Source organism: Eucalyptus grandis, chromosome 8 (assembly GCF_016545825.1).
Source record: "Eucalyptus grandis isolate ANBG69807.140 chromosome 8, ASM1654582v1, whole genome shotgun sequence".
Lineage (NCBI taxonomy): Eukaryota > Viridiplantae > Streptophyta > Magnoliopsida > Myrtales > Myrtaceae > Eucalyptus > Eucalyptus grandis.
In genome coordinates this window covers 48,676,845-48,748,933 of record NC_052619.1, presented here as the reverse complement: position 1 = coordinate 48,748,933, position 72,089 = coordinate 48,676,845, and the positions used below count along the sequence as shown (strand labels likewise).

The window sequence follows — 72,089 nt, the reverse complement described above, 5'->3', positions numbered from 1 at the left end:
CGTCCTCCTCCGTCGCGCAAGAATCCCACTCCTTCTCAATCCACTCCGCCCACTCGGCCAAACCCATCGGCGGCACCGCGTCAACGTGGTCGGCAATTACGTCATCTTCCACGGAGGGGTCGCTGAAGAAAGAACAGGGCTTGGCGGCGGGGGAGAAGACGATTACGGCGGCGCGAGCGCCGCAGAGGCGGCAGAGCTCGGAGGCCTTCTTGAAGAGGCCCTTGCGCCTCTTCGAGTAAGTCACGAGCCGCGCGGCCGGGTCGGCGATCTTGGCGATCTCCGTTCGCCGGCGCTTACCCATTACCGATGGATTTCGCGAAAATTCTTCGACGACTTGCAGGATTCTTGGGTTTCCGAGAGAGAGCTTTCGTGGGTTTTTCTGGGTTTCTTGTATAGAGAGAGAGAGAGAGAGAGAGAGAGAGAGAGAGAGATGAAGTTTGAAGTTGCAGAGGAGGCGGGCGGGGGAAAGGAGCCGAACGGGAAGATCTACTTATATAGCCATCGTGGGGCCCTCTTGAGAACTTTCTGAATTATGATTTTCGGTAGATTTTCAAATTGGCCCCGTGAACAGTTTATTTGGGTCGATTAAGCACTCTTAAACTTTCATAATTTGCGTAATTGGTGATTTGTCCAGTGGATTGCTTTTGCCATTAACACGGTGTGATAATTAATTGAATTAAATAAGGGAAGACGTCGCTTTTAGATTATAAAATTTAATTTTTAAATTAGATAAGTAAAGGCATCACATTAAATTATGAAAATTAAAAACATGAGATAAGGAAAAAAAAGGAAAAGAAAATACATGAGAGGTTAAAGGAGAGAAGCTCGTTGCCAGAGTTTTCATTGAAGGTTTTTAAAAACATTTTTGTCCGTTTGATAACATTTAATTCTATGATTTTTTTTTTTTTTCGTTTTACTCTCTTCAAATACTTGTAAACAGAAAAAACTTTGGATGAAATATACGAAGAAGCTATATTGTAAGTAATTTCTTAATTTGCAACATTTGATTAAAGGAATAATTTTTTTTTTTGAAGATAAATGACACCTTAATTGAAAATATAATACCTGATTAGAATATTTGTTGAAATGTAGAGACTATAACAAATGCGTAATAATATATTTTTCCTCCTCCCATGGATCAATAGGCTATGTTAGGCATCATCATGCAGTAAACAAAGTAGATAAAAGTAAAACCACTTAAATCTCTAAATATTAGGTAATAACGGCATCATCTGACTGGAATAAAAAAGAATTACATTATACACTTACATTACAATCCAACAAAAATAATTGACACCGAATAGTTATGTGTATAGTTTAAGTGCTACATTTTCCTCTAACTATATTTAGTTATAAATTGTGGACATGCGGAATAAATAAAATATAAATATAAGTGATGTCTATTATCGCAACCCATCAATCAGAAGGGTGATAGAGAAAACTTGGAAACTATGGTCTAATAATAATTCCTTTTTAGCAAAACATTGTCAAAGATTATTGCGCATACATAATTCACTAGCATTTAACTTTTTCTACATAATACAAAAGCAGGAGGATAGTTGTAAGACCAATTATAAAATCCAAATTCTATGTTTTAAACCTATTAGGATTTTGGCACAAACATGAATATTTTAGATTTAAGATTTATCCATGAACTTGACAAATCTCAGCCGGTGGATTTTGGAACCTCACATGGCATCCATGCGATCGAGGCGACCGCAAACTCCACCCGACACTCTCTCCTGCGATCAAGCTCTTGCTTTTCACGAAGAAGGGCAACAAACATTTACATACGTGTGTTTTGTGCGCTAAAATTCTAAGATATATGTTTTTTTTTTTTTTATAAATCATACTCTACTTTAATTTTAGTACTTAGTCTCAAATTTTTGCAATGTTTTTTTATAAGGTGTGAGAATCAAAATTCACATTTGAAGCTAAATTATCCCCACTTCAACATTTTTTAAGAAAGTGAGGATTTGAGCCCCACCTTTCCCTAGTAGTTCTAAGATAGACGTTTGACCGGGCGAGTTTTCGGCAAAATTTAGGTCCATCAATGAAGACGATGGACTCGTAGGAGAAAAACAGAAGCAAATGCCGTATGGGTTCAATCCGCGGGGAGTACAATAAACTTTACAAATCACGGTGTAAAAAACTTCACAGGATTCGCAGCACGACCCAATATAAAAATCTCATAAATTTTCGGAATGCGACGGACTTTCCAACCCGAACCGACGTCCACGTCAGGTCACCGGGAGTCCGAGAGACGCGTGCACGTGGCGCGTTTGGCAAAGGGTTAGCTTCGTTGCAGGCAGAGGGAGGTAAAACACCATTTATTTTTTTCTCCATGGTGCTGATGCGACAAGATGAGATGAGATGAGAATGAGGGGGTAGGGTAGGGCGCTTTTATCATACGCGACGACCAAGACCTTTGACCCCCTCGCGGCCCATTGCGCACTCCTTAGTCCTTCCTGGCAATTACGACTAAGACCAGCATCGTCGCCGTTTCAACGGGTGCTGGAGAAAAAAAAAACAATCCGCCGGCGGCCCGCGCGTGTCCTTTTCGCGATGACGATCGTCAGTCAGGTGGTCTTTTGCCGGCCGACCTCGCCATCGACCGTGCCCGGTATGGGGCTGCGCGGCCTCTCAGTAACGACCTTTTTTTTTTTTTTTGGGAAAACCGGCCTGTCGAGCATGGCCGGAGGACGGCTACCCGACCGGAGGAAAAAAAAGGGGAAGACGCGATTGCGGCATGGGGACGAAACGTGACAGGGACCCTCGGACAAACTTCTCTCTTACTGTCTTGGTCTTCTCTCGTATTCTCAACCACTTCGCGGGACGAGATATAGAAATTGTAGGGGAAATGAAATAAATAAAGGAAAATCGGACGAGATGGCGTTGGAATAAAAACTGGGTTCCATCCGAAAATCCAGCAACTGGTTTCCACACTCTCTCTCTCTCTCTCTCTCTCTCTCTCTCTCTCTCTCTTTCTGCTGCTGCTGTATTCGTTGGATTGATCATGCAAACGGCTCAGGCTCATCCTCCGCCTTCTACAACGTCTGCCGAGATTCCGTCTCAGGTCCTCTCTCTCTCTCTCTCTCTCTCTCTTTCGGTGGGCGTTGCGAGTTCTTGCTTTGTGTGTACGGGAGTCTCGCTGTTTGTGGGCTCGCGGGTGAGATCGAGTTTCGCGCTTGAGATGGGTCGTCGGCGTTTAAGCGTTTGGTTTCCGTTTTCTGGTTGCTGCTCTGATTTCAGCTGGTTCCGTGCAATCTGAGCTCTCTTGGCTCGAGAGGTTGTGCCCCCTCCTCCGTCTTCCGCTTCCGGTGCTCTCGGCCCCCGCGAGAATTTTGCTTGAGCTGTGGTTTGAGATCTTGGTTAGGCTTGAGTGCGAAAAGTAGGGAGAGCTGTCGAAACAGAAAGAAAAAGAAAATAGAGGAACCCCGATGCGGGATGACACGAGTGCGATTAAATTTGAGTCGAACGCGACTTAGTGCATTGCGACGTGTTTTCTGGAATTCGAGTTACTTTAGTTTGGAACTGATGATTGACGCGGCGACGGTGACAGGATATGACTTGCGGCCCATTCGGAGGCTTTGAGAAGTTTGCAGATTGTGGGGAGATTAGCAGGAACTATGATTATTTTAGAAATTATACAATCGCCTCCAAAAGATGAGAGCTTTACCTAGTGCATTGTCAACTTTGACAAGCTGGAGTGATGCTGCAATGAATCATTCTTATTAAATAATTGTAGCACACTAGCCCATGACTCTATGCATATTTAGCTAGTTCAGGCTACCAAGTTTAATGACCTATAGAGATTTCCATCTGTGAGTCAAGCTTCTAAACATTTTCCATTTGTGGCTGCCATTGCTTTTGCTGATATGCTGTTTGGTATTTCTTGAAGATCATGTCGAGGGAAATCGTGCAGAAAAACATTGTACCGGTAAAAATTGATGGAATAGCAGGGTGCGTTTCTTTTACTCACGCTGCGACAGAAGGTCAAGGAATGGCTATTTCATCAGGATATGAATATGAAGTATTCTTGAGCTTCAGAGGAGAAGATACTCGAACAAGTTTTACTGACTTCCTTTATACTAGTATGATAGATGTGGGAATCCGTGTCTATAAGGATGACGAAGAGCTCTGCAAGGGGGAAAATTTTGGCCCGGAACTTCTCCGAGCAATTAATCAATCAAAGATCTCAATACCTATATTTTCGAAAGGTTATGCCTCTAGTGTATGGTGTCTCAAGGAGCTAATCCAGATGGCCGAGTGCCAAAAAACTAGGGGACAAAAGATTATGCCCATTTTTTATGATGTAGCACCTTCAGAGGTTCGACACCAAATTAGAGGTTATGGAGAGGCCTTTCTTACACATGAAAACAAGAAGCGATATGATGAAGAGACTATGCGTAAGTGGAAGGCTACTCTCAACATGGTTGGAGAACTAGATGGATGGGACTTGCAAAAAATGGCCAACAGGTAATTGCCTCTATCATTCCATTTGATGTGCCTTGTCCCATTAAAACTTGATGTGTTTCATTGTTGAAATTGAATTTTATGCTATTGAAACTTTACCGTAGAAATCACTTGAAACAATGAGACAATCCCCATTTTGTACTTTTTTCATTCCAAACAACTTTCTTTTTCTTAGTTAAGGTCATTCATTAATCATATGTGCCAATGCTAATTCATTTACAATTAAGTAAATCCTTGCAAAAAGCATTTCGAATAGGTCTCTAGTTTTCACTTTGGTCTTGTTAGAACATAGCTTGGTTCAACACAGTTTTCTAACTCATTGCCATTTGACCTCCAACAAACACTAGGAAAGAAGGTGAGATGGCAAAAATAGTTACCCAGAAGGTTTTCAATGAATTGAAAAAGGCTTATCTGGTGGTATCAAACAACTTGGTCGGTGTGGACAGTCATGTGGATAAAATCATGGAAGAGATAGATGCTCATATAAATGAAACACAGATTGTAGGAATTCATGGGATGGGTGGCATTGGAAAGACAACAATTGCCAAAATCATATACAATGAGCTTTCCAACAAGTACGACAATTGTTGCTTCCTTTCCAACATCCGTGAAACGTCAAAGCTCAAGGGCATTGAGTACTTGCAGCAGCAGCTCATCCATGACATTCTTAAGACGAAATGGGTGAAAATAACAAACATTGATGAAGGGATTAAGACCATTAAAGAAAGGTTGCCTAATAAAAAAGTCCTCATTCTTCTTGATGATGTGGAAGAAAAGGATCATATGGATGCACTTGTCGGTAAGCGTGATTGGTTTGGCGAAGGGAGCAAACTTATTGTTACTACAAGAAGGAAAGATGTTCTCTATGTTCCGGAAGTGGATTGGAGGTATGAGCTTACGTGCTTGGATCCAAATCTATCTCTTCAACTTTTTAGCAAACATGCTTTTAGAAGAGAGTCTCCTGTAGACGACTATATCAGCCAATCCGAGAGGGCGATACGCATTGCCGGAGGTCTTCCATTAGCCATTGAGGTCATAGGTTCACTTTTATCCGACAAAAATAAGGAAAAGTGGGATGACACATTGAAGATGCTAGAAAGTGTTCCTCATGATAAAGTTCAAAATAAGTTGAAAATAAGTTATGATGCATTAGATAATCGGCAGCAGCGTATATTCCTTGATATAGCTTGTCATTTCATTGGATGTTGCAAAGACATTGTGGTTTATTTTTGGGATGCATCTAAACTTTTTCCGGAAGCAGCCATGGAAGTTTTGCGGAACATGTCTTTAATAAAGATTGGAGAAAATAATATATTGTGGATGCATGATCAACTTAGAGACCTTGGAAGAGAAATAGTTCGTCAAGAAAGTGAGATGAATATAGAGAAGCAACGTTGGGTGTGGAATCCCGAGGATGGATTAAATCTGCTAAGGATACATGAGGTAAAATGCTTTGTGCAATACATCTCCAAATTACTTATAGACATTTTCTTTTCCAAAAAAAGTAGTTACTTTTTGTGTTCTCTAGCATCATCACAACATACTCAATCGATATTTTTGGTCTTTTAAGATTTTAAAGGAATGATAGTAGTCAACTCCACCCCTTAAAATAGAGAACTTGAAGAAATATGTTTCCTTTCAACTTTTTTGTTTTAAAATTTTTCCTTTGGGCAGGAAAAGAAAGAAGTTCAAGCTCTTCATCTCAGGTTTGATGATCAATGCCCTTTTACCTATAAGGAATTTAAGAGCCTGCCAAATTTAATGTTCCTTGAAGTAGACGACTTAAAGGAAAATTTTCATGCAAAAAAGATGTTTCTTTGGCTCAAATGGCCATCATATGCTCTTCCAACTAATTTTTTCCAGAGGAATTCAGATCTCCTTCCACGATTACGATGGCTTTCTTGGCATAATATTTGCCCAACATTTAAGATTGCAAATTTCTTCGTAGAGAATTTGATTATCCTTGATCTATCTTGGAGTGAAATTACTCATGATTGGAAGGGGTGGAGCCACATGAAGGTATGTTATATGCTAGACAACACTTATTCTTCTGTCTTATTAGATTCAAAAGTAAACTTTGCATGATTTTTCTTTCACAGGCGACTAAGAATTTGAAAGTTCTGAATCTGGCCCATTGCCGACGCTTGAAGAGAACCCCCAACTTCTCAACTCATTCAAATTTAGAACGTTTGATCTTATTAGGCTGTATATCATTAATCAAAATTGATAGATCAATTTGTCAGTTGAAACGCTTGGTTTTCTTAGATGTAACCGATTGTTGGAGTCTTCAGAGGCTGCCGAATGAGCTAGGTAGAGATCTTGCAAGCCTTGAATACCTATCTCTAAGAGGATGCTTGAGTTTGGAGAGGCTTCCGGAGACAATCGGGAATTTGGAATCGCTGATTGAGTTGAACATAAGTTACATGACCATCAAAGAACTACCCAATTCCATCGAAAAGTTGAAGAATTTGAAAGTAGTGAATATGGAGTATAATGACGTAAGCAAAATACTCGATGCCTTTTGGACGATGGAGAAGCTTGAAATAATAAAACTCATCGGCAGGAACCACAGGGATCATTACGGGCACGTGGAATTTGGTGATTGCATCTATGAGAATAAATCCTTGAGGATCTTGAGATTGAGAGGGGTGAGAATACACGCCCTACCAAGGCTTCCTAAAAGTCTCATCGAATTAGAACTGGAGGAGTTGAGGGTGGACACGTTTCCGGATCTCTCAAATCTCGCTAACTTAAAGGTATTGCATCTGGGCTTTTGCCCACATAATTGTGATGGGAAATTTGATGGGCTTCTGGAAGAACCGATACCACAGTGGATTGAGAACTTAAGCAAATTGGAATCTCTGGAACTACTCTTTTATAAGGAGATTGCCTCATGGACAGACCTCAACCTCTCTCCTCATCTGCGTCGCCTCCCGAGGCTTCCCTCAAATTTATCCTCCTTATGTCTCTCTGGTTGCGACTCACTTTGCTCGATGGATCTATCGAATCTGAGGAAACTATCGTCTCTCTCGATTGTTTACTCTGCAGTTGCAGAGATTGAAGGCCTTGGTTGTTTGGAGAACCTACGAGATTTGGACCTTCACTGCGTCGGACAGCTAGCGAAGCTACCTGATCTAAGCAAGTTAAACAAGCTAAGGCATATTGAAGTATGGGGGTGTGGTAATTTGGTTGAGATTCAAGGCGAACTACCATGGTTTATGGATGAACTTAGAATTTATTCCTGCGATTCATTTCAGGAGTTCCCTAATCTGTTCAGCTTAATGGGTAAGACAGATGTTTATATTTGTATTCGCAATCAGATGTTTGGATATACAGGTGGACATCGGTTGCTACTTCGTGGCTTTAAACAGATGCAGATCCCCGATCTAAGCAATTGGAATAGACTAACAATTCTTACACTAGAATCTTGTCATAATCTGGTTGAGATTCAAGGCGAACTACCCCAATCTTTGGAAAAATTGCGGATTCAATGCTGTGAATCTTTACAGAAGTTGCCTGATCTATCAAGCTTGAAGGGATTGAGAAAGGTTACAATAAGACATTGTGGGAAATTAGCGGTGGAGGAAATTTCTCGGCTTTGCTTGGAGAAGTCAATCAAATTTGTGGGAGGAGACGATGAAGATGAAGAAGACAAATTACCGGTTTGGCCAACAATACTAAGATATGAAAGAGGACGATGGGCAAGACGATGAATAAGTGCACGTTGCACTTGGAAGCTTTTTGATGCACGACCACAAATTGTTCCCTCATGTTCAAACCTTAAACGAATCGAGGTAAGTACCAATGTTTTCTTTTTTTTGGCAATCAAATTCTTTCATAGATATGAACATAGAAGTTTTGCATGCACTTTTTAATGACCTTTTAGCGGATTCTTGTCTGAAAATCTGATGAAGGTATTTAAATTATGATGCCTCCGAACAGCTAGAGGGCTCTTAATTATGTACAAGTATTTGTGTTCTTTTCCTAGTTTGGTTTGGCTTTTTTAGCTACATTTTCTTAGGATGGTTTCTCCTAGAGGTATGCATGTTGATTGCATCATTTTTATTTGACATGTAACAAATTATTATAGATCGTTGTTGATTTGCTGCTTCACACATATTTTGAAATTGATAACCTCACTTCGCTTGGGAGATAAATTCACTATGCTGTAAACAAATAGATGGAATGTTTGTTGGAAGGTCATACAACTATGGTTCTCATCCTGGGACTTTACAGCACAATCAACTCATTGTTGCGACTTTGAAATAGACAGACACTTTGTATTACCATGCTTAAGTTCAGTTTATTTTTCAGGAAAGGTGTGCTTCTTAGTGGGATTTGCAAATGTTATGGAGAAGTCATAAATGAGAGAGCCACCGCAATTCCGAGATTATCAGTGTGGCAGCACTGGCTAAAGCAGCAGTACCAGAATATTTTATCTCAGCAATGATGCCTTCAATCATAGCAATCTTTGATGGGCACACTGACAAAAATCATTCTGTGCAGCAAACATCGCCTACAAGAGTAACTAAGAGAATGCAGCATTTGCTATACCAGTAGAGAAGGAGCGCCGTTTTGCTGAGACTTGAGAATTGCACTCACTTACAAAAGATTGGTAAGAAAAAGAGAGCACATTCCCTTGGGGCTGCCTTCAGTAATAGAACTGTGCATTCTAAAGCAATATTGGCATTGTTTCTGTCATGAGATCCACTCAATTCCAAGAAAACACTGGCACTGCCACCAAAGTTGGTTATGTGTCATATGTTACTCGCCACCTTAGAAGAACTTTCATCAAGTAGTGGTGGCTCTTCCATGCACGCAGAACCTTTCATAGAACCTAGTGATCGTAAAAGAAGAGCTTTACACAAGCCAAGCGTCAATTTGAGAAATTCTTCCATATTCTTCACATGTACAAACTCCAAAAGGATTCCAATCCGCCATACTACTTTCAGTTGAGAAAGCAACTTGGGATCCATTTCTGGAATCGATACCTAAGCCACGCACAGCTCAACATCATTCATTTTGCAAGCTCAACATCATTCACATTTGCATAGGACAAATCAAGAAGTGAAAATCTGAAGCGGTGGTTGACTGTCTTTGGTTGTAGAATCTCAGAAATTTTAGTCAAGTTGAACTCTATGAGCATCGGGAGAAGGTGCCGGCTTTGAGGAGCTTCTGTGCACACATTGGTTTTGATTTACAATTTTTTAACTTTGTTAGTTCTTTGTGGGTAATTAGGCGTAGGTAGTTTAGAAGTTTTTGTAGGCTTCATAGAATTGATTTGCATATGACAATCATATTAATGATAGTTTTAAGTTAAGATTTTTTGGAGGATGATTGGAAACGTAGTGACCTTTTGATTCTAAAACCTTACTTGAAATTGTTCATTAATATGATGGAGTTCTAAAGGGATGCATAAATGATAGGCATTAATTATTCGTGCATATAAGTCGATGTGTTGGATCGATGGTTTTCGGCTAAGAAACGTAATTGTTGATATGAGCGGCAACGATTGTGGAATATTGAATATGAAGATTCATATGTCTTTGGAAAAATTTAGAAACCTGAAGAAAACTCTTGACCATATTATGGAAGAGATCTAGAGGATCTTTGTGCGCCACCTTGAGCTAGTAGAGGAATTTGCTTTATCGGCATTTAGTCGAAAATAGACATTATTGGCTATCTTTGGTCCTGCTTCCGAAGGGCCTTGAGCTCTAGCGCAAAAGCGTATTGATTCGTTGATATGTGGAAATGCAAGGGATCAAGTCCTTATTGCAGAGATCAAAGTTAACCAACACAAGAGGAAAACGTCCTCAAGTGAAGAAAATGTCAAGGTGAAATGTTACGGAATTTGTGACAAGAAGGGTCCTTATGTTCATGAGCTTTTGTGAGCCAAAAAAGTAAACACCCTCTTGTACATTTTGAGAACTTTGATTATGTGTCAAGTCCCGAATTATTTGAATCAATCCTTTGTGGGTTGTAGATTCAAGAAAAGGCGGACCATGTGGCGTAGGATAGAAAATCCTTCCGTGGAATTAAACAATACGTGAACTAAGTGGATCTATGTGGATATAACTCGAAATGAAGTTAAAGTTGCTTTTCGCGAATTGAACATGCGTGATGTAGACGCATCTTGTTCCTACATGGCGTTCCATATGCTCTAGAGATTCGTGAAATTTAGTCTGTTTTGGTGTTAGGTTAAACTTGTTTTTATATGAACTTCCATAATAGAGGTGTAGATTTGTGTTTAGATACAAACTACTATGGTTATGAAATCACTAGATGGTTTTATTGTCTTGAATGTTGGTGTGGTGATGTCAATATGTTGTTCCCTCGTTTCATGTCTTTTACTTCATGTGATGATGATGTGAATATGTGGCATACTGACTTGGTCATATTGGCCAACAACATATGAATAGACTAAAGAGAACGTTAGGCAATATTGAAAAAGTCGATTTGTCCATATGTGAGCATTGCCTAGTAGGAAAACGACAAGAAAACCATTTGGAAAGATAAAAGAGCTGAATTTCTTCTACATTTAATTCATTACACGACGTACGTAGTTGATGAATGTAAGAGGAAGGCATGGAACATTTTATTTCATCACTTTTATAGATGATTATACTCGATTGGATATACATTTGATTTCTCATAAATTTGAAGCATTGATTGTTTCAAAAGGTTTATGAACTTGGAAGAAAATCAATTAGACAAGAAAATAAAAGTATTGAGATCCGATCGAAGTCGAGAATATTTATTTGATGAGTTGAGAAAATAATATGATGAAAAGGAATAGAAATACGGTTGTCTATTCCATATACTCCTCGACAAAATGGTGTTGCGAGAGAGAAAAAGCGAGAACCCTACTTGAAATGGTTAGGTCGTGATGGCGTATGTAACTTACATATCACTTTTATGGAGTGATGCGTTGTTGCTATTTGCTAAATATAGCAGTGCGCCTTTCAAATCGATTAGTTTTCACTCAATGAGTTATGGATAGGTAGAAGCGGACTTGGTTTACTTAAGCCATGGGGTTATCTTTGCCTATGCTCATCATATGTCTCTCACAAGTTTGGGAAATTGAGTCTAGATAAAAGTAGAGTATTTTAATGAGATACTCCGAGACACTCGGAAGGAGTATGTGTTCGTAGGTGAGCAAGAAAGTGGGAGAATAGCGGAATTTTGAATCACGGGATGTCACATTCTTAGTGGATGAATTTTCTTAGAGGGCGAAATAGGGAATATTACTTCTATTTGAAACCTTGGATCAAGATAATGATATTAATGGAGTTCATCCAAGTGGGAGTAATATGAGATGTGATGAATTGAATTCAACTCATTCTTAATTGCAACCACCTGATGTGTCACGCCCCGATCCTCGGGCACGCACACATCCTTCTCATTTGGTCGATTTTATAATGCGATATCAGGAACATTGGTATCCGACCCTTTCTCATTTATTAAGCACATGCGGAAGCGTTATAAATCCCCAGAGACAATAAAAACAATGGGATAGAAAAGCGAGGGCCATATTTTCATTATGAAAATTATAAGCAAACTTTTATACAAAATACCCAAATCATAATTGATCACTTCAAAGGAATTCTCGAAGATGGACTCTCGGCCCATCCGGGCCATACCAAAAGGCCCCTCTGGGATTATCTTCTTCTTCCAAAAAATCCTTCTCCTCACATCTCACTTAGAGTTCTCCTTCATAGACTTCTCCTCCTCGAAGCTTCTCATCGGGGGTCTGAAATGTTTTCCCCCTGGCCCCAGGATGAGACTACGTCTCGGCGAGTTCTACCCCACTAAGCCCAATTAGTAAACCATTATACTATGTTGCCTAAACACGCACGGGCGGAGGGCGTACCTTAGCATCGAGATCCCACCAACGGGAAGTCGGTACAATTCATAATAGACACTCAAACAATCATATCACCGTCGAAGCATCGATGTCTCGGCCCCGATCGATTACAAGCCCAACAAAAAGACGCTCATGGTCATTTTTATCAGTCAATCAATGTCCAACGACATCAAATCAAAGCAATGATCAATCGACCTGCGTTACATTGGTATCGAGGACCATTCTAGAGTAAATTCGATTATTCCATCTCAATCATCAATTACGAACTACGGTCCTCAGATCACATCTTAAAAAGAGTAGAAGGCAGTCCCATGGCTCAACAACATTCAATATTTAATGGGCTTTCTGGTCCCGCTCGACCACTTTCAGAAATTCATTGGTATCGAGGTCCCACTCGACCACTTGCAAGATTCAATGGCTTTTCTGGTCATTCTAGCTTCGAGATTAGTGTTTCTGGTCCCGATGAACTGACCAGCTTGCAGATTGATGAAACTTTCTGGTCATTTCGACGTACTTCAATCAATGGGCTGCTGGTCGCATTTCGTAAAAGCTTCGAGATTGACCGAACTCGTTGCATTTCGATACAAGCTGCGAGATTGATGAGCACTGCGGTCACATTTCGTAGCTTTCACTGTAGCGATTTTTCGACCAAGATTCAATGGCTTTCTGGTCCCACTCTCGACCACTTGCAAAGATTGATGGTTTCTCAATGAAATAATTAACCACAACCATTTAGGAATATATCACTAAATTCCACATTCATTTAATTTGGCACAATTCAAAGCTCAAATAAATAAGCAGAGACTGCACCACTACAATCAGCCTGAGATTTCGGTCGTCGGCCATCAATCTTAATTTCCGAAAAATAATTAATTATTAATTAATTTCGAAAATTAATTATTAAACATTAAAAAATTGGTCCTCATCCTCATTCAAGGTTGGTCAAAGAGGGAGAAATTGCATCTAGGATATGGATTTCAAGCCTGGCAATTTATGCTCTAACTCTGGAGTTTTGATTAGGAAAACGAACATCGTATCAAATGGAATCTTGAGGGACAAAAATCTGGCATCACCATCGTTGTAGCCCTTATACAGAACATCCAAACTCAGCAGAATCCCATAGATGAATACGTCAGAGCTTTCAGGAATCCAGTACGACTCCTCTACGATGGACTCAACGCTTGCATTTTGAGCTGGCAATGCAGAATCTAGGAATGGATTGACGTTGTGCTTTGGTTTCCTTGTTCAATCTTGAACTTCTCTTGGATTGTGTTTGTAATTAGTGTGCTGAATTATGCTTCGTGTGAGTGTGAACCATCTAACTTTTGCCTATCCAGTGTTTGGTGATCATGTGCAATTTGGTGTTTGATGAAATGAGCTATGTGCTTGAGATTGCGTGTGCTAGATTGTCACCTTTGAAGCACTTGAAGCAGAAGCTAAAGCTGAAGTGCAAGGTCTATTGCAATGGCTTCCTCTCTCTCCGCACCTCCACCGACAAGGTACCTTCGCTTTCACTACTAATCTCCACCACTGATGTCCAGCTCAACCTGATCAGCAATTTAGTTGCCATTGATTGGGCTAGGACATGATTCAGTTTGATTGGCTAATCTATGTCAAAATAGCAGTGGCTATTGAATTACTACCATTTTCTCCCAAATTTAGCTTGCTCGATCGAACTAAACAGCAGCAGCTTGATGCTACTTAGGATTTCATTTTTTCTATCATCACGGATTGTTTTGTTTTGTGCTTCTGGTTGTAATACTCGCTGTGATTGAGCTTGTTTTGAGTAGATTAGTCCATGCTGTGATTGATGGTCGGATAATGCTGTATCATGGCAGCGAGCAGCTGTTGGAATGCAGGATTTTGAAGAATGATGAAGTTATTTGCTTTGGTGAGTCAATGATTTCAATGCTTATTTGGTTGATGTTGGAGAGGCTGAAGGAGGACAAAAGCCTCTAGATGATACTTATATTCACAGCCTAATTATTGTTGGGCAATTGGATTTATAAGTTCCCCCTGCCGAGGGTATTCCTTGCTTGTCTTCTTCATAGTTGTTTTGTTGGTTCAAATCATCTGTAGGTGCAATGTGATGAATGTGACGTTCTTGGGTTTGGTTTGTTAAAAGTCCAAATGAGTATATTTTACTTATTGTTTGTCTTGGAAAAAAGAGCGTTGCTTGCATACAAATACGCATAGACCCTCCTTTGTGATGCTTTGCTTGTTGTTCGTCTGGGAAATTAAATATTTTGTTCTTTTGCTTGCTTCAAATTGCTACCTGGGTACGGTTCATGTATTGATTGATTTAGAATCTAGATGTAAACATTTGCAATTGATCTACTGTTGCTTTTGTTCAATGAGCAACTGATCTTTTGAAACTCCATTTTTTTTGTTAAAGTTTTTCCTTTTGTTAACCTTACTTTCAATTGATGCAGAGCTTTGGTTGAGTTTCTGGATATGAGGTTCACTATAATCCCCTCTATGAATTACGAGGTGTGTTTTCCTTTTAGCTACTTAAATCCTTTTGCATGGAATCTACATATTGCCTACATAACTTTTCATTTTCTGCAGATGCTCCTAATTCCTCAAAAACCGAAAAAGAAACATTGGTTATTTTAGAAGAAACTGGTCGCTTATGATGTTGCAACCTTCCAGAAATGGGAACCAAATTGATACCATCTCTATACCCTACATATATAGATTCTACATCCCAAATAGCACAGCTTGCTTTACAATGCTTCCAAATGACTCCTAATGAGCAGCCTTTGAGGACTAAGGTCGTGGAAGAACTGGAATCTGTAGACATTGGCATCGCTAATAGAATATAATGGGATAGTTAAATTCACTTATTATGTCATTCTTACTTCATGTGATGTAAGTCAAAGTTTGTTGTTCCATACTTTTCCATTTTTCCGAGGAATAATCCTGGGCTTTGAATGTTCATTTCTATTGTACCCAGCAGTTACTAGGAGTTGTCTTCTCTTGTAAGTTCTTTGGAATATCCATGACATGTATATTAATACATGCACTGCTTTGTGAATTAAGATGTGATTGTACTTATTTTTATGAGAGGAACAGTTTTTTAAGGCTAATCCTCGATCTTGTTGGCAATCTGAGGTCCACAGAAGAAGTCCATTGCTCTTCAAGAGTCCGAGCTCTTTAATTTTCTTGCATGCTTAGGCTTTGAACATGAGCAAAATGTCATTTTGGTTGCCATCACGAATGTGTTTATGTGGTGCTTGCTCTGCAATCAATCTCCAGGAAGTGCTAGGCGGTTCAGTCCACTTATAATATTTTTGAGCTATGAAACATGGTTGGGAAAATTGATGGAGTCATTTAAGGCAAAGTGCTGCTCAGTTGTCCATTCGAAAAGAGCAAGATATGACTTTTGGTGCTATCATGTCACAGCTAAGACATGTCTGATTGTTTTGTGCTGATAAGAGACATTTCTTATCATATGCCAGTTTTAGATAAGGCTTTTCATTTGACATCATAAATGACTAAATTTTATTTTTATATTCTCAGTAACTTGGCCCATTGGTTATTGTACTTTCTTCACTGTTTGTAAATCTGAGGGCCCTATTATTTTCGACACTTCTCATGTAATTTTTTTTTTTTTGAACTTGTTAATATGTCTATTTTACATCACTCTCAACTCGAAAATATAAAAGTTTTCATCATTTTGTTTATTTTTTTTTAAATTTTGAACAAATTAAAAAAACTAAATTAATTGCATCAACAAACTTTCCAAATATATGTTTATCAAATAGTATTTTCCCAATGTTACTTCTCAAGTCATTTTAGATTGCAAATTTCCAAACAATCTTTGCATTTCACAGAACTCCTTTAGGCTAAGGGCCTTTACATTAGCCAAAGGCTTTCCCCAAAAGCCAAAGCAAACGCACCCATAAATGGGTACTTGAAATTGAGCTTTATGCAGACCTTTTTGCTTGATTGTTGTTGCCCTGCTATGTGACCCGTTGTTTCGTGTAAATCAGCGATATAGTCGTCATCATGGCTGAAGCGCTCTTGGAGATCTGGCCTCATGAAGTCAAGTTTATCCGCGGGTGTATATAGTGCTGCGTGTTTGGTTCATTTTTATTTTGGAGCTACATTCAATTTGCGTTTCTTGCCTCCTGTTTTACTAGGCAATAACTGAAGGGGATGATATTTCTTTGTTCTACAATAATTTGCTTGAGAATTTGTGGTTCAACATCGTAAATAATGGTAAAAGAAATATGTTAAATAAGAGCTTCAATGGCAAGTATGAATCGGTTATTGATCGCCCTATTTTTCAAATTCTTTTCCTTGTGTTGTTTTCGAATATTTGGTCAGGTTCTTTCTTTTTGCATAGTTTCTATCCTCGCACCACAAACTCTTAGAATGCTTTGTGAGGTGAATTTCTTTCTGGAGATAAAGTAAGTAAGTGAGTGTTGTAACCAAATGACTAATAATGATCGGTAGAGAAAACCAACACGCAAAATGAGATTTCGTTGCTGCATTATGTCTTCAAAGAAAATGTATGATGGTCCATTTCATCACATCCGACTCTCATGTCGTGCCCCGTTAAGTTCTTTTATCTAAGCCTCTTCTCCATGTTTATGCAGTTGAGTTGAGTAAACAAAGCTCATGCTTGATTCCGCTACGCAACAAGACTGATCGGTATGTTGCTTTCAAGGTGAGGATTTTTTGGACCTTTTCATTCACCATGATCGTGCTTTACTTTTTTTTAGGTATGGTGGGCGAACAAATTTCTTTCAATCCTGTATTCTCGTGATGTAAATTAAATTTCAGAGTAGGACATCAATGCATTAAAAGCTCTCTACTATGGAGAAACATTATGAGCTTTATACTGGATATCAAAAACATTCCAGGTTAAGTCTACATCTTTGAAGAAATACTGTGTGCGGCCAAATGTAGGCATCATCAAGCCAAATGGAGCATCTGATTCAAAATTGTGCTGCTCGAGTCTGAGGAGCATCATGTTCACATACTTATTAAAGCCACTAACATACTTGTGAGGAGGGACACGCCTACAGTACCTAAATCAACTAAATAATTCTTCTGCAATTTCTTGGTCATGACATGTCAGTTGGACTGTATTACTGTTGGGTTACGAACTGCTTAAGGTAGAGTCAGTCTAATTGCAGCAAGGATCATCTTTGAATAAGATTTTGAATGCCTACCATAGTAGCCTAACATACATTGAGATAAAGGAAAACCACGACAGGCCTCAGAAGCTATGTCTTGATACTTCAAAAGAATTGGAGTAGGCCTTTCATCCTATCTTCCATTTGATGTAGTTACCATGTAAGCACGGCAGGTAGCTCCAACTGTCCTGTAGTGCAAAGACAAGTTTTTGATACAGGTGAACAGGACTGCTGACATGGTAGGTTTTGCTACTATATGTTCCATAATCTTTCAGGTCAAGTAACTCGAGAAATTTTCTTTTAAATTTTCAGATAGATAAAGAAAGTGGTAAATACATTGATGAGAGGAAGATAAAGGCAGTTCTAACCAGTCCAATGGAATCACCATCAGTCCAATGGAATCATTCATCTTCTGAGACTACCATCCCAAAGGATATCTCACCTGTTGGAGTTGAAAATGCGTCACCTTTTCTCATGTCAGAAAACATCAATATGTCACTTTATTGTCTTTCTGGATTGAGATGGCATTGTATCTAATACATGTATTGGGGCTTTGCCACAGCCTTGACTAGGCCGTATGTTATTTATTGTGAATGGAAATCAAGTTGCTGCACATCATCTATAAATCGATCTACCTTTTTAGCAACTAAATGTGAGTGTATGGGATATCTTTTTTCTCGTATTAACTCTACGTGAATCCATTTCTTTGTCTCAGGAAAGATTGGAAATCATAGAATATGACTTTGTTCTTACTCTTATATTCCAGAAGGATTGTCTTTTGATGCCAGGATCCTGAAGGGTTGGAGAGGCCCTTCGTGCCTCTTCCTCCTCCTCCTCTCTCTATTCCCCCACAGAATATGCTATCTTCTTGGTGGCTTGCTATTTGACTACCCTCTCTGTTTTATAGTACATTCTCAACCTAAATGCAGAAGGGTGTGTTCCCAATATCCACTTTGGAAAAGATCAAAGAATTCCACTTATGTACTTGTTGCTCTTTGATTGAAAAAATTCTACTTCATTATGCAGTATGGTTCTGGTACTAAGACATCAGGCCGAAGATGTGCACTGTACTGCATACAGCTAGATGAATAATGGACGTATGTTGCTCCAAGAGATTTCAATTTTCCACCCAAGTAGCTGTAGTTGCTGCACGTTGCGAAAAGATCCATGCCCAAAGCGAACTCACTTGTTTTGACCATGACTGGTTTTTTGCTGTTCATGTTTTCAAAGTGGTTGGCTATTTGGGTGGAGTGCTGTTTCTTGTTTTTGCGGTAGTGACATTCATCGGAGTTTTCTAGAGGTTTTCAGACTGCTGAAAGAGTGAGCTCAGAGCCCGTGAGGTGTGATATTGCTTGCGGACTTTGGTTAGAGCAACATGATCTATATAGGCTGGAAATAAAGGTGCTGAAGATTCACCATAGGCCTCTTCTTTATCGCTTGTTTTCATGTATATTCACTACTGCAAACGAGCTTGACTTGAGGCATGTAAAATGAAGGGTATATGCTGAGAACTTTTACTCCCTCAGATCTTGAACTCGCATGCTCCATCAACGCCGATTCAGTCCTCCCGACAACGAACCGCACCAACTATCCTTCCAATACGTGGGCCTCCACGAGCCGGACAAGTCCATCGTCTACTCATGGCTCTCCAACCGAACCGCTGTCGCCCCGCCTCGGCCTCCGTTGTGGCCTTCATTGATTGTCAAATCCACTAAATCGTTGTCGATGTGTCTTCTAACTCGATCGGAGACGATCAAGTATTCACCGGCCACGGCCTCCTCATGGAAAGCAAGGACGATATTTCAGCTGCCGAGGAGTTGCCACTCGGGTAGGCCCCCTTCGAGGAGTCGGCAAACAAGAGGGGTTGAACTTAAGTGACATTGTGTGCCGAGCCTTTTCGGTGGGGTGGTTCGGGAAACCGGAAACGGTGGGGAGGACGACGAAGCTCGTGTGCAACAATGCCGAGGGCACTCCTAATTTTTTATATGAGGCCGGTGGAGGGCATAACAATAGTTGCCGATTTCGACGAGATGAGAATGGTTCAATATAAGGATAGGTCGGTTTCCCAAAAGCCAAGGGGACGGATTACCGATCAGGGAATTGGCGGAAGCCGAACAGGGTGTGGTGGTCGGGCAGCCGGTGATGGCCCGTTAATTCGAGATCAACGGCAATACGGTCAGATTAGTGATTCATTGCACATTGTGGACTACGAACATGCTAATCTGCGTGCTACGTTTACATTGCTTGTTTTCCGCTAATTTGAAATAAGGAAAGATGTTAGCAAAGGACACTAGGACAAAAATCAAATTTGATTTTCCAAGTGATGTAACACGTTAGATGGGTTGCTATACGACATTGGCTTAAACGCGTTTAGCGTTGTGAATCACCATCAGATTTTGTCTTTGATTTTGGTTTGCATTTACGATTAGTTGGAAAAACTGGATCTTTCATGTTGGGTTCGATGTCTGAGGGGGACCGGTATTCTCTCTAGCATCGCGGAGTATTGTACAGAGGATTCATTGCCGAGGTATTCGTACCGTACATGAACCTAAATGAGGACTGCGACACCTTCAGTGCCGGTGGATATGGCATAGGCCAACAGGCGGTGTCACTGGAGCCGCTCGCCGATTGCCCGGCCAGTGTGGCCTTTTTGATGGTTACTACGCGAGTTCCGGTGGCGTGCCGGTGAAAGTTCCCAATCTCTCCTGCATTTTTTAAGGGCGTTCGGGGGATCTGATGTCGCGCCATGGCGAAGGGGCAATTCCGGACGTAACCGTAAGTACTTATAGCAGCACTTTTACGTACTTGCGGGGCTTATAGAAATTGAATAGAAGTAGTCCCCATTTGATCAAGAGGGGCGTCCAATCGTATTCTTTTGAATAACGTGACATGTAATTATAAGTAAATTAAATGAGATAGACCGGTTTATCTTGGACTGACATTTGCAGATTATTTAACAATGAAATCCAGCTTTTGGTAAAATATTTTTGTCCTTAGCAATTATATTATGATAGTGATGATTGATATGTGCGGTTCAACCTTGCAGGTGAGAGCAGTGATGCTAGAAGTGAGCTTTGTGGTGAGGATGCTAGCGAGCCCACCGGATCCATCAATTTCAAGGTAAATTTTCTCATGATAAATGTATATGGTAAAAAGTACTTAGATTTTTTTGGCGAGATACCTATTGTTTGCGTATTACACGTGAATAATAATATATAGGCATTTTTCGTTAGGTGAATTTCATTTGGAGCGAGCGCATTTTAGCTAGTAGAGTTTGCAATTTGATAACTAAGTTTTGAGCTAAATAAAAAAATATCCCAAGCTTCTTTTGCAATTAATGCACTTTGACTGGAATCCAATTAATTTTTTAGCAAGCTGCTACTGGGTCGGACGCATGACAGATTTTCCATATGCCACCTCATTGCCACATGGATGCCATGATAGAAATTTTTTGACCCAACTGATTGAAAGCGAAAAAAATTAAAAAGTTCATGGTGCCGGACGATTGAAATCAAAGTTCCGTGACCTGATTGTAAATTTTATGATAGTACCCCATTTCTTTTCTTGCTACTATAAAACAATTCACAATATATGTTCAAATCAGTCGCATACTCACCTGCTGATTTGCTAAATGAAATGAAAAACAGGACCAAACTCAAAAGTCCGCTCTTTTATGTTACTTATATAGGGCCATTCATTGAGTTCACCGACCCACCATGCAGGTCACCCTTGCTAAAATAGCGCAGGTCAAAGCTGTGGAATACAGCACAACCGATCAGATAAGAGAAGATCCTCACGGCACATTGTTGGCACAAAACACAGTCGGATGTCATCCACGGTCACTTGTTGACTTACTATCTCGACCTGGACATTGATGGTGAAGCCAACTCCTTCGTCAAAAGCCAATCTCATCACAAAGAGAACCGCCGAGAACACTTTGTTGGACGCAAATTGCGTAACCCCAAGATCTCCATAACTAGAACAAGAACATGCATGATCGAGTACAAAGATTAACGCATCTGTTTTGGGATCCATTGTTCTTGAAACGGAAGCGGAAACACAATGTTCCACCCGCAAGTCCTTCTCCTCTATTGCCCTCCGTATCACTGGCTCAATGAGGCGGCTCCTTCACGTGTAGCGTTAGGTAAACGCCCCTTAGGTGAGGATAATGTGAGAATTAGGGTTAGAGGAGAGACTTGAGCACTATTTATAGAGTTTCCAGCCAGGTCCCTCTCATTACGGGCCAGAACTTGGCCCACACTAGCCAGCCCATATTAGACTAATTAAGAAACCTTCTATCTCACCTTAGACCAAACCCCGTAAAACGGTAAACGTTAAACGGTAAATTACAATATCAATTAATATAGTCCACAATTAGAAAAATTCTTACACATTTCACCGAGGAAGAGTTATTGGACCGTCGAGAAGGAGACGGCCAAGACCAAATCGGACAATGGAATCCATCTGGGCACGACGCCCTTGGAGCTGCTGGTGGAGAACCCGGCGAAGAAGACCAGAATCGCAAGATGACTACTTGCAAATACGAGGTGCCTTCACGGACTATAATTTGGGGGTGACCCCTTATAACAAGTCGGAGAAATGGGTGGGAGGGCCATTCTCTCTCCGATCAAAGCCGCGGGATGATTCATTGGCTATTTGGAGCCTTAGGTTGATTTTTCATAACCACCATTATAATAGTGGTTGAGGGTTTTCTTTTCAGCAATAACGTAACATCACCAGAAATAAGGGTTTGCATGAGTCTTGGTCTAACCCTAGAATTGGATCAGACCAAACCAATCGATTCTATATAGTTCCTGAGGGGACCAGTCCGATCCTTGATTTCACATAAAGAAACGGACCAATTAGATTGGTCAAGATTTATTATTATTATTATTATTATTATTATTATTATTATTATTATTATTATTATTATTATTATTATTTTACTTTTTTATTCATAAGCATTAGTAAAATTATTATTTTTCTTTTAATTTTGGGAAACTCTCATATGTAGGGAATAGAATAAACTAAAAAAGAGAAAAGAAATCACCAGTTCCAGGACTGACTCTAGAACTGGATTGGAATTGGATCGATCTAGTTCCTAATTCCACAAATTGGGTACTGATCCTACTCAGTCCAATTCCAGGTTCCAAAGTGAGAACCAACCTGCCATCAATTGTATAGCTAATCGAATCTCTACATGTGTCGTGTAGTATCAATGAACACACCACAAAATGGACACAATGGCCGATAACAACCGAGGATTCGTTCATCACCGATTAAGCTTGAGTCAATCAAATGATTAGAAACAGGCTCGATCGATTCCAACTCCGTCTTCTTTGTTCTCGGGGGTTGGGGGTTTGCAAGAACAGGAAAATCGAGAACGAGGACACACAGTCCTGTAACATACGATGGCGTACCAGCGCGTGCCCCGCGAAGAGGACGTCCCGATAATGCCCGTCTTGAGCACCGGGGCTTGAGATCCAGTCCACCAATTTCCTCAAGAGGAATCCAGCTTTCGGGACCTCCTATTAGCTTTGTTGCCCTAAGCCCAATAGAAAGTTAGAAACTCCCCCGACCCGCAATGACATTTTCTCGCCATTTAGACCCGCAATATGATATGGCCTATGTAAGTACATCAGCCCAATAGCGTGATGATGTTTGAGAAAAATAATAGGGGAGGAGAAAATTAGGAGTACTATTTCGTACTGAATAGTAAAGTTGTTGTTTAGCATCATTCGGATTTATACATAAATGGATACGCTACGTGGACACTGCATGTGAGATCAAGAGAATTTACGAACAAATTTTTAGATGGTACACCACTCGTTCTCTCTCTCTCTTTTTCTCTTTTTACATAACTCACTTTCATTTCCATGGATTGGGTACTGCGGATTTTAAAAGTTAGGCCAATTTTTCAAACCAATGATAATGAATGTGGGTAGTATAATAAGAGTACACTTTCCTATTATTTGTATATAGCAGATTGGTGCTATAAACCTTTTATTTTCATAGAAATATCTTTGAAAAGTTCTTTTATTCATTTTTTTTTACTTAAAGCCTGTCTTCAAGTTTGTAATATAGCAATTGGGGTAAACAATTTATGTGTTTTTTTCATCCTTCATTTATTTAACATTTTCAAAAAGGTAGCTTTTGTTTTAGGAATTTCTGACACGATATGAGAACTAATTAAATGAGACGCATCTAATCCAAGCTTGTCCGTTCTGAGGAGGGACATCAACAAATTCAGTCGATAATCGCGTTTCAATATCATTTTCTTTTTCATTTCCTTTCTCGTTTTCTAATGTTTTTTCCCCTTTTTCTATCAAGAATTCTTCTTGTCCCCAGCCCTAGTCTATGTAGCCGCAATAGCTCTAAGCACTCGCCCACAATCCCTGCCGTAAACCTCTCCATTGAAAGCCCATTCATTGTTGCTGCGAGCCAACATGACTCTATATGCCATGGATCTCTCTCGAGAAACCATAGAAAAAAAGAAGATAAATAATTGGGTGACAGATCCCATGAGAATAATAATCTCTTCACGACTATAAAAAGAAAATTATAAATTATTGAGTGATTCGCTCTTTCAAAAATTGGGTTCGACGCCCGAGTCGGTCCAATCATCTCGCTAGCATCGATCTACGATCTCGAGAAGGGCAAATATTGACAGGTACTATATAGAGCCTACGTGTCTGAGGTCTTTGTGCCCTATATGAACCCAACGGAAGAGTGGTACTACAAGACCTATTTTGATTGCGGGGAATTTGGGTTCGGATTGTCCGCAGTGTCGCTCCAGCCGGGGGTGGATTGCCCCAATAATGCGATATTCATGGACGGATTCTACGCGGGCCAAGATGGTACCCCTGTAAAGATATCGAATGTAACTTGTGTGTTTGAAAAGTATGCAGGAAACATCATGTGGCGACACACTGAGATTGAAATTTCGAATGAGACAGTCAGTGAGTCTAATTGTTAACACTCTACAATCTTTAGTTTTTGGTCCTTTCAATCTTTTAGGGTTTAAGGAAAACTTTGAAAACTCTAATGTTTGCTGATCTTTCAGGTAAGAGAGGTCAGATCGGACATGAGCCTGGTGGTAAGGTCGGTGTCTACGGTCGGCAATTATGACTACATTCTTCATTGGGAATTCAAGCCAAGTGGATCAATCAAATTTGAGGTCCGTTGTTAAATCTTTTTGTTTTTTTTTGGCAAAAAAAAAAAAAAAAAAAAAAGAACAAAAGAAAAATTAAAAAAATTGAAAATTGTTAAAAATTATTTACATCGGCAACGGTCATGCCACATAAACCGACAGCATCTGCATAAACGATTTACGACTAAAACTGACCGGATGAACTCAATTGGCAAAATGTGAAAATATTCACGATTCAATTAGTAAAATTAAAAGGTTTATGATTAATTTGATAAAAGTGTAATAGGTTTAAGATTTTTAGACAATCTTCTCATCATTAGAAAGTTGAAGTTGTTTCGAGGGTGCCATTGAATTTAAATCTATGACGCGTCCATTCTTGACCTAGTTTCGTAAAAATCTTTCCTAATGGGTTACTCGTCTTTTCAATATAGAAATTTCTACATGTAGTAGGAGGGGTTTGTCGTTGTCAATTCATAGCTGCCTTTTCCCTGTTTGGATCCATATTTCCGAACTTCACACTGTCACATTTTGTGGATCATACTAACGGAAGATTTTTTTTTTTTTTTGGGCGAAATACTGACGGAAATTTAAAACGTGTGATTTAATGTCTGTGTTAATATTTTGACGATCCTTTTGCATAACTTGGAATCTAGGCTCAAGTCAAATTGCGGAAATTGATGATCGAAAAGGAAAATAACGATAAGAAAAAAGGGTAAATACATGTCGTCTATTGAGCTTCATGTAAATTAATCAGCAATTTCTTTGTCACTTCGGATCTTCATACCAAATTAATCAACAGGTCATTCTGAGCTGCAAGCCCTAGAGATGATCTTTTTCTGAAAATTGGAGTGATCTTATCAGAGTCCCTAGAGATTTTCAAATTCAATGTTTTAGCTCATCCCGGACGAAGAACATCAGTGTAGCAAGTTTGCAAATGTGTGACCTAAGTCCGAGTCTACTTAGACACGTTATGCGCAAGGGATTATTCAATAGCAGGAGTAAACCTGCATGTGCTACTAATGAGATAAGACATTCAGAATGTGCCGCATTATTTACTAAATAATCAATTTGTTATGTTCTAATTCATCATCCAGACATGATTGATTACGATAGGCATTGTTTCAGTTGGCTTGCTTAGAATTGCCTCTAGTAGTTGTAGCTCTTTCATTTTGAGTAAATCATGCATAATATTTCATCTATATACTATTAACATAATTAAGAATATTTAATTGAAACTAAACAAACATGCAATGTGTCTTTACCTTTTATTTTTTGGGCAGGGGAGTTTCATTCTTGTAGCACTATCAATGTGAGATGTGCTGGTTTAAAGTAAGTGCTAGAAATTGTTTGTAACTAGCCTAGATTAAATTTTTAAGTAGAAAAAATCGGCTGAAATAAGACAACCATTCTTGAACCATAGATTGTGCCTCTCGCTAAATTTGGGAGAGGCGGCTAGCGTAAGTGGCTAGCATGTCGCCGCACCTAGTTTTCGTATATCCTGGAGGTGCATTGCTCCAATAAAATTACAATAATGCTCATTCACGTGGGTCAACATCTCAAGGAGAGAGAGAATGTAGAGTTGAGTAGCAGTATTTAGGGGTGATTGGATCCAGGATGGGTAGGTTGTAGATCTGGACCTTGTACCCAACTTTATTATAACCGGTGAGTTATTGGACCGTCGAGAAGGAGACAGCCAAGACCAAATCGGACAATAGAATCCATCTGGCACAACGCCCTTGGAGCTGCTGGTGGAGAACTCGGCAAAGATGACCAGAATTGGGAGCCCCATAGCGTACCGGCTGGTTCCGGGATACGCGGGCGGACCGCTTGCAAGATGACTACTTGCAAATACAAGGCCCCTTCACGGACTATATGTGGCATCCCCTGAACAGCCCCAGATCCGTTGGGGTCGCCACAGTTCGCTTAACTTTCTCTTGCTTGACCTGAAGGTCTATCAATCTTGGGGGTTTATATCTTTTAGGTCGGTCCCTGCGCAGTATATAAATATATTGCGGAAGGAAAAATCAACATCTCCCTATCCCAAAATTGGAAACGATGCACACCTACTAGACATTTTTATAAGTCAAGCCGAACACTTTATTTACATAGATCTGATAGACAACACTAGTCGGTACATCAAAATTTGCCGTGGTTTTCTATACCCGGCTTCATATCAAAAGATAACCTAACTTCCCTTTTTCTTTTCTTTCCATACAGTCCTATACATAAGTCTATCAGTCAGTGTCGGTGGTCCAAAATTTAATTCATCTGCTATCTGTCACTCTTGGTCACACCCAACCCAATCCGTCAGCTGGCGGCGGTGGCAACATCCCCGGCATGATCCCATCACGATGGACGTGTACTGACAAAAACTCCTGAGTCACTAGGCCATCGGGTGAACCGATGTCATACATGACTAGAACCCGCACTTGAGTAAAAACCAACCCTCGTAACTTAGAATGAGGGTGCTCCAAACACTCGCACTCAATGTCAATGGGGACACCGTAAAATATACCAAGGGTGACTGGTAGCAGAGACATATCTTCTAATTTGAAATGTTAGTCCTCAAACGGGGTGAGTACAGCCACTCAGCAGTAAAAGATTCATCAAGTTATATCAAGCAGTACTGTCAATATCTAGACTCATGCAGGATAGACAAAATCAGGTAGGCAAGGGATCATTATACATCAAAATCATAAAATTCTTTAATGCAATGGCAAATGCAATTTCAAAAAATTCAGATGCATCGTGTCCAGATTACACAAGTCCCGATCATAGGGCCAAACTGTAATGACACGTCCTATTCCATGCCACACAATTTAGTCCCATAACCAGACCACACTCACACTTAATATAATCATCATTTTTAATCATTCAAATGGTTTTTGTGGCACCCCGATTCGCTTGAGGTCGCCACAGGTATCTATTACTCGATCTCCTACAACTTCACGAGAATGATACCTTTTAAATAGAGATTTTTTTTTTTTTATATACAGGTCCCAGCGCAGCTCATCAACGGAAGCATAAATGAGTCTCACCATCCCTTACTCCAATAACGATAATGCAATGCACACCAACTATGCTCCAAATGAAAAGACAAAGCCGAGTCACTTTTATTTATATTTTCACGATGGATATTTTGGGTCGGTACAGCAAAAAGGCCAAGATTTTAACTATACTTGGCTATAACTCAAAAGAGAACTCGACCCTACATCAAACATGTACAACCTCCATCAACAAGCGTCGGCTATCCCCAAAAAGTGTCAGCTCCCACCAGCTATACGTGCCATCACACCCAACCCTGTGCATTGGGCGGCGGCGGCGGTAGCATCCCTAGCATCACTCTATCACGCCGGACATGGACAGACAAAAACTCCTGGATAACCGGGCCATCAGCAAGACCCACATCGTACATCACCAAGACACGGACTCGGACAAACACTAAACCAGGGGCACCGACACAGATGTGCTCTGTACACTCCACATCAACATCAGTAGGTATGCCATAGTAGGTACCACGCACGACTGGTGAAAGATGCATCTTTCTAATCTGAAATGTTAATCCCCAAAGGGGTGAGTACAACCACTCGGCAGTAAAGATCCACCAAACTACACAATGCGTCAATACAGAACAATCAAGGTATCATGAATAAGACACATATCAATCATGCATATATCATCATACGACATGCATAATTCACCACGCACTTATACTTATATCATCAAGCAGCCATGCAAATGTCGTTGTGCAATGTGCATATCCCACCATGCACTCATCATTAAACAACCATGCATATATCATTATGCAACGTGCATATTCCACCATGCACTCATCATTAAACAGCCATGCATATATCATTATGCAACGTGCATATTCCACCATGCACTCATCATTAAACGGCCACGCATACATCATTATGCAACATGCATATCCCACCATGTGCTCATCATCGAACAGCCATGCATATATCACCATGCCATATGCACACATCCACGCGCATGATTCAATTCTCGATCTTTATATTTCAAATAGATCACATCATTTTCTTCCCAGGGACCAATGTTTGCATCCCTCAATTTATCGCTCGCATCCAACCCGGCATCGCGAGGAGCCTCCAGCACACACCTCTGGGCATCCGGCACACACACTACGGGCATCTCGTACCTCAACTAGCATCACGAGGAATCCCCCCGGCACACACACTCCGGGCATCCCAACACTCCTGGGGCATCCGGCACACACACTCCGGGCATCTGGCACACACACTCTGGGCATCCCGACACTCCCGGGGCATCGTCGGCTCACACCTCCGACGGTCTCGTTATTATCTCAATTTATATTCACACATGTATCTCAATTTCAACATGGCATTTGATGCAACAAGATCAAGGGTCTCAACCAGATTTTGATGCCATATAACATGCCATATGTCATCACATATGCAGCAAAATCAACCACTCAAAGCATTACATCACATGGAAAAGTTCATTTATTTTTGAAAACGCATCAATTTTCGGATAAAACAGAATGCACTCCTTTAGTTAAAACTCTAGAAAAATTAACAAATGGTATTAATAAATTCTGAAAACTTGACACATTATAGACGAGACCTAAAGGCAGATATCTCATGAAAAACACCATACCAAAAGAATCTCACACAAAACAGTACGGTCCATGCATCACAGTTTCCAAAATTTCAACATTTCAGCTTGCACAGTTTAGGAAGTAATTTAAATTAAATACCAAAATGAACTCCAAAAATTCTGAAATTTTGATATGTTATATAAAATTCCTAAAGGTAATTATATCATGAAGAAATCGAAACCCAAATCGTTCTAGATTAATAGATATAGACTATTATTTCCCCCCGTTCTCGGTGTCATTTTTTCCAGATTATCTTTTTTCAAAGGAAACTCGTTTCACCGACCTAAATATGTCCGTTTATTCTAAATTTTCAGTATGTTATTACTCAGAATATTAACTACAACTTTTATTAAGGACACACGATCAAATTTTAACTGTATGATTTTATAAAAATCACGGAATCATACTAGGTCGAGGTAGCGCTTTCCCCAGATCCAGTTTCTTCAAAGAACAACGATTTCACCGACCTATTTTTGTTCATTTCCTCTAAATTTTTGATATGTTCTACCTCAAGAAGTCCACTACAACTTTCATTGAGAAATAAAAGTGATATTTTCACAAGAAAGCTACTTTACAGTCCACGAAATCACTAAAGGTCAGCACAACAAATTCCAGATCTAATTTCTCCAAAGGAAAATCGTTTCACCAAGCAATATTTGTCCGTTTTATCTCAAATTTTAGTATGTTACTTCTCAAGATGTTCTCTACAACTTTTATTAAGAGATAAAAGTGATTTTCCAACTAAATAGTCGCATGCAGCTCACAAACTCATGAAGGGTCGGACTAGTTTTTCCAGAAAACAGCATGCTAGGCTAACAAATCTCTCCCCAAAGCTCCGAAATTTCATCACTTCCACCACAACCGAAATTCACCATTTTCTACACATATCACAGCAAGCAAAGGGTAGGTTTTAAGACTCTATTTGCCTCGAATTTAAGCACAAAAAGAGCGACAAAAATGGCGGGCAAGGCGGCGAACGAGCTCCTCCTTATTCCTCTTCTTCTCTTGCACGCTCGCTCTCTTTCTCTCGGACGACCACTCTCTCTCCCTTTCTCTTTCTCTCGTGCGACCCCCCTCTCTTTCTCTCCCTTTCCTCGCTTAATCCGCCCCCTCTTCCTCTTTATCCTTCCCTTCATCATTAGCCATCATTTGATTTTGCATGGCTTGCTACACTTGGCTACTAGGAAAGGACACTTGGTAATTGCCATGCAAGATGGGCTCTATCTGGCTAGGCTTGGGGCCAACCTTGGTCGACGGCCCAATGGGGCTTCATGGGCCGGCCTTTTGGCCCACTTTAGGCTCAACACTCTTGGGCCTAAAGTCCAAACTTAAATGGCCCAAAATTTTCTTAAATAAGTCCATGTTTACTTTTAATAGTTTACCTTAAATCCCACTTATATAAATACTAAATTACAATTTCATATGGCCATAAAACTTGAAATCATAAATCAATAAATTCAAATTTCTAAAATACATGGCCAATGATAGAATTTTCTTTCCTATCAAATAATTATCCATTAAAAGCTTGGCCATGAATCTTATTGCAAATTATGGATTAAATGGCTACAATACAACTTAAGGGTACTTCTATCACCTTTCCATAGGTTGTAATGCCTCTAGAAATTGCCATGAAATTTTGGGATGCCACAGTTTTATCCCCCCAAAGGACCAATGTTTGCGTCATTCTGGGATTTCGCACCCACCCTGGCGTCACGAAAGCCTCTGGCATTCAGCCACTTAGGGCCACTGGGCATCTGAAGCGGGTCATGCCTCCAGGCATCTCACACCGCACCTGGTATCATGAGGAACCTCAAGGGCTCTCCATGAAAATGGTTACCCCGGCCATCCGGATTTACGTACCGACAAGCATACAACTGGGCATCTCGAAGTTCCCGGGGAAAAACCTCCGGCATTCAGCCACACAGGGCCACCGGGCATCCACAAGGCATCGACTCATTCAATCCTTTGGGCATTCCGAATCCCGGGGCATCGTTGACCCGAGGGTCCAACGGCAACAATTAGCATCTTAATTTCCAAAAACACCTTTTAATGCAATGATAGAATGTCTCTTGAGTCTCATCAGATCTCAATATTGCATGATATGCTGAATGCAAATATCATCATGCCAAAGAACAACTCAAGATGCATTCACCTTTGGGACAATTTGAGTAAATTCGGAACAAAACAGCTCGATTATTACAACGCACAGTTTTTGTAACAATTTCGAAATAACCCCGAAATGAACTCAGAAAATTATGAAATTTTGATATGTTATAAAAAAGACCTAAATAAAAAAGTTTCATGAAGAACAGTAAGTCATATTTACTGTATATCAAGAGCAGTAATCGCTATACTCTTTACTGACATTCTGTAATAGCTTCCAGATAACATTTACAAGGAAAATCGTTTTACCGACCAAACCTTGTCCATTTATTCTCAAATTTTGATATGTTATTCCTAAATATATGCCCTACAACTTTTATTGAGGGTTCGAAGTCTAATTCCGGCTAGATAATTACAGAAAATTCATGAAATCACCAAAGGTCATGCTGTTTTCTGCGAAAACAGTTTGCTAATCCAAAGAGAACTATTTCTATTCATTGAATCCCAGCATCCAACGTCTATAAACAAACCTTTACAAGTATATCACACCACATTATAACTACCTCACTTCAAGAACCCACTTTAGTTAGACTTTTCAATTCTTATTTCAGCCAATAACCGAAACTACTAAAAAAAAACTCTGTTTTTACTCAATCTCCCAATCTAACTTCATCTCAATCATCCAAAAATCCCTATGCAACTCCCAATTCTGCATTTTCTCACATCTACCAGCATTTCACCAGATAATTGGAGCATGCACAACATAGATCAATAAACTTCTACTTGCCTCTAGTTCCTTAGCTTGACAGCAAACGAAACAGGAAGCTCGGGGCCTCGTGCGTGACTCAACAGCGACGAAGAACGGCGGCGACGACGGTGGCAGCAGCTCAATCACGGGCACGGGCGGAGGGCGGCCTTCCTTATCTGCCCTCACTCGCTCGGACCGCTTACTGCTCACTCTTGCTCACGGCCCTCTCGATCGCTCACTCTCTCTCTCTTTGCTCTTGGTTCTACTCGGTTCACTCTCTCTCCTCTCTCTCAATCACATGAGCACTTTGCTCTTTCAATTCTTTAATTAATCTAATTACTGCATGCAGGTGTTTTCCGGTGGATGTTCGGTCGAGAGACAGCTGGGGTGTGCGTGGCTTCCCCTGCTTGATTTCTCCTTCCGTGTTGGCCACCTAAATGGAGAGCAACGTGGCTGTTGCTGAGCTCCTCTCGGTCAACACTTGGGAAAAAGTTGAGAATTGTTGACTTGATTAGTCGACAATCAAGGGGGCTTCTTGGGCTATTTGGGCCTTAAAATTGTAGCCAAAAGATCCAAATTAAATGGCCCATAATCTTCAGATATAAGCCCATAATTTCTGCACAAATATGAAGCATTTTGTTTTCCAAAGGAATCAATTTAAATTCTCATAATCGATTTGCTTCATGTACAAGTGCATAACTGAAGTTCTTGCATGGAGAAAGTATTTGACCGAGCGGCATGGTGATAAAAATTCATTTCCTCACTTGCCGAATCACACAAAGAAAAGACGTGCATGGTCCTCATGCACGGTCCAATTTCTCATAATTTTATTCTTAAATTCGGCATGCGTGTTCCTCATGCATGGTCGAATTCCATCAATTGATCAAAGTCCAAAGACTTCTCTTGTTGCATGGTTGGTCGGTCCAATAGATAAAAGAAAATGTGGCCGTTGCATATTTAAGGGTCGTTGGAATTTTCGGATGCCACAATTCTCTCCTCCTTAGAGAATTTCATCTTCAAAATTGGATATCACTCAAGTCTCATTAAACAAATGAGGGTACTTTTCCTTTATTTCTTTTTCACTTTCCCATGTAGCCTCTTCCATGTCATGATGTCGCCATAACACCTTAACTAGAGGAATTTTCTTCGTTCGAAGAATTTGCTCCTTCCGATCCAACACTTGTACTGGCTCTTCTATGTATCTCACTTTCTCATCCACTTTAATGGCTTCATGATCGAGTATGTGTCCAGGATCCAGCTGGTACTTCCTCAGAATCGACACATGGAACACATTGTGCAAATTTCCCAACTTAGGAGGTAATGCTAGCCGATAAGCTACGTCTCCTATTCTTTCAAGTATCTCAAAAGGTCCAACAAATCTAGGATTTAACTTCCCCTTTATTCTAAATCGTGATATTCCTTTCATCGGAGATACTTTAAGGAATACATGGTCTCCTACATTAAACTCCAAAGGCCTTATACGCCTATCTACATAGTCTTTTTATCGGCTTTGGGCTGTCTTACGTCTTTTCCTTAGGATCTCAACAGCCTCTGTAGTAACTTGTACCAACTCAAGTCCTATCAGTTTCCTTTCACCTATTTCGTTCCAACAGACAGGGGTCCTACATCTCCTTCCATACAATGCTTCATAGGGAGCCATACCTATACTTTTCTGAAAACTATTATTATAGGCGAATTCCACCAAATGTAATCTTTCATCCCAACTTCCTTTAAAATCAATTACGTAAGCTCTTAACATGTCCTCTAATGTCTGAATCACTCTTTCAATTTGTCCATCGATCTGTGGATGAAAAGCAGTACTAAACTGAAGCTCAGTCCCTAATGCGGTTTGAAGACTTCGCCAAAAGTTTGAAGTAAATCTTGGATCTCGATCGAAATTGATAGTCACTGGAACACCATGTAAGCGTACTACCTGGCTTACATATATCTCAGCATATTTATCCATTGGATAGTCTATGCGGACTACTAGGAAATGAGCGGACTTAGTCAGACGATCCACTATTACCCAAATAGAGTTGTGGCCACTTGATGTCCTTGGTAATCCTTGTACAAAATCCATTGTTACATGATCCCATTTCCACTCTGGTATTTCTAATGGTCTCAACAGTCCTGCGGGTTTGCGATGTTCCGCTTTCACTTGCTGACATGTTAAACATTGAGAGACATGTTTAGCTACATCCATTTTCATGCCATTCCACCAATACTGTTGGCATAAATTCCTATACATCTTTGTACTACCTGGATGAATACTATAATTACTCCTATGTGCTTCCGATAGGATTTCTCTCTTCACTTCCTCATTGTCGAGAACACAGAGTCGTCCCTGACATCTTACCATTCCATCTTCAGAGACTTGAAATTCTGGTCTTTTTCCTAAAGACACAACATTTCATACTTTCACTATTTCCGGGCCAGATTCTTGCAAAACCTTAATTCTCTGAATTATTTCGGGTTCAATCATTAATGCAGTAAGCATGACGGTAGGGTGATCTACTTCCAATTTAATCTCTGAGTCTGCTACTGACTTCAACAAATTCCATTATGTTATTCTCACACTAGCCATATCCATAGCCGACTTACGACTAAGAGCATTTGCCACCTTATTTGCCTTTATTGGATGGTACCGTATTTCACAATCATAATCTTTTAACAACTCCATCCACCTCCTCTGCCTCATGTTTAGTTCCTTTTGTGAAAACAAGTAATTCAAGCTCTTATGATCTGTATAGATTTTGAACTTTTCTCCATATAGATAATGTCTCCAAATTTTCAAAGCAAAAATTATAGCTACCAATTCTAAGTCATGAGTTGGGTAATTCAATTCATGAGGTTTCAACTGTCTCGATGCATAGGCTATGACCTTGCCATGCTGCATCATAACTCATCCCAATCCTTTGTGAGACACATCACTACATACCGTAAACCCATCAGATCCAGAAGGTATAGTTAAGATCGGAGCCGTAGTCAATTTTCTCTTGAGTTCCTGAAAACTCCTTTCACATTCTCCATCCCATTCAAATCTTACATTTTTCCTAGTTAATTTCGTTAGAGGGCCTATGTCACACCCCGAACCTCGAGCACCCGCACATCCCTTGGTGGTCGATAGAATTTTGCAACGTTCCCAAGTCTCGTCGCCGACCCTTCAGTTTTATTGCACATGCGGAAGCGAATTACTAATCCCCTGACCTCAACAAACATGGGATAGAAAAGCAGGACAATAATTTCCAAATCAAAATACACATTCTTAATCACCTCAAGCTTATACAAAAGGTCAGTCTCATAAAAAACTATTGAGTCACCTATGCTCTTGACCCTTCCACTTCAAGCTCCTGATCCTTCACACTAGGGACCTGAAAATGGTTATTCAATAACCAGTGAGATATAAATCTCAGCGAGTTCTACCCCTAAGCCCCGGTTAGTACACCAACTCAACTCTAGGTATCTATCCAGAACTACCCCACCACAAGCAACAACCAATAGTCAATTCGCATACAACCTTACTTGGTATGCCATACCCTGCACGTTATAATTTAGCACGATACACACAATGCACATGGCCATTAGATTATACATTTCATCAATCACATATGAATCACATCACAAGCGATCTCACCTAGCCATTGCCACACCCTGTACGTTATCGATTCATGCGTGCGTGCCATAAACAATGTGCTTAACTCATGTATGACCGAAATCACAGATGCCATGATTCTCATGCATTCTTACACATTATCACAGTTCAGAAACACAATGCATATACTCAATGCATACAACAATTGAAATGCCTTATCCACTCAATTAATCATAGGGGTCTCAATCCAATCAACTCGAACAATCATGCATTCCACTTGTTAATTAAGCCACTCAAGGCACTGTCGAACTGTCCTTCTGGCATAGCCAGGCGTCACATTTCACCACCATTGAGCACGACATCGTATATATCTTAATAGACAGCTTCCCCGAAGGGGCGTAGGTCCAAAATCTACTGCGACCCGAGTCACCTACTCTTTAGTTCGGTGTCTTCTAGTGTAGCCAGGCTTCGTCTCATCACCATTGAGCACGACGATGTCTATATTTTAATAGACGGCTTCCTCAAAGGGGCATAGGTCCAGAATCTACTGCGACCCGCTACCCTAATGCATGGGTAACCCGAAAGTGGGATTTAGTAACGTCCGGCTTAAAAGCTCGAGACAGTTTCTCTTAAACCAACACACGACCAATCAATCTCGGCCTAGGATACCATGCATTGCACTCAAATGTCTCCATTAAAATGATGATCTTGGCCTATTTTATTCGTATTAAAAACATTTGAGAAAATAGGCGTGTGTGAGTACACGGTCAATTCGAATCTTGAAAAGTGATACTCTTCCTTTTTGAAATCCCATGGTTTGATATAGTCATTAAAACCACTTTTGGTATTAAAACCCGACACCCTGGATTTTCGGAATAAAAACCATATATTCACAATCACCACTCAATTTCACAATCCAACAATTAATTCATGCAGATGCCCATGCATTTACACATCCATTTACTTCATAGGATTAAAATACATTAATTTAGACAATTTTTCATTCTCGGGTGAACAATGCGCATGAACAATATTTTGTGAATAGTGTTTTGTGAACAGTGTGCGTGAACAGTGAATTCCACAATTAAATCAATAATAAATTAAACTCAGAAATTAAACAAAACATTAATTCAAACAATTCAAACAATTAATTGAGCAAAACAAGCTTAATTAAACACATAAGCACAGTTAAGCAAATAAAGCAAGATTAAGATAAACTAATCTAATCCATCCATTTAACCACCTATCTTAAGGCTAATACAACTTAATTAAATTACTTAAACTAGAATTAAATCTAACTAAACCAACCCTAAGCAAGTTTAGGCACTAATTGAAGGATTATGAGCTAAACTCACCCATTAAGCGGGCCGGAGGCACCGACGCGGCGGCGACGATGGTGGCTACGCACCGGGACCTCAACAACAATGATCCAAGGTGGTCCCAAGCTCAACATAGCAACCACAGCTCGGATTCCCACTGAAAACACTGAAAAACAGCCCTGCTGGAGGAGAAAACAAGTTGAACAGCTTGGCCGGAGCTCCGGCGAAGGGGGTGGCCGGACATAGGCGGCGCCAGGGGGTCTTAGGGTCTTGCTGGAGGTTGGGATGGGCAAAGGAAGGACCGGAATGGGAGAAAACAATGCAGGCTGTAGGTGGACCAACGGACCGGCGACCAGCGGCTTGCAAAGGCCGTACCTGACGGCCGGCGGCTCTGTTCAGGACGAAATCAGTCTCGTTGGAACGGTCTGTCTCTTCCGGTCACAGTGATAAGTGGCTAGTTGGCTAATTCATCCGGTAAGACCACTTTTGACTCGATTCTTCACCGAAGGGTCAGTTGGAGCAGAAACTGGAGAAGAGGAAAATGAGGAGAGAGAGAGCTCCGTTGAGGGAAAGCCGAATGAGGGGAGAGAGAGAGTGAAGTGAGGGCTGAAAGCACCCCTCATTAAGGCCATTCAATGGCCACTTCAAGTCCCCATGCCCTTGACCCCACCTTCTCTCTCTTCCTTTGCCATTATCCACACAGTTGGGGGCAAAATAGTCATTTCACCTTGTACCAATTTACCAATCTGTCATTGGGCTAAAATTGGTGGATGGGCCTAAGGATTGGGCTTGGCCATGAATAGAAATGGGCTTGGGAATTGGTTAGGCTTGAAATGGCCAAGAATTGGCCCATGGGCTTAGAAGATGAATAGTTGGTTTGGCCCAATGGGCTCATTTGCTTGACTTAGGCCCATTTGGTGGCTGTCCCAACTTGGGCCTAAGGCCCACACACGGCTTGGCCCGACCCATGTCCTCACGGGCTTGCTTCCTTAGTCCGAAAACCCCTTTTCTAATTGTTCGGCTTAGCTGACTCTGTCGACTGTTTAATGTAGCTTCATCCAAATTCGTCGCAGACATTCCCGACAATTCGAAGTCCAATCCTAAGTTCTCTTGCTATGTCAATTTCGCCAAATGCCATTCCGGTGACAACTCAGATTGACGGGTGGCTGTGAGGATTCACGCGTGACCAACTCGTGCCAAATCACGTTCAAGACATCTCGACGCATGGATGTCTTTGACTACATGAAATTACGGAGGATAGATTCTTATTTCAAAGTACACGATTACTGAGAATCGACATAAGGTCATTCGTAGGTTCGATAACGGTAAACAGAATCACATGTCGTTCCATTATGTTATGTCCGCAAATCAACTTCTAGTTGTCCTTAGAATCGGCCTGCCTATCTACAGGATCATCCTCACACAAGTCTCATAGTCAAGTCGTTTTCCCAGGTCGAGTCCTTTAGTCGTACAAGTTCTGTCCTCATTAGCCTTTCCCCTTAAGGTCAATATCTCAGGAGTGATCAATTCCAAGTGAGATCAACCAACAATGCATTGACGAAATTCACCTTCACTCATCCCTCAGAGGGCTCGAATTTCGGGATGTCACAACTCTGCCCCTCTTATAAAAATTCTGTCCTCGAAATTTAAACTTTCCCAAATCCTTAATCAAAAAGGTGGGGGTACAGTCATATCATCGAATCTTCTCTTTCCCAGGTTGATCTTTTTGTACCGGTGCTGCTAGATCACTTCTAATCTTGTCCAAACCATTTTGGATCCAAAATGCCAAACACTTGCCCATTTTTGCAAAAATAAAAGTTACAAAAAATTGGTTCTTTTTCTTTTTCTTTTTCTTTTTCTACTAAGTGGCTAACTATCGCCGTGTCGGGATTCGAACTCCCGACTTCGAACCAATGCTTCCTTCACCCCTAGGTACCACTCGGCTAGAGGTGTCGGCGGTGTCCCGATTTGCTTTGCTTATCCATTTAAAGCCAAAATCCTCATTTGAATCCAAATTTCGAAAGATTCTGATGGAAGTACCATTTCAACTTCCCTTTCTTAACAAAACACGATGTCCCTCTCATAGGTGACATCCAAGGAAAATATACTTCCCTACTTAAAATTTCAAAGATCTTCGACACAATTATGCACAGCTTTTCTGACGGTTTTGAGTGGTCTTTAATATGTCCCTACTGACTGCAACTAAATCCATTGATTGCTGAACTAACTCTGTGTCTGTACCCTTATGTACTCTGACTTCATTCCAACAAACTGGAGTTCTGTACTCTTTGCCACACCACGCTTAAAACGGTGTCATCTGAGTGGTCTACTGATAATTGCTATAGTAACCTTCTGACAAGATCTCTTTCTTAAGATCCACATTATCGAGCACAAACAGTTGTCCACAAAATTTTAATGTTCCGTCCTTAGTAGCATGCAAATCAGCCTTTCTCTTTTCTGTATCTCCCTACAGAACCTTCTGAATCTCTGGGTCTATCAACTGCAACGTCTTGATTCATAGCTGTACTTTCGGTTCAATTCTGAGGATGGCCATAAGAGAAAGGTGGCCTACCTCAGATTTGAAATCGAATCTCTAGCTTCTTTGAGTAAAAATCCACTTCTTAATCACCATCTACGCAATCGATGTCTTTCGATTCAACGCATCAGTAACTTTACTAGCTTATTCGGGGTGATATAGGAGATCTCAATCACAGTCCTTGAGAAGTTCCTTCCGACGACATTGTCTCTTGTTAAGTTCTTTCTTAATCTCAACTGATGATGACACATACTCAGGTCAACCTGCGAGAACATCGAAGCTCATTGTAACCAATTAAACAAATTGTCAATTCTTGATATAGATACTTGTTATTGATTGTCACCCGGTTGAGTTGCCAGTTTTCGATGCAAATGCGTAATAACCCATCTTTCCTTTTCACAAATCGAACTGGTGCTCTCCAAGGTAATGCACTAGGATGTATGAATCATTTATCCAACAATTCCTGCATCTACACCTTCAGTTCTTTCAAAGTTCCATGCACGAGTCGAGTCCAGTTCATACTTTCTCAAATGACCTTGATGGCGTTGACTGACTTCTCGGTAGTCCTATCACAAGGCCTATCGTGATGTGTTCCATTACCACTCGAGAAACTCCAAGGGTTGCAAAGGTCTTCCAAGACCAAATGCAATCATCAGCATTGATGTGGTAATCAGTTTCTGCTTAAGCTCTTAGAAACTACGCTCGCACCTATCTGTCCCTACGAACTTCTTTGCCTTCTTCGGCAATCTATAAGAGGCATAGCCATTGCTGAGAATCTTCTCACAAACACTATCTGTAAAACCTGTCAACCCCAAGAAACTTATGATTTCTATCATTGTCATCGATCATGGCCAATTGATCATTGCTTCAATCTTGGTTGGGTTCACGGAAGTCCCGTCCATGTTCTTGCAAGGTCTAAAACATTGCCCTTATACGTCTTCCATACTCCTCTAGACTTCTAGAGTATACCCAGACGTCGTCGATAAACACTATCACGACTCGATCTTCCTTCCTAGGAGCAAATCGAATGATTCCTCAGGAAACGTGTCAGAAAACTTCCGTACCACGTGCATGCTCTCCACTTTCGGTTTCTCAACTGTCATATCCACTAGAGTTGCCAAATAACATTGGCAACCCATATCCAAAAACCAAGTTGTCTTAGATGACAACATTAGACAAATAAAGGTCCTTTTTGATTTTCGACCAACTCGAAACTTTCACACACTAACGAAACAAACTGGATTACTGCATAACAACAATTCATTTCAACAAGATACTCCTTGAGCCAATCTTTTCCATTTACAATCTCAGTGTTAAACATAAGCAAAAACAACCAAGTACCACTCTAACCAGTGATCCTCCTTTCTACAACTCCATTTCAACAAATTGAAATTCTACAAACTCAACCAAAATTCCAATGTGCCATTCTAATAAAATTATCCCAAAAACATCTTCCCCTGATCAGTGCATGGTTCGGTTCATTCCCGTTCTCTTTGCCATCCTAGTGGCGCCATATTTGCAGTGCATTCTGTGGCACATTCACTCTATTTTGTCCCATCAGTGACGACGATAATAGTTGTTGTGGTCCCATCTACTTGTGCGGACAATCCTTCACTTGATACCCATGCTGGTTACATCCGTAGCAGGCTCCTGTCATCGAAGGACAGGGGAGATTTCCATGTCTCCTTTCACACACCCGATAGACTCCTATGGCATTGGGTGTCGACTTCCCTACGTAGTTCTCTTCGTTGGGTTGGATGGAATTCCTTCTTCCCATCATCGGTCCCTTTTCAAACTGACAATTATCTCAGTTAGGCATGAACCGCGCGCCGGTTGCGGTCATCCTCTCGATCATGTTTTTTTCTATCATTGGTGCCCTCTTGTACATCTTATCAAAGCTCTTTAAATTCAAGAGTGCCAGCTGGTCTTTCAACTCCAGCTTCAAGCCATCCCTAAACTGTTTCGCTTTATCCACAGGGTCCTCTACCAACCTCGGCGCATACTTGGCCAACTCGATGAACTTCGCCTCATACTGATCCACAGACATCTGATTCTGACGAAGCCGTCGAAACTCTGCCATCTTTGCCTCTCTCATACTGTCCGAGAAATATTTCCCATTGAGAGCCTCACAAAAGGTACCTCATGTCTGAGCTGTGCCTTCAGGGAACACTCTTCCTTGAGTGACTTCCCACCACATACTGGTGTTACCTTGAAGCTAATAAGCTGCCAGAAGTACTCGATCTTCCTCTGAACACTTCAACACTGTGAAGATCTTCTCAATATCTCTTATCCAAAGGGTCGCAGCCTCAAGGTCGCCCATACCACTGAACCTTGGTGGCTTAAGTCTCAAGAACTACTCTACCAACTTGTGCATCGGTCTCCCCCCAATCACAATTCCACGTTGAACTCTAGCAGGTGTAACTGTAGCATCGGCAACGGCAGCTTAAATCTGAACTTGCTTTCCCATTAAAATTTCCAAAGACTTAAGCGCTTGCATGATCCTATCTAATCTAGGATCGTCAAGTGCTGCTACACCAGTACCAGCCTAAGGCGGTACTCTCTCACTCACGCTGGCCTAAGCCTGCGCTCTACCACAGCCACCTCGGGTACCGACCCTAGTCAGCGTCCTATCCTGAGTGACAAACGCAATAAACCTCTTCCAAGGACTCCTCAATTCCGGATCACTCATTCTACAGGATTTCCACAAAACCTGCTTTCCAATTCCTCATCGAATTAGGAAAACTGAGTGACCCTCACCAAACAAACTACCAATCAGCTAGCCAATCACAAGCATCTGCATAAGGAAAAAGCCTTTCCTACTCACTATCTTGACATCCATCACACATTATCACTCCAAATACTAACCATGCTCTAATACCACTAAATGGGGATGTCACACCCCGAACCTCAAGCACACACACATTCCTCGGTGGTTGATAGAATTTTGCGACGTTCCTAGATCTCGTCGCCGACCCTTTAGTTTTATTGCACATACGGAAGCGAATTACTAATCCCTTGACCTCATCAAACATGGGATAGAAAAGCAGGACAACAATTTCCAAATCAAAATACACATTCTTAAACACCTCAAGCTTATACAAAATGTCAATCTCATAAAGAACTACTGAGTCACCTATGCTCTTGACCCTTTCGCTTCAAGCTCCTGGCCCTTCACACTAGGGACCTGAAAATGATTATTCAATAACCAGTGAGATATAAATCTCAGTGAGTTTCACCCCTAAGCCTCGGTTAGTACACCAACTCAACTCAGGGTATCTATCAAGAACTACCCCACCACAAGCAACAACCAACAGTCGATTCGCATACAACTCTACTCGGTATGCCATACCTTGCACGTTATAATTTAGCATGATACATGCAATACACTTGGCCATTAGATTATACATTTCATCAATCACATACGAATCGCATCACAAGAGATCTCACCTGGCCATTGCCACACCCTGCACATTATCGATTCGTGCGTGCGTGCCATAAACAATGTGCTTAACTCATGTATGACCGAAATCACAGATGCCATGATTCTCATGCATTCTTACACATTATCACAATTCAGAAACACAATGCATATACTCAATGCATACAACAATTGAAACGCCTTATCCACTCAATTAATCACAGGGGTCTCAATCCAATCAACTTGAACAATCATGCATTCCACTTGTTAATTAAGCCACTCAAGGCACTGCCGAACTGTCCTTCTGGCATAGCCACGCGTCGTCTCACCACCATTGAGCATGGCGTCATCTATATCTTAATAGACGGCTTCCCCAAAGGGGCGTAAGTCTAGAATCTACTGCGACCCGAGTCACTTACTCTTTAGTTTGGTGTCTTCTAGTGTAGCCAGGCTTCGTCTCACCACCATTGAGCACGGTGATGTCTATATCTTAATAGACGGCTTCCCTGAAGGGGCGTAGGTCCAGAATCTACTGTGACCCGCTACCCTAATGCATGGGTAACCCGAAAGTGGGATTTAGTAACGTCCGGCTTAAAAGCTCAAGAAAGTTTCTCTTTAACCAACACACGACCAATCAATCTCGGCCTAGGACATCGTGCATTGCACTCAAATGTCTCCATTAAAATGGTGATCTTGGCCTATTTTCTTCGTATTAAAAACATTTGAGAAAATAGGTGTATGTGAGTACACAGTCAATTCGAATCTTGAAAAGTGATACTCTTCATTTTTGAAATCCCACGGTTTGATATAGTCATTAAAACCACTTTCTGTGTTAAAACCCGACACCCGAGATTTTCGGAATAAAAACCATATTTTCACAATCACCACTCAATTTCAGAATCCAACAATTAATTCATGCGGATGCCCATGCATTTACACATCCATTTACTTCATAGGATTAAAATACATTAATTTAGACAATTTTTCATTCTCGGGTGAACGGTGTCGCGTGAACAGTGAAATTCTACATTTAAATCAAAAATAACTTAAACTCAGAAATTAAACAAAACATTAATTCAAACAATTAATTAAGCAAAACAAGCTTAATTAAACACATAAGCACAATTAAGCAAATAAAGCAAGATTAAGATAAACTAATCTAATCCATCCATTTAACCACCTATCTTAGGGCTAATACAAATTAATTAAATCACCTAAACTAGAATTAAATCTAACTAAACCAACCCTAAGCAAGTTTAGGTACTAATCGAAGGATTAGGAGCTAAACTCACCCGTTAAGCGGGCCGGAGGCACTGACGCGGCGGCGACGACGGTGGCTACACACCGGGACCTCAACAACAATGATCCAAGGTGGTCCCAAGCTCAACACAACAACCACAGCTCGGACTCCCACTGAAAACACTGAAAAACAGCCCTGCCGGAGGAGAAAACAAGTTGAACGGCTTGGCCGGAGTTCCGGCGAAGGGGGTGGCCGGAAATTGGCGGCACTAGGGGGTCTTGGGGTCTTGCTGGAGGTTGGGATGGGCAAAGGAAGGACCAGAATGGGAGAAAAATGGAGAGAAACGCGAAACAGTGCAGGCTGCAGGCGGACCGACGGACCGGTGACCAACGGCTTGCGAAGGCCGTACAGGACGACCGGTGGCTTCGTTCGGGACGAAATTGGTCTCGTTGGAACGTTCTGTCTCTTCCGGTCACGGTGATAGTTGGCTCGTTGGCTGATTCATCCAGTAAGACCACTTTTGACTCGATTCTTCACCGAAGGGTCAGCTGGAGCAGAAACTGGAGAAGAGGAAAACGAGGAGAGAGAGAGCTCCGTCGAGGGAGAGCCGAATGATGGGAGAGAGAGAGTGAAGTGAGGGCTGAAAGCACCCCTCATTAAGGCCATTCAATGGCCACTTCAAATCCCCATGCCCTTGACCCCACCTTCTCTCTCTTCCTTTGCCATTATCCACACACTTGGGGGCAAAATAGTCGTTTCACCTTGCACCAATTTACCAATCTGTCCTTGGGCTGAAATTGGTGGATGGGCCTAAGGATTGGGCTTGGCCATGAATAGGAATGGGCTTAGGAATTGGTTGTGTGACGTCCCAGGGCGTCACGTACTAAGAGCAAGCAGAATTATCATTTATCATTATCATCTTGCCTAATTTGTAAACTCCTTTAGATAACCTATAGTGTTTACCATTGAAGGTTAGCATGTATAACATGGATTTTTTAAAATCTCAAGTTTATATTATGAGGTTATCCTGCAATCACTCTACCTTCAATTCTAAGTGTTGGCCAAATCATTCATGCACAAAACAAGATCACAAGAAGCTTCATTTCTTCTTATCATCATCAGGGCCTACAAAATTTATCAACCTGGACTCTTTCCATGTTCATCGCCTATATATACAACATATACATTACAAAAGTAAGGCGTAACAAAAGCCGGGGATAAAGGGTGAGGGTGTCTACTCCCCGAGTTCCCACACAAGCCCGCATCTAACAAAAAACAAAAGTCAGTCAGCTTCTACAAGATCAAAGGCATCTAGGCGCCGTCCATCCCTGCTCTAGGTCCTCATACTCCAAAGGGTAAAGGGCCAAATATCTCCCCTTCATGGTTGATAAACCATGCAACGAACGTCATCAATGTCAAGTCGGCTCTACCGTCATCTAGCCATAAAGTCGCCTCATATTTGGAGAAAATCATGTCAATGTCAAGATCATACACGTCATGAAGAGAAACATCAAGACGCACTACCGCCCCGTATCGAGCTACTGGCGGTACATCCATGCTATCAATATGAAAATGTAAGGTATGAGCAAACAACCTTGCCTAGTAAAGAATGATAAAACTCTAACTTAAACAATCCACAACCATCAAGATTACAAGAGAATCATCAAACAATCTAGGATGCTAAAGGAAGTATATCACAAGCACACACAATTGGATATTAACACATTATATATATAATCACCTTATGAGCATCCATTTCTATGCTTACCTTTCTCAAGCTCAATCTCAATCTCATATCAAGATGTAATGCAACAATAATAAATGGACTCACTCGCCAAATAGAATTATATTTAGTGTGTATATGATCCACCCTCGATCAATCACTAACCGGAATTCAACCGGCCCGATCGAGTCACTTTTGGAAGTTACCTTATCCGGACTTCCACAATATTTCTATCATGGGCATCTCACTCCGAGGCATCCCGGCATCACTCAACTGAGGTCCTCCCAAGACCACTCAGCAAAGGGCATCTCACTCCGAGGCATCCCGGTATCTCTCTACCGAGGCATCCAAGACCACTCAGCAAGGGCATCCCAAACTTCCAGGGGCATCACCGATATCTCAGTACTGATGAGTTCATTCATCTTAAGCACACGTTTCACACCACCACACCTTGGATTAATGCATTTATCGTATGCAAAAGAAAAGACTCCAAAGTATCTAACTATATATCTAACTCTCATGAACCTAGCATACGTGCGTGTCCAAATTATAAGATAAAACCCATTACGTCATGTCCCATTCCATGGCGAACAGATATTTACCCCATAATCAAGCACTATGCACCGCACTCATTGCACACGCATGATACTATATGCACTTATATATCTCAAATAAAATATGAGACTTACTCTTATATGACTAACATATATTATGAGGTTTATTAGACTCTACGTGCATCACAAAAGCCTAATATAAAAGACACAACGTCTAATATATGTTCTCGGGTCCAGACAGTTTACTAACTAAATGTACAGTTTCGGTTTCGGACACAGAAGGTATATCAATTCTTGTCAAAATATTACCAAATTTTTATATGTTATATTTGAGACATAGACCAACAATTCCTGTGAAGAAAATTAAGTCTAATTCTCACTGTATTAAGAGTAAAAATTTCCATAATCTTTACTAGCACCCTGTACCGACGTCCAGATTTTATATCTACAAAGAAAATTGTTTCACTAGCCAATTCTTCTCTATTTAATCCCAAATTTTGACACATTATTCCTTAAGATATTTTCTAAAATTTTCATTAAGGATTCGAAGTCAAATTCTAACTAGGTAAATACATAAAATTCATATAATCAGTAAAGGTCAAACCGTTTCTCACAAACAGTTTACTGGTTTTTACCAAATTCACTTCTATCTCTACGTTTTATATATTTGTATGGTTATAGCTACGTGTATAACTTGATCTTATAGATGTTCTATCATGTAGAATGGTTTATTTCTTATTTCCATTAACATACATAAAGAAAATAAATACAAACAGAAGACTCCATAACCGTTTTCACCTAGAACAGAATAGGTATGCAAGATTCCTTCACTCCTAGCCCGACCAAACCACTTATTTTTCCACAAATATCTTCTACAACACTTCATCACTTAATCACAGCAACTAAAAATACTTTCAGCAAGCTTTTCTTTAACAAATAGCCCATCCATAGCTTGGCTCAAAGTATAAACGCATCCGTGAGTTCACTCATCATAGTATACACCATATCCATCCACTCGGCATCCATTTCATCACTTCACTCAGCAAGACAGCATACTCACACTCAGATTTCGAAACATGCAAGGCTAAAAAAACAACATGCAATGGCTTCTAACTTTAATCTAACACTTCCTCAGCTTAGATTAACCACAAAACAGCAACTACAAACTAAATCCTTCACTATTTGGATTGACCCGCAAGCTTTCTTGACAAAACAATGGATAACTTTCAATTTAGAGTTATATCTTTCCTTACCTTGTTCAGCTATTAGACAACACAAAGATGCTTCAAGATCAATACCAAAATCTCGCATGCAAGAAGAAGAAATCGCTAGTTTGCTTCTGGTTTCACCGCTCGACCGAGAGAAAAACAGAAAAGAAGAAGATGAAGATGGGTTGCTTGGTTTTATATGGAGAGAGAGAGAGAGAGAGAGAGGGTTACGAAACTTAAGGGGGAAATACTTCTACAAAGCTAATCCCTAGGCTAGACTAATGATGAAATTTGCTAATGATTGTTTTCCTTGAGTTGATGGTTTCGGTTTCTAGAGGAAAGAAATCCGTGGGTGTCGCATGCAAGGAGAAACGAGAGAGAGATGTTGTGTGGCCTCCAAGTTTGTTCTCTCAAGTTTAATTTGTCACTCAAAATCAATTAGTCTCTAATCCGAGTCATTTAGTCGGTTCATTAGTTTCTAATGTTTTTCAATTAATTCCCTTTTGTTTCTACTTGATTTCAATCCTTTTGTGATTATACAAAGTCATGACATAACATATCGACTAGTCAATGTTAGTCTATAAAGAATTCATCACAAAAATGCTAAAATTAGAAATTGATATTAGCATTATAAACATTAATCAAGTTATCATAACTATAATCTATAATATAAAATCATTCGGGCCTAAATATTCATTTCCGGTCCAATAGGCTTAATCTATAACAATCCGGCCCACTAAACTAAATCTACAAATCTGATAATTCCGAACCTTGGCCCGCTTCAAGCCAAGTCCAAGCCCATAATCTCTCATTCGACTTTTCTTAAGTCCAACTCATGTGGCCCACTCATTTCTCAAGCCCACAAATTCCTCACGATCCATCGGGTTCAATTTCTGGGCCGATCTAATTAATCTAAGTTCCTAATGATCTAATTACACTAATGAAGGTCGCTGAAATTTGGGATGTCATAGGTTGGGCTTGAAATGGCCAAGAATTGGCCCATGGGCTTAGAAGATGAATAGTTGGTTTGGCCCAATGGGCTCATATGCTTGACTTAGGCCCATTTCGTGGTTGTCCCAACTTGGGCCTAAGGCCCACACTGGCTTGGCTCGGCCGACGTCCTCACAGGCTTGCTTCCTCGGTCCGAAAACCCCTTTTCCAATTGCTCAGCTTAACTGACTCCGTCGACTATTTGATGTAGCTTCATCCAAATTCATCGCGGACATTCCCGACAATTTGAAGTCCAATCCTAAGTTCTCTTTCCATGTCAATTTCGCCAAATGTCATTTCGGTTACAACTCAGACTGACGGGTGGCTGTGAGGATTCATGCGTGACCAACTTTTGCCAAATCACGTTCAAGACATCTCGACACATGGACGTCCTTGACTGCATGAAATTACGGAGGATAGATTCTTATTTCAAAGTACACGATCACTGAGGATCGACATAAGGTTGTTCGCGAGTTCGATAACGGTAAACGGAATCGCTCGTCATTCCATTATATTATGTTCGCAAATCGACTTCCAGTTGTCCTTAGAATCGGCCTGCCTATCTATAGGATCATCCTCACGCAAGTCTCACGGTCAAGTTGTTTTCCCAGGTCGAGTCCTTTAGACGTACAGGTTCTGTCCTCATTAGCCTTTTCCCTCAAGGTCAGTATCTCAGGAGTGATCAATTCCGAGTGAGATCAACCAACAATGCATTGATGAAATTCACCTTCACTCATCCCTCAGAGGGCTCGAATTTCAGGATGTCACAGCTTGCAAGTCGTGAGAATCCTTCAATAAACCTTATGTAATAGCCTGCCAATCCCAAGAAACTTCGTATTTCGATCGGTGTTGTCGATCTCTGCCAATTTATTACAATCTCAACTTTTGCCGGGTCTACTGCAATTCCATCTCCTGACACCACGTGTCCCAAAAATATTATCTGGTCGAGCCAAAATTCACACTTACTGAATTTGGCATATAACTTATGATCTCTAAGGGTTTGCAACACTATCTCCAGGTGTCGCTCATGCTCTTCAAGTCCTTTAGAATATATCAGGATATCATCAATGAAGATGATCACAAATTGATCCAAGTAGGGCTTAAATACCCTATTCATCAAATCCATGAATACAACCGGAGCATTCGTCAGTCCAAACGGCATAAGTAGGAACTCATAGTATCCATAGCGAGTCCTAAATGCAGTCTTAGGAATATCTCCCTTTTTAATTCTTAGCTGATGGTATCCTGACCTTAAGTCAATCTTAGAAAAGACCGAACTTCCTTGCAGTTGGTCAAATAGGTCATCGATTCTAGGCAAATGATACTTGTTCTTAATGGTCACTTGATTCAGTTGCCTATAGTCAATATATAAACGCATTGACCCATCTTTCTTTTTCACAAACAAAACTAGTGCACCCCAAGGAGAAGCACTTGGCCTAATGAATCCTTTACCAAGCAACTCTTGTAATTGTACTTTCAATTCTTTCAATTCCGTCAAGGCCATCCTATATGGAGCTTTCGATATCAATCCTATTCCAGGCATCAGTTCAATCTCAAACTCAATTTCTCGTTCCAGTGGTAACCCAGGCAGTTCCTCAGGAAATACATCCTGAAATTCCCTGACCACTCGAATTTCATCTAACTTAGACTCTTCCTTAGTATAGTCCTTTACCACTGCCAGGTATCCTTGACATCATTCATCAAGTAATGCACGAGCTTCTATCATTGAAATAAGTGCTATAGAGGGGTTGGTCTAACCTCCAAAAAATTCACAACTAAATCGGTCAGGTAAAACAAACTGGATCACTTTTCTATGGCAATCCATCTTAGCTTGATACTTATGAAGCTAGTCCATTCCGATGATAACATCAAAGTCATACATGTGAAAGCTAGTATGAGCACCTAGAGGGGGGGTGAATAGGTGCAGAAACAATTTTGCGAGATATGTGCAGTGCTAATCAACAATAGATTATAAAAAGGAAATTCTCTCTTGTAAACAAAACGAGTTACAATCAAAGTAAAAGAGTGCAGAGAAGAGAATATGAACATAGAGATTATAGTGGTTTGGCTTAATCCAAGCCTACGTCCATTCTTCCGCACTGACAGCCCACTGGCTGGATTTCACTATGAACAAAAGAGTTGTTACAGTTAGGCTCTTCCTTGATTCCACAGTGTAGAGACTCTACTACACTTCCTCAAGGTCTCTCAATGATATAGACTCTCTTTTGCGTACAAGATTTCGCTCAATAGTTTAATTGACTAAGAAGAATAAGCTTCAGACTTTGGAATTCTTCTATCGTGCACACACTCGAACAACTAGAACGTCTTCCTTATATACTCCTTTATGCCATCATACCCGTTGGCACTTACGAAAGGAATTCTTCCAGTCTACCCGTTGGATAGAATCAATTAGGAAGATCTTCGAGCTATTTAAGGAACATGACGATAGCCCATCAATCCTGCTCGCCCATACAATCAGGATCTTGGTTTTCATAAGTAGAACCTTCCAAGTATACTTCGCCAATCAACGGATCCACGATTCCCAAATCAATCTTGATTAGAATAAAGGATTCCGACATGCTATATCCAGCCAAGAGATCTTCTCCGGTCGATAAAGTCAAATCATTGACGAAACATCCAGTTCTGGATAAGTCTTCTTCGACGGACTAGAAACTGTCAATGAGGATAAACTTTGAGTCTTGAGTCTGACAGTCTAGAGGTTTTCAGACTTTGATGGAAGAGTCTGCAAATCTTCAGACTAGACTGATGGAAACGTTTTGTTAGCTTCAAAACACTCAAGGAGGATTTCTCCAACAATACATAGCCATCACAACTAGGTTTATTTCCATATCCCATCCCCCTATAGTTATCTTACACTTTTCACATACCAATGTAGACAAAACCATATTCTTCAATGAAGTAGAAACACAAAGAGACGTCTCAAGAGAGGTAGTGTCTATCTTACTCAACTGTCTATATCTTTCAGATATAAAAGAATGCGTAGCACCAGTATCAAACAACGCATATGCCTTTTTATTGTTTATAGAGATCGTACCTGAGATGACATTTTTGGAAGCTTCCGCTTCCTCTTGGGTAACCGCATACACCCTTCCTTGTGCTAGTGGCCTCTGTGGATTCCTTGGTAGATTTGGTCCAGCCGTAAGTTGTTGCACTTGTCGCATCGAGTTGACATTCAGTTGCGACCTTTCTTGTGGACAATTTCTCTTAAAGTGCCCCATCTGCCCACAACCAAAACATTTCGGTGGGTTATTACAAAATCCTAGCCCATGCCGTCCACCACATCTCTGGCAAATATTACCCCAGTAGGGTACTCTCCCCGTAACCGGGCCACTCTTTGCTTTTCTAGAATTCCCAAAATTATCCTTCTTTTTAGATTTCCAGGGTTGACCTTGTCCAGGATAGGGTCTCTTACCCGTTCGAACATCATTAAAGGTCATCTACCTCTTAAATTCTGATTGTTCTCTCATTAACTCTTGCTCCACCAACTGTGCCCTCTCATAGATCTCATTATAATCCCTTATATTCAGAGGCACAAGTTGTTTTCTAATATTAGTCCTTAATCCTTTCAAGAATCTCTTAGTCTTTTCCTCTCGATCCTCAACCTGCCTGGGAGCATACCTAGACAATTCATAAAATTTTGCTTCATACTGGTCCACTGTCAGCTCCCTTTGTTCTAACTGAACAAATTTTGTGATCTTCTTATCCTTGGCACAATTAGAGAAATTCTTTCTATTGAAAGCTCTAACAAACTCATCACAGTTTATATTAGTACCTGGTGGAAAGATCGTGTCTTTAGAAGCCCTCCACCAAAACTTTACATTTCCCTCCAACTGGTACTCTACCAAGGTTATCTTTTCAGCATCGCTACAGTTCAACAACCGGAAAATCTGTTTCATCCCATCAATCCAATGTTCCGCCTCCTTAGGACTTCCCATTTCACTAAACTTAGGTGATTTCAACTTCAAGAATTGTTCCACCAGTCCTTGAGTACGGCGTTCTACTCCAGGTTGTTGATGAGCTTGCCTTTCCATCATATTTCCTATATTGGCCAATGCCTGTAGGATATCTTCCATTCGGGGTCAGCCCTTGAAGCAGAGGCTTCAACCCTCGATGGATGAGAACTCCCAGTTCGTACCATGATTTCTCTGCAATTTTCCAAGCATTCGCCCCAGGAACAATTTACGACTCGATGTCATTGGTCAGATAATAAAATGAGGTTATTACTAAAGTCACATAAGTAACATAAAAATGTTACTGACAGACAAAAGTAACATCGCACTAGTCACCAGAGATCTATGAGTGAATACCCATTACCCGTTGTTCAAAGTTAGTCAACTACTCTTGGTTAGTATCTTATGGTGTGCATCATTCTATATCCTCATTTCCATTTGAGTCTCCTTATCACTCCATATAAACCTTTGCTTTGATACCACCTGCTGTGGCACCCCCTGAACGGCCCCCGATCCATTGGGGTTGTCACAGTTTGCTTACCTTTCTCTTGCTTGACCTGAAGGTCTATCAATCTTGGGGTTTTATATCTTTTAGGCTGGTCCTTGCGCAGTATATAAATATATAGCGGAATAAAAAATCAACATCTCCCTATCCCAAAATTGGAAACGATGCACACCTACTAGACATTTTTACAATTCAAGCCGAACACTTTATTTACATAGATTTGATAGACAACGCCAGTCAGTACATCAAAATTTGCCGTGGTTTTCTGTACCCGGCTTCATATCAAAAGATAAATCGACTTCCCTTTTTATTTTCTTTCCATACAGTCCTATACATAAGTCTATCGGTCAGTGTTGGCGGTCCAAAATTTGCTTCATCTGCTATCCGTCACTCTCGGTCACACCTAACTCGGTCCATCAGCTAGCGGCAGCAGCAACATCCCCAGCATGATCCCATCACGACGGACGTGTACTGACAGAAACTCCTGAGTCACTGGGCCATCAGGTGAACCGATGTCATACATGACTAGAACCCGCACTCGAATAAAAACCAACCCTCGTAACTCAGAATGAGGGTGCTCCGAACACTCGCACTCAACGTCAACGGGGACACCATAAAATGTACCGGGGGTGACTGGTAGCAGAGACATCTTCTAATCTGAAATGTTAGTCCCCAAACGGGGTGAGTACAACCACTCAGCAGTTTAAGATTCATCAGGCTATATTAAGCAGTACCGTCAATATCTAGACTCATGCAAGATAGACAAAATCAGGTAGTCAAGGGATCATTATACATCAAAATCATGAAATTCTTTAATGCAATGGCAACTGCAATTTCAAAAAATTCAGATCCATCGTGTCCAGATTACACAAGTCCTGATCATAGGGCCAAACTGTAATGACACGTCAAATTCCATGCCACACAATTTAGTCCCATAACCAGACCACACTCACACTTAATATAATCATCAATTTTAATCATTCAAACGGTTTTATCCTCCCAGAGGACCAATGTTTGCGTCCTTTTGGGATTTCACACCCACCCTGGCATCGTGAAAGCCTCCGGTATTCAGCCACTTAGGGCCACCGAGCATCTGGAGCAGATCACGGCTCTAGGCATCTCGCACCCCACCTGGCATCACGAGGAACCTCAGGGCTCTCCATGAAAATGGTTACCCCGGCCATCCGCATTTATGTACCGACAAGCATACAACCGGGCATCCCGAAGCTCCCAGGGAAAAACCTCTGGCATTCAGCCACACAGGGCCACCAAGCATCCACAAGGCATCGCCTCATTCGATCCTTTGGGCATCCCCACTCCCGGGGCATCGTTGACCCGAGGGTCCAACGGCAACAATTAGCATCTTAATTTCCAAAAACACTTTTTAATGCAATGACAAAATGTCTCTTGAGTCTCATCAAATCTCAATGTTGCATGATATGTTGAATGTCAATATCATCATGCCAAAGAACAACTCAAGATGCATTCACCTTTGGGACAATTTGAGTAAATTCGGAACAAAACAGCTCGATTATTACAACGCACAGTTTTTGTAACAATTTCGAAATAACCCCTAAATGAACTCAGAAAATTCTGAAATTTTGATATGTTATAAAAAAGACCTAAATAAAAAAGTTTCATGAAGAACAGTAAGTCATATTTACTGTATATAAAGAGCAGTAATCGCTATACTCTTTACTGACATTCTGTAATAGCTTCCAGATTTAACATTTACAAGGAAAATCGTTTTACTGACCAAACCTTGTCCATTTATTCTCAAATTTTGATATGTTATTACTAAAGATATGCCCTACAACTTTTATTGAGGGTTCAAAGTCCAATTCCGACTAGATAATTACAGAAAATTCATGAAATCACCAAAGGTCATGCTGTTTTCTGCGAAAACAGTTTGCTAATCCAAAGAGAACTATTTCTATTCATTGAATCCCAGCATCCAACGTCTATAACCAAACATTTACAAGTCTATTGCACCACATTATAACTACCTCACTTCAAGAACCCACTTTAGTTAGACCTTTCAATTCTTATTTCAGCCAATAACTGAAACTACTCAAAACAAACTCTGTTTTTACTCAATCTCCCAATCTAACTTCATCTCAATCATCCAAAAATCCCTATGCAACTCCCAATTCTGCATTTTCTCACATCTACCAGCATTTCACCAGATAATTGCAGCATGCACAACATAGATCAATGAACTTCTACTTGCCTCTAGTTCCTTAGCTTGACAGCAAACGAAACAGGAAGCTCGGGGCCTCGTGTGTGACTCAACGGCGACGAAGACCGGCGGCGACGACGGCGGTAGCTCAATCACGGGCACGGGCGGAGGGCGGCCTTCCTTCTCTGCCCTCACTCGCTCGGACCGCTCGCTGCTCACTCTCGCTCACGGCCCAATCGCTCACTCACTCTCTCTCTCTCTTTGCTCTCGGTTCTACTCGGTTCACTCTCTCTCCTCTCTCTCTCAATCACATGAGCACTTTGCTCTTTCGATTCTTTAATTAATCTAATTACTGCATGCAAGTGTTTTCCGGTGGATGTTCGGTCAAGAGACAGCTGGGGTGTGCGTGGCTTCCCTTGCTTGATTTCTCCTTCTGTGTTGGCCACCTAAATGGGCTGTTGCTGAGCTCCTCTCGGTCAACACTTGGGAAGAAAGTTCAGAATTGTTGACTTGATTAGTCGACAATCAAGGGGGCTTCTTGGGCTATTTGGGCCTTAAAATTGTAGCCAAAAGATCCAAATTAAATGGCCCATAATCTTCAGATATAATCCCATAATTTCTGCACAAATATGAAGCATTTTGTTTTCCAAAGGAATCAATTTATATTCTCATAATCAATTTGCTTCATGTACAAGTGCATAACTGAAGTTCTTGCGTGGAGAAAGGATTCGACTGAGCGGCATGGTGATAAAAATTCATTTCCTCACTTGCTGATTCACACAAAGAAAAGACGTGCATGGTCCTCATGCACGGTCCAATTTCTCATAATTTTATTCTTAAATTCGGCATGCGTGTTCCTCATGCATGGCCGAATTCCATCAATCGATCAAAGTCCAAAGACTTCTCTTGTTGCATAGTTGGTCAGTCCAATAGATAAAAGAAAATGTGGCCGTTGCATATTTAAGTGGTCGAGGGCTTTCTTTTCAGTAATAACGTAATATTACTGGAAATAGGGGTCTACATTAGTCTCGGTCTAACCCTAGAATTGAACCAGACCAAACCAGTCGATTTCGGGTGGTTATTGAGGGGGCCGGTTCAATCCTTGGTTTCACATAAAGAATCAGACCAACTAGATTAGTCAAGATTTCTTGTTATTATTATTATTTTTACTTTTTTTATTCATAAGCATATTCTAATTAGTAAAATTATTTTTCCTTCTAATTTTTGGAAACTCCCGTATGTAGGGAATAGAAGAAGCAAAAAAAGAGAAAAGAAATCATCAGTTCTAGGACTGACTCTAGAACTGAATTAGAACTAGACTGGTCCGGTTCCTAATTCCACAAATTTGGTACTGATCTTTACCAATCCAATTTCAGGTTCCATGGTGAGTGCCAACCCACCATCAATTGTATGCAATTAGAATCTTTATATGTGTCATGTAATACCGATAAACACTCCACAAAATGGACACAATGGATGATAACAACCTAGGATTCGTTCATCACCGATTAAGCTTTGATTTAATCAGATGATTAGAAAAGGGCTCGATCGATTCCAACTCCGTCTTCTCTGTTCTCGGGGGATTTTGCAAGAACAGGAAAATCGAGAATGAGGACATAGTCCGGTAACATACGATGGCGTACCAGCGCGTGCCGCGCCAAGAGGACGTCTCGATAATGCCCCTCTTGAGCACCAGGGCTTGAGATCCAGTCCACCAATTTCCTCGAGAGGAATCCAGCTTTCGGGACCTCCTATTAGCTTTGTTGCCCTAAGCCCAATAGAAAGTTAGAAACTCCTCCGACCCGCAATGACATTTTCTTGCCATTTACACCCGCAATATGATATGGCCTATGTAAGTACATTAGCCCAATCGCGTGATGATGTTTGAGAAAAATAATAGGGGAGGAGAAAATTAGGAGTACTACTTCGTACTGAATAGTAAAGTTGTTGTTTAGTATCATTCGAATTTATACATAAATGGATACGCTACGTGGAAACTGCATGTGAGACTAGGAGAATTTACGAAAAAAAAATTAGATGGTACACCACTCTTTTCTCTTTTTTTCTCTTTTTACAAAACTCACTTTCATTACCATGGATTGGGTACTGCGGATTTAAAAAGTTAGGCCAATTTTTCAAACCGATGATAATGAATGTGGATAGTATAATAAGAAGAGTACACTTTCCTATTATTTATATAATAGCACATTGGCGCTGTAAACCTTTTCTTTTCATAGAAATATCTTTGAAAAGTTCTTTTATTCATTTTTTTTTCCTTAAAGCCTGTCTTCAAGTTTGTCTTGTAGCGATTGGGGCAAACAATTTATGTGTTATTTTCATCCTTCATTTATTTAACATTTTCAAAATGGTAGCTTTTGTTTTAGGAATTTCTAACATGACATGAGAACTCATTTAAATTCTATGAGACGCATCTAAACCAAGCTTGTCCGTCGTAAGGAGGGACATCAACAAATTCAGTCAATAATCGTGTTTCAATATCATTTTCTTTTTCATTTCCTTTCTCGTTTTCTAATTTTTTTCCCCTTTTTCTATCAAGAATTTATTCTTGTCCCTAGCTCTAGTCGATGTAGCCGCAATAGCTCTAAGCTCCCCACAGTCCCTGCCGTAAACCTCTCCATTGAAATTCCATCCGTTATTGCCGTGACCCAACATGACTCTTTATGCTATGGATCCCTCTCTCCATAGAAAAAAAAAAGAAAATAAATAATTGTATAGCAATTTTTAACCTACCATGAGAATAATAGTCTTTTTAGGATAATAAAAAATTATAACTTATTATATGATTCATTCTTTTTTCAAGAATTTGTAACTCACAATAATCTGATATTCTTACGGTCTTTCAAAGGCTGTCGTGCTAGCACAACTCAAGGAAGAAATAAGGCCATTGATCGCAACTTCCTTGGGGAGAGAGAGAGAGACTCGGGGAAGGTGCAGAGTTGAGTAGCAGTAGCAGTCATCTTGATGGCCGGGGCCGGCTTCAAAGCGTGCAGTGACGTTCATGGAGGTTCAGCTTGTGGAGAGGGACAGAGAGAGAAGTTGGGGAGGATTAGGGTTTGCTGGGGAAAGTTCTATCTAGCCCCACTTGCATTTGTCGCGATTCTGCAGGCATTAAAACAATTGACAGGCCGACAAAGGACAAGTCACGTCTACGTACCGAACGGGACCACTGACAGGCCGGACACGATACATATCAACACGTGAAACACATTCTCATCCACGATACTTGAGGTTCCTCTTTTGAAAATTTCTATGTCAAGAAGTGTCCGCTTATATAAGGATGTGGATGCATCCCCAAGTACTTCACACATGCAATAATGGCTTCCACTTGCAGAGTCTCGCTCTCCCTCCTCTCCATCACACTCTTCTCCTTCCTCATCTCACCGGCCTCGTCTCAGCACGAGCACCCGCTTGATCCGTTGACGCCGGAGGAATTCTCTTTGATTCGAAATGCGGTGATGTGGTCGTACGGGGCGTCGAGTGAAAACGTAACGTTTCATTACGTGGGTCTCGACGAGCCAGATAAACCGCTCATTTACTCATGGATGTTGAACCAAACTGATAAAATACCCCCTCCGCGTCGAGCCTCTGTAGTCTTGCGGTTCCATGAGCAAACACATGAGCTCATCGTGGACTTATCAAGCAGTCGAACATCGATCGTCTCCAAAGAGGTTATGTTGGAAAATCCAATTTGGCCTCCCTTGCGTTTAATTTATTTATCGACTTCATGATTAAGATTCAATTTGGTCTCCCTTGTGTTTTTCTTTGGAAAATGATATTGCATAGGACCTTTGAGCTTGACGTATGACAAGCAAACAAATCAACCGTCTCGAAAAATAAGGCTCCAAATTATTTTTCAAGCACGTGGTCCAATACGACCCATATAATTAACTTGATCTATTAGAATCGGACTTTATGTCAATATGCGGTCACTACTTTGAATTATGGATTTGCTAATTGCATCTAAATATTATTCCCGGCTCATTTTCTTTCTTGTCTTTTTTCATTTTGGGGCATGCATGAACATTGCTTGCTGCAATCTTTTTCATCTTCTTACTCCTCCTTAATTTCTCCCCCTCCAAATCAGTTATCTAGACTCATTCTACTTAGATCGAACCAATCACTTAGTGGCTTTATGCATGAGTTTAGATGGATCAATCAAATTCTTTTCTTCTTTTTCTTGAGTCATGACAAACTTAATATGCTTGCAAACAGGTTTACCATGGAAATGGCTTCCCTATGCTCACACTAGAGGAGCAAACAGCTGCGAGCGATCTACCTCGTACACATCATCAATTCATACGATCCATCGAAAAAAGAGGCCTCAACATGTCCGACGTTGTGTGCGCATGTTACACGGTTGGATGGTACGGAGAGCCGAGAAGCAGGAGGGCCATGAAGGTCCTAGCTTACTACACCAATGGCACGGTCAACTTCTACATGAGACCCATCGAAGGCATAGTCATGGTGGTCGATTTGGAACTGATGAAGATAGTGAAGTATCACGACCGGTTCACGACCACTGTGCCGACGGCTGAGGACACCGAGTACCGTCTGGAGAAGCAAAACCCGCCCTTTGGGCCGCATCTGGAGGGTGCGGCCATCGTGCAACCCCATGGACCTGGTTTCGAGATCAAGGGACATACTATCAGGTAAAACTCATTAAAACCCTTTTAACAGCATGTCAATTAGAGAGCAATTTATCGAAGCTGGAAGATGATTTGCTCTTTGGAACATATTGGCCTTTCTAAGCGAATATCATTACTGCCGAAATTACACGTAAGGAACCAAACGTATGCTTAAAATCAGTTTTGATGTGCGGGGGGTGATTCGACAATGCGTCCTCCAAAATCGAGGAGGCCGTGCAGCGTTTGGCTCGGTTGAACTTTCAATAACACATGGTAAGATGTTGGAAATGAAACGGAACCTCGCAAGTCGAATTAATGTCGTACTTTGATTTATTTCAGTCCCTCTGAAATCAATTGATCGGGACAGGATATGCTTAGAAACCATCATGCGCGTTTGACAATGATCGAAGCAAAAATCAAGACCGATAGCTCTTGCCGACAGAGTTTCTATTTCCTTTTGCTAATAATTGAACGAAAGAAGAATCAAATTTGGTAGCAACGAGGCTCTCGAATCCACGTTGCTATTTCGGACCACTTTGCTAATACCAAATACACAAATTAAGACAGAATGTCTTGTCCTAATTTTACGAACAAAGCTATGGCTATGGTAAAAATTAGAGGGCGTGTAATTGAGCAAGTTACCGTGGCACCACCGAAACCAGTAGCTGCTCAAGATCTATTCTTGGTAAAATCTTATTCCCGGATTATTATCGCAAACGGTTTCGACCCGGCGACTGAGAGGGCGTCCAGAATTCTTAACCTACTAGGCCACCGAATCGAGTGGCGAGAGCAATTTATGTCGGCTTGGACAGACATCATGCTATAACCTCAACGTACATGCACATCTATTGAACCAAACCCTGTTTCGTTTGTTGGCTTGAATTGAAGAAATACATGATGACTCTCTGTTAGCATATTCTATCGGTTCTCATTTGTAGGGATTTTATATAAAATCTAATGCAGGCATATACACATACAGGCCTTTGTTACGAGTAAATCAAATTGTTTTTGTTGCGCAGCTGGGCAAATTGGAAGTTCCATATTGGGTTCGACGCCCGAGTCGGTCCAATCATCTCGCTAGCATCGATCTACGATCTCGAGAAGGGCAAATATCGACAGGTACTATATAGAGCCTACGTGTCTGAGGTCTTCGTGCCCTATATGGACCCAACTGAAGAGTGGTACTACAAGACCTATTTTGACTGCGGGGAATTTGGGTTCGGATTGTCCGCAGTGTCGCTCCAGCCGGGGGTGGATTGCCCCAATAATGCGATATTCATGGACGGATTCTACGCGGGCCAAGATGGTACCCCTGTAAAGATATCGAATGTAACTTGTGTGTTTGAAAAGTATGCAGGAAACATCATGTGGCGACACACTGAGATTGGAATTGCAGATGAGACGGTCAGTGAGTCTATTTGTTAATACTCTACAATCTTTAGTTTTTGGTCCTTTCAATCTTTTAGGATTTAAGGAAAACTTTGAAAACTCTAATGTTTGATGATTTTTCAGATAAGAGAGGTCAGATCGGACGTGAGCCTGGTGGTAAGGTCGGTGTCTACAGTTGGCAATTATGACTACATTCTTGATTGGGAACTCAAGCCAAGTGGATCAATCAAATTTGAGGTCCGTTGTTGAATCTTTTTTTTTTTTTTTTTGGGCAAATAAAAGAACATACGAAAAATTTAAAAAATTAAAAATTATTAAAAATTATTTATGTTGGCAACGGCTATGCCACATAAACGACAACATCCACATCAATAATTTACGACTAAAATCGATCGGATGAACTCAATTGGCAAAATGTGAGCAGTTCACGACTCAATTGGTAAAATTAAAATGTTTATCATTAATTTAATAAAAGTGCAATAGGTTTAAGATTTTTAGATAATCTTCTAATTATTAGAAAATTGAAGTTGTTTCGAGGGTGCCTTTGAATTTAAATCTATGACGTGTCCATTCTTGACCTAGTTTCGTAAAAATCTTTCCTTATGGGTTACCAGTCTTTTCAATATATAAATTTCTACACGTGGTAGGAGGGGTTTGTCGTTGTCAATTCATGGCTGCCTTTTCCCTGTTTGGATCCATATTTCCGAACTTCGAACTGTCACATTGTGTGGGTCATATTAACGGAAATTTTTTTCTTTTTTTGGACGAAATATTGACGGAAATTTAAAACGTGTGATTTAATGTCTGTGTTAATATTGTGACGATCCTTTTGCATAACTTGGAATCTAGGCTGTTGGGGAGAACCCGGGTACAACAATTCACCACGGCCAAACGCAATCCAGGATCAATTTCTCCCCCGAAGCTAAATCAACTAAAATTTTCTTAACCCCAGCAACAACCAGCAATATATAGCCTCACAAAATGTAAATATAACGCCGGAATGATAAGTAGACAAAGCAAATAACGACACCAAAGATTTAACGTGGAAAACCCGATGCGGGAAAAACCACGGACCGCCCAAAAACATCCACTAATCACCAAGAATAGCAGGATACGCAAAGTATTCTTCTCTAGTCACACACTAGAGTCTCAACATCAACGTTACAATCATCTTCTTCTCACCACATAGGTAGATAAACAAGTTTGGAGCAAGAAAACCTTAACCGCGACCGGAGAATTTGGAGACGGTTCTTGACGAACAAAAACCATCTACTCGTAACCCTCGGTCTCACGAACAACATACTGAAATTTGAGCCGATTCCGACAATATTGGCCTTCGAATCAAAGCCGCAAAGTTGCAGCGCTCTTCCTCTCTTCTCTTTTTCCTTTGCTGCAGTTTTCTTTTCTCGGTTTTTCTCTCTCCTCTCTTTGGACGCACACACCACACACGACAACTTCCACTTCTTATTGTTCTTTTCTTTTCTTTTTGTTTTTTATTTATTTAATGCTGGCTGGGCCCCACATGAAGGTGGACCCAGCCAACAAATCTGCCCTTCCACCTCATGTGGGAAGATTCGTCATGCCCGCTTTTCTTCTACAAGCATCAAGCTTCATCACGGGCAAGGCTTTGGTCATCATGTCGGACTTATTGTTGTCGGTATGAACTTTCTCAAGTAGGAAGAGCTTCTCTTCTAGCTTTTCTCGGATCCAATGATACCTCACATCAACATGCTTCGATCTTGAATGAAACACCGGATTCTTGCTAAGATGGATGGCACTCATGCTATCGCAATATAGAACAAACTTCTCTTGCTTCAAGCCCAACTCTTGTAGGAATTTTTGCATCCACAAAAGTTCTTTACCTCCTTCGGTAATAGCAATATACTCCGCTTCAGTTGTAGACAAAGCGGTACATTTTTGCAATCTCGATTGCCATGAAACAGCTCCCCCTGCAAAGATTATTATAAAACCCGATGTGGATTTTCGGAATCAACATCACCGGCATAGTCCGCATCCGAGAAGCCACTCAACTCAGGTTTTGCATTTCCATAGCACAAGCAAAGTGTAGAAGTGCCTCTAAAATATCTCAAAATCCATTTAACAGCGGTCCAATGCTCCTTACCTGGATTAGAGAGAAATCTACTCACAACACCAACTGCATGAGCAATATCCGGTCTTGTACAAACCATGGCGTACATCAAACTACCCACAGCCGATGCATAAGGAATTTTCATCATCTCAACCTTCTCTTTCTCACTTGAAGGACACTTATTACTACTCAACTTGAAATGGCCTGCAAGTGGAGTACTCACCGGTTTACATGTGCTCATGTTGAATCTTTCAAGCACCTTCTCAATATACTTCTCTTGAGATAACCACAATTTCTTATTCTTCCTATCACGAGTAATTCTCATGCCTAAGATTTGCTTAGCCGGGCCTAGGTCTTTCATAGCAAAAGTTTTACTCAACTCATTTTTCAAACTCTTGATTTTCTTGGCATCATGCCCAACAATCAACATATCATCCACATAAAGTAGGAGAATAAGAAAATCATTATCTGATAATCTTTTCATAAAAACACAAGAATCGGAATTTGTCTTACCGTATCCTTGTTCTTCCATGAATGACTCAAACTTCATATACCATTGCCTAGGCGCTTGCTTGAGACCATATAAGCTTTTCTTCAATCTACATACAAGGTGCTCCTTGCCTTTAACTTCAAAACCCTTTGGTTGCTCCATATATATCTCCTCTTCTAGGTCTCCATGAAGAAAAGCCATCTTTACATCAAGTTGTTCAATTTCTAAATTTAAACTGGCGTAACCCAAGAACAACTCGAATAAAAGACATCTTTACAACCGGTGAAAAATCTCTTCAAAGTCTATGCCCTTCTTTTGACGAAAGCCCTTCACAACAAGTCTAGCCTTGTATCGTGGTTGTAAACTATTTTCTTCCGTCTTCAACTTGTACACCCACTTATTTGTGAGTGTTCTCTTACCCTGAGGCAACCTCACCAATTCAAATGTGTGGTTCTCATGCAAGGATTTAAGCTCCTCTTGCATGGCTTCATGCCACTCATTCTTTCTTTCACATGATATAGCCTCTTCATAAGTTTCTGGCTCCCCTGCATCAGTGAGTAACACATACTCATGTGGCAAATATTTTTTGAGAAGGCCTACGCTCTCTTTCAGATCTTCTAACTTGAGGTATGATATATTGCTCTTCCTCAGCTATTTCACCTGTATCAGCTGAAGAATCAACATTATGTGAGGACTCACCATCTTCATGACTTCCTTGCACTTCTCCTCCATGATTTCTATCAACATTAGAAGGATTTGGGCTGAAACTAACTGAACGTTGAGCTGTATTCTTTGGTCTCTCCACCTTGTCAATGTCTTCAATAGTTTGATACTCACAAAACACCACATCTCGGCTTCTAATGACTTTCTTTGCAACTGGATCCCATAACCCGTAGCCAAACTCTTCATGTCCATAACCTAAGAAGATACACTGTTTAGACTTGTCATCAAGCTTGGATCTTTCATCTCTTGGAACATGCACAAATGCCCGACAACCGAACACTTTTAGATGGCTGTAGGAAACATCTTTGCCACTCCAAACTCTTTGCGGAACATCTCCCTTAAGAGGAACTGATGGAGAAAGATTTATCAAGTCTACTGCTGTTCTCATTGCTTCACCCCAAAATGACTTAGGCAACTTCGCATGAGAAAGCATACACCGAATCCGATCATTAATTGTCCGGTTCATTCTCTCTGTCACTCCATTATGCTGTGGTGTTTTTGGAACAGTCTTCTCAAGCTTGATACCATAATCCCTACAATAGTGTTCAAATGGGCCTCTATATTCACCACCGTTGTCAGCCCGAACACATTTCAGCTTCTTCCCGGTTTCTCTTTCCACATTGACATGAAATTGCTTAAAAGCCTCAAGCACCTGATCTTTAGATTTCAAAGCAATAGCCCACACTTTTCTAGAACAGTCATCAATAAATGTCACAAAGTATAATGCACCTCCAAGAGTTCTAGCATCCATGCAACAAACATCAGTGTGAACTAAATCAAGTACATTTAATTTCCTGTGTGGAGAGGAACTCTGAAATGAGAATCTATGTTGCTTACCGGTCGGACAATGAGTGCATTCCTTTAGATTTTCTCTTTCAAGGTAAAAGGTTCTTTCTAGCAAGAGTTTCAAGTCCTTTCTTGCTAAGATGACTCAACCTCATATGCCATAAATCAACCAAGGAATCCTCCACTGCATTTACCTCTTCTTTAATCAAGTCAGCTTACATGGTGTAGAGAGAGCCTGTCTTCTTACCTTTTGCCACTACCATGGAACCTTTAGTCAACTTCCATTTGCCATCAAAGAATGAATTACAATAACCATCATCATCCAAGGCACCCGTAGAGATCAAGTGAAGTCGAATATCCGGAACATGTCTCACATTTTTCAAAAGCAAATTACATCCGACATCGGTTTTCAAATAAACATCTCCCATGCCAATAACCTTGGAAACATCATTGTTTCCCATCCTTATGCAACCAAAGTCGCCGCTGCGATAAGAAGCAAAGTAATCACGCCGTGAGGTGACATGAAAAGAAGCTGCGGAATCAACAACCCACATAGAGTCTTGGCATGTAAAATTCACATATCCATCATCACATACAAACACAATATCGCCATCGGATGCAACCACCGTTGTAGCTTGTTTCTCTTCTTTCTTTTGATCTCCATTTCTATCATGGAATCTATCTCTCTTTGGCAACCAACACTCTTTTGCATAATGTCCCATTTTACCGCAATTATAACACTTGACACTCCTCCTCGGTCTTGATTTCGACCTTCCTCTTGACTTGCCTCGGGTATCATTTCTTTGAAACCTTCTTGATTGACTTCTCCCCCTGTTTTCTATAACAAGAGCATCTGATGTAGAGGCATAATTCAAGCCTTTTCTTCTTGTTTCTTCATTGAACAAGCTTTCTTTAACCATGCTCATAGAAAGCACACCAAAAGGAGCCGAGTTATTTAATGCCACAACCAAGGTGTCCCAACTATCAGGAAGAGTACCAAGTAATAAGCATGACTGCAATTCATCACCAAGATCAATCTCAAGATTTGTCAATTGATTTACAACATCTTGAAATTCACTCAAGTGTTCCGCCATGTTACTCCCTCCTTGTATCTCAAATTCACAAGTCGCTTAACTAGAAGAGCTTTATTTTGTGGAGTTTTTCTCTCATAAAGATCTTGTAATTTCTTCCACAAAGTGTCCGCCCTCGTTTCTTGAGCAACATGATGAAAAACACTATCATCAATCCATTGTCGGATAAACCCAACTGTTTTCCGATTCATTCTCTCCCATTCTTTGTCTTCCTTATCTCCTTTGGCTTCATCACCTTCAATAGGATCAAATAAGTCTTTGCAATATAACACATCTTCCATCCGAGGCTTCCAAATAGAATAATTCAAGGCATTTAACTTAAACATGGTGCTGCTGGTTTCTTCCATTTAACACTAAAATTCAACCGTGCTCACGATACCACTTGTTGGGGAGAACCCGGGTACAACAATTCACCACGGCCAAACGTAATCCAGGATCAATTTCTCCCCGAAGCTAAATCAACTAAAATTTTCTTAACCCCCAGCAACAACCAGCAATATATAGCCTCACAAAATGCAAATATAACGCCGAAATGATAAGTAGACAAAGCAAATAACGACACCAAAGATTTAACGTGGAAAACCCGATGCGGGAAAAACCACGGACCGCTCAAAAGCAGGATACACAAAGTATTCTTCTCTAGTCACACACTAGAGTCTCAACATCAACGTTACAATCATCTTCTTACCACCACATAGGTAGATAAATAAGTTTGGAGCAAGAAAACCTTAACCGCGACTGGAGAATTTGGAGACGGTTCTCGGCGAACAAAAACCATCAACTCGTAGCCCTCAGTCTCACGAACAACATACTGAAATTTGAGCCGATTCCGACAATATTTGGCCTTCGAATCAAAGCCGCAAAGTTGCAGCGCTCTTCCTCTCTTCTCTTTTTCATTTGCTGCAGTTTTCTTTTCTCGGTTTTTCTCTCTCCTCTCTTTGGACGCACACACCACGCACGACAACTTCCACTTCTTTTTGTTCTTTTCTTTTCTTTTTGTTTTTTTTTATTTAATGCTGGCTGGGCCCCACATGAAGGTGGACCCAGCCAACATAGGCTCAAGTCAAATTGCGGAATTTGATGATCGAAAAGGAAAATAACGATAAGAAAAAAGGGTAAATACATTTCTATTCAGCTTCATCTAAATTAATCAGCAATTTCTTTGTCACTTCGGATCTTCATACCAAATTAATCAACAGGTCGGACTGACTGGACTGCTAGAAGTCAAGGCCGTGAACTACACTCACGCAAGTCAGATAAAAGAGGATGAATACGGCACGATGGTCGGAGCAAACACCATCGCTACGCACCACGACCACTTCTTGACCTACCATCTCGACCTCGACGTCGATGGTGCTCCAAACTCCTTCGTCAAGACCAATTTGATCACAAAACCAGTGGCTGAGGAAGGCGTGCCGAGGAAGAGTTATTGGACCGTGTCGAGCAAGACGGCGAGAACGGAATCAGAGGCGCAGCTGCACTTGGGATTGGAGCCATGTGATCTCGTTGTGGTCAACCCAAACAAGCGAACCAAAGTTGGGAACAACGTCGGGTACCGCCTCATCCAGGGCCGATCGCGAGCCCCATTCTATTCCGCGATGATTACCCGCAGATCCGCGCTGCTTTTACCGACAACAACTTGTGGGTGACTCCGTACAACAAGAGCGAAAAATGGGCCGGAGGCCGATACGTCGATCAAAGCCGAGGGGATGATACATTAGCTGTTTGGGCGAAGAGGTAACTTTTGATTAATGTATATTTACGTACTTTGCTAATCACGATATCACGGTTGAAGCAAGGGGTAACTAAATCGGTTTCAAAATCTTTAAGTGATTAATTAAAACATTTGGTTAATTTGTCGTGGTTGATGAGATTGAAGAGCGGAATGTAAGTTTTTAGGTTTAGATCTATTCTCATTCAATCGTACATAACATTTTAGACTCATTTTTCAATTAAATCTCCCAATTAAGCCATACAATCAACGGAAAAAACCGTTCTCATGTTTTCTTTTGTACTATTATGGTCAAAATCACGTTTAATTTGGTGAGAGACACCATCTATGGTGAGGTTTTATGATCAGATTGCAATTCTTTAGAACAAGTAGAACTCGCTTGCATGCATTTTGTACTGATCATTTAGGACTTTGGATACAATTTTCCCTTTCTATATAATATCACCACCATCGATCCGTTGTATCTGTCTATTGCACATTAATGCCATTTATCTTAATGACAAGGTCGATTCATTTACTCACTGGCATTCGATTACACAGGAACAGGAAAATTGAGAATGAGGACATTGTCTTGTGGTACACGTTGGGCTTTCATCACATTCCTTACCAAGAGGATTTCCCGATAATGCCGACACTGAGCGCCGGTTTCGAGCTCCGGCCGAGCAACTTCTTCGACAGAAACCCGGTGCTCAAAACAAAATCTCCAAAACCCGTCATTCTGAGCTGCAAGCCCTAGAGATGATCTTTTTCCGAAATTGGAGTGATCTTATCAGAGTCCCTAGAGATTTTCAAATTCAATGTTTTAGCTCATCCCGGATGAAGAACATCAGTGTAGCAAGTTTGCAAATGTATGACCTAAGTCAAACTCTTTTTTAAACACGTCATGCGCAAGGGATTATTCAATAGCAGGAGTAAACCTGCATGTGCTATTTAATGAGATAAGACATTCAGAATGTGCCACATTATTTACTAAATGATCAATTTGTTATGTTCTAATTCATCATTCAGACATGATTGATTACGATGGGCATTGTTTCAGTTGGCTTGATTAGAATTGCCTCTAGTAGTTGTAGCTCATTCATTTTGAGTAAATCATGCGTAATATTTCATCTATATACGATTAACATAATTAAGATTATTTAATTAACACTAAACAAACATGCAATGTGTCTTTACCTTTTATTTTTTGGGCAGGGGAGTTTCATTCTTGTAGCACTATCATTGTGAGATGTGCTGGTTTAAAGTAAGTGCTAGAAATTATTTGTACGTAGGCTAGATTAAATTTTTAAGCAGAAAATCGGCTGAAATAAGACAACCATTCTTGAACCATAGATTGCGCCTCTAGCTAAATTTGGGAGAGGCGGCTAGCGTAAGTGGCTAGCATGGCGCTGCACCTAGTTTTCGCATACTCCGGAGGTGCATTGCTCCGATAAAATTACAATGATGCTCGTTCAAGTTCTCAAGGAGAGTATTCAATGGGGGTGATTATCTATAATAGATGTCATATGTTTATGTGCTCGCTACATATTCTCTCAATCCTTTATGGGAATCCAGACGTCCTGCAAAACTGACTATTGTACGCTACATAGTTCCCATTTTATAAGGATGTGGACCGTGATCCTGTACCAATTTGAGTGATAAATTTACATTATGGATTTATCCTCGAGGAAACATCAACTAATTTAGTCGATAACTATTTATCCATATCATTTCTTTTTCCTTCACTCTTTCGTTTACCTCCTTTTTCTCTTCCTAAGATTTCTTATTCTCTCTTCTGTCCTAGCCGACATAGCCGTAATAGCTCTGAGCACGCCCCCACAATCGCTGCCGCAAATCTCTCTGATGAAATTCCGCCCGTTGTTGCTCCAAGCCAGCGTCATTGTGGCGAGAGCGAGAATGTAGAGTTGAGTAGCAGTATTTAGGGGTGATCAGATTAAGGGTGGGTAGGTTCTAAATTTGGACTTTGTACCCAACTCTATTATAACCGATTTCTCTTTTTTGGACCCTGTATCCAATCGTATTTGCACTAGATCCTGTTTTTCCAGTCCAGTTTCAAGATCAGCCCTGTTTTCACTAGAACCTGTTTTGTTATCCTATACGGCTTTAAATTTTACATTAATACCTGAATAAACAATGTAATCTCATAATTTGCATTGAAACATTAGACACATGCAATCAATAAGTATATGAATTTTTTCACTAAACAAATAAGTAAGGATCCACGAGACTAATTATCATAAATAAATATCATATGGCAAAGAAAAAATCATATGTGGTGGACTGTGAGCCGACGAGGGAGGGAAGCGAGTGAGGAAGAGGAAAGAGAGAGCGTGAGGCTTGGGTTGGGAATTTTTACGTCCAACTATTTAAGACTCATTTAACTAGTCTCTTCAAAATGCAAGTGACTCATATATGACCTATTTCAAAATGTAAGTGACTCATATATAACTTATTTATGTAAATTGGTCATATATGAATCTAAGACCCATTTTGACATCTCTAATCAAGACCATAGCCTTACGTACGTTGCAAGACAGCACTTGCTTACACTCGTTAGAATTTCTCTCAGTTTAAACAACGATTGTAGTATACTTCGTTTTTTTGGAAATTTTACATTAACACTATTTGGATACGTTGCTTCTACTTTGATTTTAGGCGACATTTTTCTTGGAACCGGCGACATTTTTCTTGGAACCGATACTTCTCTAATGATTTTTGGCAAGCGACAAAAAATATAATTTCACCGTCTTTAATTAAAAAAAAGGAAGTAGAAAATATTGATAGAATTGTTTCAAGCAAGATTTGTTGCTAATTAAAACGAGGGTTGCCCTATGTGATTAGGCAACGGCCACATAGGCAACCCTTGTTTTGAGCAACGCTCCTAAAGGATCATGCAACACATTTTGGGCGTTGCATTAGGCCAGTTTAGTTATGTAATAGTGGCATATTTACGTACCCATTCAAGTTATATAAAACGGAATTGACCTTCTCTCGTGCAACCCAACAAGTTGGTATCGGCCTCGATGGTTTGATAATTAGCCCAATACAGATCGACCGTTTGATGAATATCCGAGGGAAGGAATCTCTTTATCAATGGTGTTGCGGTTGAAGATTGCCATTAGGTTGGTTTGGTGAGAGTCCGTGAGCCAAGGAGGAGCGGTCGTTGACGTACACCACAATGCAATACCAGTTTCGAGAATGATAGTGTTTTCGTATGCACCGCGCAACAAAGGAAGAAATTCGAATCAATATGCATATTGGTGCAAAAACGGCACATGGGTTAAGAGGGAAAAAGGGTCTAAGGCAAGAGGCTTGCAGGTCACACGTAGGCGTTAGCGAAGTCCCAGTACCAAATTGGAGAGGATTGATATGGTTTATAACGGTTGATATAAATTTTAAAGTGAAGTATTAGGCTTTTGTGACCCAACCCGTTTTTAGATTCATATGAAAAAGTTGCATCAAAAAATGAAAAATTGTGCGGCACATTTCTTTTTTAAATAATACAGCATGTGGTGACAAAAGCTATCCAAACAATTGAAGGAAAAATATTTAAAAAAGTCATAAATCTATTATATCGGTACCAATTCAGTCATAAACTTTTAATTGAACCAGTTTAGTCATACATTTTTAAATTGATACCAATTGAGTCCATTTGACTAATTTTGGTTGGATATCCATTACGTGGACGTTGTCCATCTTATATGGCACCATTGTCGCTGATGTTGACATTCTTAATGATATTTTAATAATTTTTTTGAATTTTGTAATTCTTTTG

The 72,089-nt window shown here is 40.6% G+C and overlaps 3 protein-coding genes, 1 long non-coding RNA gene and 1 pseudogene across 4 annotated transcripts in view; 3 read left to right on the top strand and 2 right to left on the bottom strand.

Annotated features, from left to right (window-relative positions):
• LOC120287298 (MADS-box transcription factor 56-like) overlaps positions 1–301 on the bottom strand; it is a 720-nt gene extending 419 nt beyond the window's left edge. Inside the window, exon 1 of the mRNA XM_039300056.1 lies at positions 1–301. This exon is cut by the window's left edge and continues 419 nt beyond it. Within this exon, the coding sequence (XP_039155990.1) occupies positions 1–301 (301 nt within the window).
• Positions 302–2,751: 2,450 nt separating this feature from the next.
• On the top strand, positions 2,752–9,497 carry LOC104414962 (disease resistance protein RPV1). Its single transcript, XM_039300967.1, has 6 exons — positions 2,752–3,076; positions 3,902–4,479; positions 4,824–5,919; positions 6,151–6,495; positions 6,576–8,270; positions 8,791–9,497. The coding sequence occupies exons 1-5, from the start codon at positions 3,017–3,019 to the stop codon at positions 8,187–8,189; spliced, it is 3,693 nt and encodes a 1,230-aa protein (XP_039156901.1). The 5' UTR covers positions 2,752–3,016; the 3' UTR covers positions 8,190–8,270; positions 8,791–9,497.
• Positions 9,498–14,242: 4,745 nt separating this feature from the next.
• Positions 14,243–15,383, top strand: LOC120286823. Its single transcript, XR_005545533.1, has 2 exons — positions 14,243–14,830; positions 14,909–15,383. It is a non-coding gene; the product is annotated as an uncharacterized LOC120286823 (long non-coding RNA).
• Positions 15,384–33,166: 17,783 nt separating this feature from the next.
• LOC120287297 lies at positions 33,167–34,831 on the bottom strand (annotated as a pseudogene).
• Positions 34,832–58,703: 23,872 nt separating this feature from the next.
• On the top strand, positions 58,704–69,235 carry LOC104414847 (primary amine oxidase). Its single transcript, XM_039301239.1, is given in 6 exon segments — positions 58,704–59,057; positions 59,602–60,038; positions 61,034–61,640; positions 67,782–68,160; positions 68,163–68,319; positions 68,855–69,235. Coding segments are annotated over 6 exon segments (2,130 nt in total). The 3' UTR covers positions 69,051–69,235.
• The last annotated feature ends 2,854 nt before the right edge of the window (positions 69,236–72,089 follow it).

Excerpts from the sequence above, each read along its gene's own strand:
- LOC104414962 (XM_039300967.1), top strand. The coding sequence starts at position 3,017 with ATGCAAACGGCTCAGGCTCATCCTCCGCCTTCTACAACGTCTGCCGAG. Across the intron at positions 5,920-6,150 it reads ATCTGCTAAGGATACATGAG|GAAAAGAAAGAAGTTCAAGC; the intron begins GTAAAATGCTTT and ends TCCTTTGGGCAG. Across the intron at positions 6,496-6,575 it reads AGGGGTGGAGCCACATGAAG|GCGACTAAGAATTTGAAAGT; the intron begins GTATGTTATATG and ends TTTCTTTCACAG.